At 39.6% G+C, this 71,693-nt stretch overlaps 1 protein-coding gene and 1 non-coding gene across 2 annotated transcripts; one reads left to right on the forward strand and one right to left on the reverse strand.

Moving 5' to 3' along the window:
• Positions 1-19,840: 19,840 nt before the first annotated feature.
• LOC149302592 (transmembrane protein 245-like) lies at positions 19,841-59,285 on the forward strand. The gene is made up of 18 exons (XM_089482295.1): positions 19,841-20,482; positions 27,206-27,323; positions 30,360-30,461; positions 30,888-31,001; positions 31,937-32,125; positions 32,475-32,644; positions 33,700-33,723; positions 37,117-37,221; positions 38,058-38,140; positions 41,613-41,703; positions 43,089-43,187; positions 44,084-44,215; positions 45,484-45,606; positions 46,603-46,748; positions 49,114-49,214; positions 49,710-49,884; positions 50,628-50,822; positions 59,276-59,285. The coding sequence occupies exons 1-18, from the start codon at positions 19,841-19,843 to the stop codon at positions 59,283-59,285; spliced, it is 2,619 nt and encodes an 872-aa protein (XP_089338421.1).
• Positions 59,286-71,578: 12,293 nt separating this feature from the next.
• Positions 71,579-71,652, reverse strand: TRNAT-UGU (transfer RNA threonine (anticodon UGU)). The gene has a single exon. It is a non-coding gene; the product is annotated as a tRNA-Thr (tRNA).
• Between the last annotated feature and the right edge of the window lie 41 nt (positions 71,653-71,693).

Raw genomic sequence — 71,693 nt, forward strand, 5'->3', positions numbered from 1 at the left:
AATGCATCCACACATTAATGCACACTCTTTACTTATATCTACCCCCCTCCCTTATCACTTTTTAACCCCCTCCCTCCCTCATCACTTTTTAACCCACCCCCTCCCTTCCTTCCTTATCACTTTTTAACTCCCTCCCTCCCTCCCTCCCTTATCACTTTTTAACCCCCTTCCTTATCACTTTTTAACTCCCTCCCTCCCTTATCACTTTTTAACCCCCTCCCTGCCTCCCTTCCTTCCTTATCACTTTTTAACCCCCTCCCTTCCTTATCACTTTTTAACCCCCTCCCTTCCTTATCACTTTTTAACTCCCTCCCTTATCACTTTTTAACCCCCTCCCTTATCACTTTTTAACCCCCTCCCTTATCACTTTTTAACCCCCTCCCTTCCTTATCACTTTTTAACTCCCTCCCTCCCTTATCACTTTTTAACCCCCTCCCTGCCTCCCTCCCTCCCTCCCTTATCACTTTTTAACCCCCTCCCTTCCTTATCACTTTTTAACTCCCTCCCTCCCTTATCACTTTTTAACCCCCTCCCTGCCTCCCTCATCACTTTGTAACCCTCCCCCCTCTCTCCCACCTTGAAGTCCAGCGACGGGAGCACGATGTTGCTGTCTTCCTGCACCGCTCGCTGGTGCCCGCTGCTTCACTGCGGAGCGCCGTAATATGACGTCATATTTCGGCGCCCAGCAGTGAAGCAGCGGGCACCAGCGAGCGGCTTTTAAACACTGATGCGGAGGAGATTGAGGGGCGCCTAGCAACCGCTCGGCGCCCCTCTATCTCCTCCGCATCAGTGTTTAAAAGCCGCTCGCTGGTGCCGGCATTTCATGCAGAGCGCCGCAATATGCCGGCATATTGCGGCGCTCTGCATGAAATGCCGGCACCGGGATGGGGGTAGAGGGCTCGTGGAGGAGAATGAGGGGCGCCGAGCGGTTGCTAGGCGCCCCTCTCTCTCCTCTGCATCAAAAAATAAATAAAAAATGCCGGTGAGCGGCATTTAAAAGCCGCTCACCGGCGCCCCCCTTGAGATGGCGCCCATGGCACGTGCCATGGCTGCCATACCCTATATACGCCTCTGCGTCCCAGCACTCCACTTTCTCAGTGATGCAAAGATGACAAGCAAAAAAGAGAGAGCAGGACAAATGGTTGCTCCTTCCTAAGAAGGGCAGCACATGGCATGCAAACCCTGGGGGCTATCCTATTTGCATGTAGCGATAGGGTTAATGTTAAGCAATTAATGTTGTATAACATTATAGTATAGGATTATGGTATTCACAGTACATATTTCCATAGTACAACACAGTCATTTTTAAATCACTCTTATTCATGCTTCTAGTCTTGGTTTTTGTCCTGTAGTTGAGTATGTCACCAGCATTTAGGTTTTAATGATTTGTAGCAGAGAAAAAACAGCACACATTTCTGGTTCACTGAAAGTATTAATTACATTATTATGTTTTTCTTTTTAGACTTGACTCTTGAAATCTTTAATAAAAGAAAGGGCGAACTAATTATTCCACTGAAAACTAAAAACCAGTGTGTACTTCTGTACAATGGATAGATGAATCAGGTGACTGTGAAATCTGACTGGTCCGGATCCACGAAAGTTCAGAGGGAACCACTGAGGAATGTGAAGAAACTTCCACCAATTGTTAAAGCCCCTGACACCAAAAAAAGAGCCAAGCAAGTAGACTCGAGGATAACATCAGCACCACCAGCAGCAATGTCCAAAGTCCGCATGGAGAAAGACTCCCTCAGATTACCACCAATACGCAAACAAAAACCTGTGCGTAAGTCTTCTGCTGAACTGCCAGATGTCAGAAACATGAGGAACGACTCTTTGCAGACTTTCTCTGCAGGCAGACTCAGTAAGAGTAAGACCTCAAATGTACTGCCAGATATAAGAAACATGAGGAACTCATCTACGCGGACTGCCTCTGTGGAGAGACCCTTGACCTCTGAATGTAAGACCCCGAGGATCTCCAAGAGGAGCTGCTTGTTAACACCAGCTCCACCATCAGCTGAAGTTAAACCTCTGAGAAAGTTCCAACGTAGACACTAATATCTTCAAGAGACAAACTCTTTCCTTATTAAATAAAGGTTTTGGTTAACATCCATTGCTTTCAAGTAGAAATATATTATAACAAGAGGATAACTGTGTTGTAGGTGTGGCATATAACAAAGGGATGTAATGGATGTAAGGCTGGGTAGTAAAAGAGATAACGTAAAAGGAGTTAGATAGCAAAAATAGAGCAAAAAATCCTGAACCTAAACTAATAATTTTATTGATTAAGTTAAAAAACATAATGGTGAAATCAATTTAGCTGTCACACAACTGCAGTACAGCTGGGGAAGGGGAGCAGTACAGTTTATGTCCCCTAGAATCGAGTAGCAAGTTGACCGGAATTTCTAACACTCTATAACTAATACCTTCTTCCATTGCTCCATAGTCCAGTTCTTATGCTCACGTGCCCATTGTAGGCACTTTCGGCAGTGGGCAACATGGGCACCCTGACTGGTCTTGATGTGATTACACGGATCAGCCTTTTTCCCTCACTTGCATTAACCCCTTGACTGTTAACGACGGCATGGTAAAGCAAAATTTCCTAAAATTCTACATGCCTCTATGCCAAATGAAAGAAAAAAGTGGCATAGCTATAGTTTTTTCTAGTTTATCAAAAGTAAAATTGATCCACCAAGACCTTGACCCTGAAGCATGATCATTATTTGTAAAATTGATGAAAAAATATTCACTCTACTTTATGTTTATTTACCAAATATTAATCCAACTGGTTTATTAGTGAAAATCTTACATACATTAGAATTGGTGCATAAAAGTTATCATAGCTGGGGATTTTAATTGTGTCATGGACCTGGATCTTAATAAGTTACTCCCTAATAATACAATAGACAGAAATATCATCAATCAGGCTAGGAAATTAAGACCACATATGCAAAAAATCTCTATCTATATGATACTTGGAGGTTCTTGAATCCAAAGGAAATGAATTATACCCTTCTGTGTAGACCTTGTGGTTCCTACTCTAGGATAGATCTATGCCTAGCTAAGGCTCAGATGATAAAACAAGTTAATAAAGTTTATATTAAAGAGACCTCCTGGTCACATCATAGTTATTTGGTTTTAGAACTTGGACCTAGAATCCCATGAGTACAAAGCACATGGAGGTTGGATGAGAGTCTGCTGAGGAGTCAGGCAGATAAGGATTATATCATGTCTATGTCAGATATTTTTTTTTGCTGAAAATCTACCTTTAGATACCTCAAACACTCAAAACAACTTTTAAAGTTGTTTATCAGATGATATTTGATCAAACTTAATAAAGAATATAGAAAAAGCAGGGGTCTGACTTAAATGATTTGTATATTACTTATTATAAATTATCCGCCGAAAATAGAAAACATCCCTCTAAAATTCATATTCAATCATTAGCAGAATTACAAATTAAAATTAATAAGTAATTAGAGGATAATATAAATAAAACTATAAAAAAAAATGTACTATATACTATAGAGGTAACAAGGCTGATATTAGCATATTTGAATATTAGCAAATACATAAAAAAACAAAAACAGAGTCGACAAAATACTAGAAGGTGAAAACATTTATACCACCCCGGAGGACATAGGCCAAGCCTTTAATGTATTTTATTCTAAATTATAAAATCTCCACGATTGCTCTTCAGACTCAAATATAGTTACCGTATTTTATGATTATAAGACTACCCCTCAAAATCTGAATATTAACTTAATTAAAAAGCCTGAATATAAGACGACCCTAAAGGAAAAAAGTTTTACCAGTAAATGTTAATTCATGTAAACTATTTTTTTAAATAAAAGCTATGATTGAGAAAAATATTTTTTTTGTTTTTATTTCCTTGTATTTTCCAACCTGTCCCCCAGTTACGCACATCTGCTCCCAGGCTTGCCACACCAATATGGCACTGTGGCCCATGATATGCCTTTTAACCCTCTATATGCCACTGTGCCCCATGGTATGCCTTTTGACCCCCTATGTGCCACTCTGCCTCCAGAAATGCCTTATACCCCTATATCCCATTCTGGCATTTAGGGGGTTAAATGCATATTATGGGGCAGAGTGGCATATAGGGAGGTATAAGGCATTCCAGGAGGCAGAGTGGCATTAAGGGAGTTAAAAGGCATTGTATAGAGCACTCTGCCTCCAGAAATGCCTTATACCCCTATATGCCACTCTGGCATTTAGGGGTTAAAAGGCATATTATGGGGCAGAGTGGCATATAGGGAGGTATAAGGCATATTATGGGGCAGAGTGCTCTATTAAATGCCCCCTTAACACCACTCTGCTTCCTGAAATGCCTTATACCTCCCTATATGCCACTCTGCCCCATAATATGCCTTTTAACCCCCTAAGTGTCAGAGTGGCATATAGGGGTATAAGGCATTCCAGAAATGCCCTATGCCCCCATTTAACACACACACACACACTTACCGGTGCTTCCAGTTTCCTGCTGTATTGCCGGGGCAGCGGGTTGAAGTCTCCTTCCGCTGCAGCCGGAAGGAGGTGGAGTTGGCAGTGGGGGTTTGTCTGCGTCCGTCGCGGATACCTTCCCCGGCTGTCAGAGACCGCCGGCACCGGTGCGGGGAACTCTGATCTCTGACGCAGACAACCCCCGCTGCTAGCCACACCTCCTTCCGGCTGCAGCGGACGTTGTCTACGCGGATCGCGTAGACGTCAACCCGCTGCCCCGGCAATACAGCAGGAAGCACCGGTAAGTGGGTGGGGAGAGATAGGAGGATCCAGGTCCCCTGCAGCGGTGCGGGGGATCTGGATCTTAGTCTCATAATCAGAACTCTATTTGAGGTCTGATTAGAAGACGACCCCGATTAGAAGACGAGGGGTATTTTTCAGAGCATTTGCTCTGAAAAAAACCTCGTCTTATAATCGAGCAAATACGGTAATTACTTGGATAATACTATTATTCCTAAAATAACTGAAACGCAAAGAGAAATTTTAAACGCCCAAAATAGAATGGGCAATAGACAGATTAGACCTGGTCAAAAACACCCAGCCCGTATGGATTTGGAAATGCGTTTTATAAAATATCGTCTCCCCTCAACTTTTGGACATGTTTAATGAAATTGTCCTTGTGACCTCTATTCCTAGTGAGCTATTAAATGCCAATATAATACCAATCTTAAAACCTGATAAAAATCCCAAGGAAGTTTGAAATTATAGACCAATATCACTTATAAATGTTGATATGAAGTTTTACGCATCTATTTTAGCTGAAAGGCTTAAAAGTGTTTTTCCATATCTTATCCATTCGGACAAAGTGGAGTTTGCCCCAGCTAGATCTTCTTGTAATCATGTTAGACGGCTAATAAACACTCTGGACCTTGCGAGAAAAGACAGAAAAAGACGGACCCAGTCATTAGACACCGAAAAAGCATTTGACAGGGTCAGCTGGAGATATCTGAGAGCCGTGTTAAGATCTTTCTACTCCATCAGCCAGAACGGCCAGTAGTAATATTTGTTCTCAGTAGTTTAATTTAAATAATGGAACAAGCCAAGGATGTCCTTTGTCTCCACTCCTGTATATAATGACTCTTAAGACTAAAAAATCATTAAAAGAATGGAGAATGACAGAAACATTTCTAAGGGAGGATTAAATTATCTTTTGATAAATCAGAATTATCAAGATAATATTATTACAAATTACTTATTATTTACAATTTACAAAATTTGTCAGAGCCATGGTACACCCTTGAAACAGAGGAAGTTGGATTAAGAATTTAGAATATTACATATGGTTGAATAGTGGTAAAACAAACTCAGCGTTTTTGTTAAATAAGAATTTGATAATGGGTCAAATAATACAGTCGTGGCACTTAATCAAAAAAGAGGATGGGCCTCCAGAATAAAAATCTGGACACGTGCAGAATGAGATATTTAGAAAATAATATATTGGATATTTCATTGAAGGAATGGTATATATTGGGAAACCACTGTATCTCTCAAATCTTGCAGGACGGTACTGTGGTTTCATTCCCAGAGATCTCTCAAAGGTGGCAGCTACCTAATAGGGAGATATTCAATTACTTGAGGGTAAAAAGTTTTCTTAATGAAGCATTATTTAAAAATAATACGGTGATGAAGAACCTCATCAACAACGTTCTGTTATAAGAAGGTTAAAAAGATATTAAGCAGATCTAAGGAGCTCATGTCCTTAATATATAATTCAGAGATGAATGCAAAAGTAAAATTGGAGTTGACAATTGGATTAGATCTCTGGTACGAATGAATAACACAATCCATTTTCTTAATATCATGGAAAATCCGGAACTCACTCTGTTATAGTTTAATTTAAACCATTTCTCTAAAGATACTAATACGGCTACCCCAAACTACAGTTCTAAAGATACTGAAGAGCCATTCATTCTCTAGTCGCCTGTAAAATTAGCAGTGCTCGTAATTGAAAATCAACTCTCCCATTTTCCAAGAATCAATTATTGAGCCAACTAACGTATAAATAAATATGGAAAAGGAAATAGGTTGGCTAATACCGGAAACATGTAAATTGTCTTAAGAAATTTGTCATAAGATCAGACTTCTGAGCTTGGCTCCACTTCCTCGTTGGTTAACAACGCAAACCAAGTAACATGGATATATCCCCTTATCTCCAGAATACTCCTCCTTTCCAAATGTTTTAGATTTTCTTGTATTTGTAACTATTGATGTAATCCAAATTAGACACTCATTGTCATTGTATATGTCATTGCTTCATCATATTTATTTTTTCTTTTGTACAATATATTTGCAAAAAATAAAAAAAGGAATAAGCCATCTATAGCCACTTAATTGATTTGCATTCAGGACTCTTTTTAACAACAGTTTATCTGCAGCTTACCTGTTTCACTGAGGCATATTTTAACAAAACTTAACATCAATATATATATATATATATATATATATATATATATATATATAAACACATATATATATAATTATATAAGTACTTGTTATGCAGTTCATCACTTTAAGTATATATATATATATATATATATATATATATCTATACACACACATAATGTGAAGAACTGCAAAACAATTACTTTGTACTTCTAGGTTCTAGGATATAATATTTCCATATACAATATGGCCATATGCATATGGCCAGTTTCCTTTACTTCCTTTAAGATTTCCTGTAGTGCTTCTCCTGATGACCTCACAATCGCGTGATGTCACAATAGCTAAGGGCAGCATATAAGTCAGAGTTACTCAAGGAAAGAGGTTGTTAGAAAGAGACAGCGCTCTAACCAGTTGAAGTCTTTTCTTTCAAACCGAACTGCGAGTTCAAATAACAAATATGAGCCAAAAAGGGAACAGGCAACTGATTTCTCTTGAGGCACCAAAAGTGACAAGGAGTCCTCTTGAATATCTAAAGAGGCAGAACTCCTTCTTTTATATTGAAGGCGGTAATGGGGCAAATCTGTAAGTATTTCATTAAAGATAAAGATAGGTGCCTAATATGTACAGACTGGACTCTGATATTTAGCATTGGTCCATATACATTTTGTATTTTTTATTTAAACAATTATGTTCTATGTTTAAATGTAGAATAAGCCATCTACAGCCACGTATCTGATTTGCATTTACAAACTGTTTTTAACAATAGTTTACCTGCAGCTTGGATCTGTTTCACTGAGGTATATTTTAACCAAACATTACATCACTATATATATATATATATATATATATATATATATATATATATATATATATATATATATATATATATATTATATCCTAGAAGTACAATGGAATTGTTATTGTTATGTATGTATGAATGTATCTATCTATTTATATATATAGATAGATAGATAGATAGATAGAGATAGATAGATGGATAGATAGATAGATAGAGATACATACATAACAATTCCATTGTACATCTAGGATTTAATATTTCCATATACTATACTGCTAACATAAGCACATGGCCAGTGTCCTCCAAGATTTCTTGCAGTGCTTCTCCTGATGACCTCACAATCGTGTGATGTCACAATAGCTAAGGGTAGTATGTAAGTCACAGTTACTCAAGGAAAAAGGTTGTTAGAAAGAGACAGCGCTCTTACCAGTTGAAGTCTTTTCTTTCAAACCGAACTGCGAGTTCAAATAACAAATATGAGCCAAAAAGGGAACAGGCAACTGATTTCTCTTGAGGCACCAAAAGTGACAAGGAGTCCTCTTGAATATCTAAAGAGGCAGAACTCCTTCTTTTATATTGAAGGCGGTAATGGGGCAAATCTGTAAGTATTTCATTAAAGATAAAGATAGGTGCCTAATATGTACAGACTGGACTCTGATATTTAGCATTGGTCCATATACATTTTGTATTTTTTATTTAAACAATTATGTTCTATGTTTAAATGTAGAATAAGCCATCTACAGCCACGTATCTGATTTGCATTTACAAACTGTTTTTAACAATAGTTTACCTGCAGCTTGGATCTGTTTCACTGAGGTATATTTTAACCAAACATTACATCACTATATATATATATATATATATATTATATCCTAGAAGTACAATGGAATTGTTATTGTTATGTATGTATGAATGTATCTATCTATTTATATAGATAGATAGATAGATAGATAGATAGATAGATAGATAGATAGATAGAGATACATACATAACAATTCCATTGTACATCTAGGATTTAATATTTCCATATACTATACTGCTAACATAAGCACATGGCCAGTGTCCTCCAAGATTTCTTGCAGTGCTTCTCCTGATGACCTCACAATCGTGTGATGTCACAGTAGCTAAGGGTATTATGTAAGTCACAGTTACTCAAGGAAAAAGGTTGTTAGAAAGAGACAGCGCTCTTACCAGTTGAAGTCTTTTCTTTCAAACCGAACTGCGAGTTCAAATAACAAATATGAGCCAAAAAGGGAACAGGCAACTGATTTCTCTTGAGGCACCAAAAGTGACAAGGAGTCCTCTTGAATATCTAAAGAGGCAGAACTCCTTCTTTTATATTGAAGGGGGTAATGGGGCAAATCTGTAAGTATTTCATTAAAGATAAAGCATTTTTTCTGTCTGTAAATATGACATAGCTTACCAACCATTTAAAGTTGAATTGAAGCAATATGTTTGGTTAATAATAATCATTTGTTCCTCTACTTCAGTGTTAAAGATTATTGCATGAATAAAGGGTGGACACCCATCCAGGATAAGACCAGGAATGACTACATGTTGAAGTGGTGTTCCATCAAGAGAAGATCTAACTATATATCTTTTCAAGAAGGTAAGTATGCCAAGCTTCCGCTACATATCATATATATAATTTTATGCAGATCATATTTTATTTGGTTTGTATAAGACTATTCTAGCGTTGAAATATTGCATGGTATTATAGGGCTGTGGTGTTTTTTCAAAGATTTAAAAAACTTTAGAAATGCTCTCTATATTCTTTAAACAGATTATTTAACAAAGTAAGAATAGAATGATAAAATGTATCGTTTATTAAAACCCATCAAGATTGCTGTGAGGATATGCAAGATTTAAATAAAACATAAAATAACAGCTATTCTAGTGCTAGGTTTTTATATCAATAACATGAAAGATCCAGAAGCTTTAAAATATTGTTTCACATCCCTTTTTTCTAGGCAAACAATTGATCTACCAGATTCCAAACAACTGGATTTTCACTACAAAAATTGGTCTTTTAAGGTGCTTGAGGGACTATGAAATCCAACAAAGCAAAATCTGGAACTCAAAGTGAGTAGCAGTTTAGTTACCTTCCTTTAGAATATTCAACAGCAATACCCAGCACATTTATCAAGGACAGTAATACTGAGAAGCTGTGCAGTACAGATACTCTGTAATACAAAAGCAGTTGCTTATGTTGGTAGGAAACCTAGTAATAGTCATCTAGGATGGATTTGGGATTTTCTCGAAGACCTCTCCTAGACTGACATGTGGAAATGGTTACTTTTATACTTCTTGAATAAAGTGCAGACACAGTCTAATATGAAACATACTAGGCTGTGCATTCTTGGTAGCATATTAATGATGTATACAAGGTATGTTCAAAAGATATGTTCATAAAAATATTCCTTGGATAGAATACAGTACAGGATGTTAGATGTCTTGTAGGTAAAAGGCAGAAAGACACAATATTTATTCTTATTAGAAACAGAAATGTATTAGTATCATTGACTGAACTCTCCACATTATATGTTGTTGTCTTTGAACAGAGAACTGAAAATGGCCGATTTTTATCCAGAGTCCTACCGTCTGGACATTCCATCAGAGAGAAAAGCATTCTTCTCTCTTTATAAAGGTAAGTACTCATAATATATAACTAACAGCCACAGCTAACATAGGGAAGTTGGAGTAGGGGTTCTGTCCCTTAATTTAATTTAGACACCCTTGTGTTTAACTACAGGTAAAGGCTTCTGGCAGTTGTCCAGAATGTTCAAATGGGATATTTTCTGCCATGCTCCTCATGTGTAAGAATGTACATTTTAAATGTACTGGATGTACTGGAAGTCACTATAAAAAGTTTACGTTTCTTTTTAATTTGCACTCCCATGAATAAATAGAATTCACTAATTGCAATTTCATTTCTATCTTCAGATTCTCAAACATGGATTTGTAAGCCCACTGGCCTAAACCAAGGACGTGGCATTTTCTTGCTGCAAAACTCAACGCAAGTCAATGACCTACAACGCCAGATGAGGCTCCATAAGCATGACCGTAATCATGTCTCAGAGGCCAGCATTGTGCAGAGGTACGACACACATTACTATGAGAGCATGCAGTTACTCTTGTTACTTTACTAGTATTATTAATGTATGATAAGGTGTGAAACAATTCAACAAAATGTCTTAAGTTCAGGTTCTGGCCTTTTCCTCTATAGTTTCTGTTTTAATAACTATGTTATTTAAATGACAGTGCTAACCAACTAGTAGTGAAAATTGAATTAGTTTGAATTTGTAAAGTACTTGATCAGTATAAGTAATTTATTTGTTAATTACTTGATACCAAAATAATTATTTGATTAATATTTTCACCACATTGACCCATTCCCCCTGTCTCTCCAATAAAGTATGTAATATCCATAGGAAACTGTAATGTTGAATTTTTAGAATAGATTTAAATGTTCACTAAATAGAGTACATTTTCTTTCTTGTTTTGCAGATATATTCCAAATCCTTTGCTTCTGGGTGGACGGAAATTTGACGTAAGGTCCTATATGATTATTTCATCCACGGAGCCTTATGTTGTTTTTTTCCGTCATGGTTATGTGAGACTTACCTGTGAACAATATGACCACCAATCTACTGATCTCACTAGCCATCTCACCAACCAATACATGCAAAAGAAGCATCCATCTTATAAGGAATTGAAGGACGAAACTATCTGGTCTATGGAGAGATTTAACAACTATGTTAACCAAGTCTATGCCTCCAAGAAACATCTACCCAGGAACTGGGTTCTGAACACCTTCACGGTAAGGAAAGAATAAATGGTTACTGTACATACATATAGCTTTAAGGAGATGGTTCACAACCGACCTTGTTCACTATAGGGGAAATATCGCTAAGAAGGAATAATTAAGGATTATGGGTAAACGCACTTAATCAGCATTAGTAGAATTTTGTTAGCATTGCAATAAAAATCTGTTCTGTGAGACCAAAATATCATAAAAGCCTGCAATGGTGACTTCCACCTCTGCACATCATTAGCGCATATTGTAACTATTTGAAGCAAAACCCAGTTTCACTTAGCGCCACACTATATCACAGCATTATTTTTATATTTAATATATTATAGTAATATTATCTAGAATTTTGATAAAATGGGGGGAACGTTTTGCAGGGATTAAGAGGGATTTTTGCAGAAGTCTAGTAGTTTCCTTGGGGTTCAGTCGCTAGGTGGTTGTGAGACGATGGTATCTTCACACACTATATTAAAAATTTAAAGAAAAACATTTATTTTTCATAAATTTGCTTTTAGAGTACACAACATCTTGTAAATCTACAATAATAAAACGCAAATAAAACTTCCATATGCCTGTCCATACCAATTTTATGCACTCCTCTGTAGTCATTAGTTTCATGGTATTCAAGCATTATTGATACTTCCTCTTCTCCAGTTACAAACTTAATTTTCTTGCCTTTTCCAAATAATGCTTATTATTTATGATAACTCACAGTTGTTCTCATTGTCTTCCTGTTTCCGCAGAAAAAGATGCAGCTGATAATGGCACACTGCTTCAAATCGTTTAAATCGAAGCTCACAAGTCGCCGGGGGTATTTTGATCTAATCGGCTGCGATTTCTTAATCGATGAAGACTTTCAGGTAATCTTACAATTCAAAACAATAATAGTATTCCCTTCTAGAACATAAGCACCATTTAACAAAACAAATAGTATTTACTTTGATATGACTACGCAGGAGAAGTTCTAGAGTTACACTGTTAAGACTCAATGGTTTATGTGAAAATAAGTATTCATAAAAAATATTTCAAAAACATTGTTTTATTGAGCAAGATGTTTGAATATTTTATATCGCATCATTTTATAAAGCTTGTAGTTAAAGTGAGTATCAATAGAGTAACAGAAAAAAAGTCTGAGAATACAGATTTGATGCGATTTTGCATTTGTTCCCTTTTCCCTGTAGAAATATGTTTATGGTTCGTTCAATATTGAATCATAAGTAATCAGTGTTTTGTATGTTGTATTTTTATACTAAATATTTTAACAGGTGTGGCTCCTGGAAATGAATTGCAATCCATCCTTGAGCACCAGCTGTAAGGTTCAGAAGGAGGTGATCCCAGGGGTTATTAAGGATACACTTGGTAAGTTCATGTATTTGATGTATTGACTTCACCTAGGAGGCCACCACAGTGGTCCTATTTACCCTAACCCTCTGCATTCCGGAGTGAAGCAGAGCTCTAAGTTATGATGTCATGTCCCCAGCACTCTACTTTGATGTAAGTCAAAAGACGACAAGCAAAAGAGAGAGAGCAGGACAAATGGTTGCTCCTTCCTAAGAAGGGCAGCACATGGCATGCAAACCCTGGGGGCTATCCTATTTGCATGTAGCTATAGGGTTAATGTAAAGCAATTAATGTTGTATAACATTATAGTATAGGATTATGGTATTTACAGTACATATTTCCATAGTACAACACAGTCATTTTTAAATCAGTCTTATTCATGCTTCTAGTCTTGGTTTTTGTCCTGTAGTTGAGTATGTCACCAGCATTTAGGTTTTAATGATTTGTAGCAGAGAAAAAAACAGCACATATTTCTGGTTCACTGAAAGTATTAATTACATTATTATGTTTTTCTTTTTAGACTTGACTCTTGAAATCTTTAATAAAAGAAAGGGCGAACTAATTCTTCCACTGAAAACTAAAAACCAGTGTGTACTTCTGTACAATGGACAGATGAATCAGGTGACTGTGAAATCTGACTGGTCCAGATCCACGAAAGTTCAGAGGGAACCACTGAGGAATGTGAAGAAACTTCCACCAATTGTTAAAGCCCCTGACACCAAAAAAAGAGCCAAGCAAGTAGACTCGAGGATAACATCAGCACCACCAGCAGCAATGTCCAAAGTCCGCACGGAGAAAGACTCCCTCAAATTACCACCAATACGCAAACAAAAACCTGTGCGTAAGTCTTCTGCTGAACTGCCAGATGTCAGAAACATGAGGAACGACTCTTTGCAGACTTCCTCTGCAGGCAGACTCAGTAAGATTAAGACCTCAAATGTACTGCCAGATATAAGAAACATGAGGAACTCATCTACGCGGACTGCCTCTGTGGAGAGACCCTCGACCTCTGAATGTAAGACCCCGAGGATCTCCAAGAGGAGCTGCTTGTTAACACCAGCTCCACCATCAGCTGAAGTTAAACCTCTGAGAAAGTTCCAACGTAGACACTAATATCTTCAAGAGACAAACTCTTTCCTTATTAAATAAAGGTTTTGGTTAACATCCATTGCTTTCAAGTAGAAATATATTATAACAAGAGGATAACTGTGTTGTAGGTGTGGCATATAACAAAGGATGTAAGGTTGGGTGGTAAAAGAGATAACGCAAAACGAGTTTGATAGCAAAAATAGACAAAAAAAACCCAAAAGAACTAAAATAATAATTTTATTGATCACATTAAAAAACGTAATGGTGAAATCAATCTAGCTGTCGCACAACTGCAGTACAGCTGGAGAAGGGGACCAGTACAGTTTATGTCCCCTAGAATTGAATAATAAATTGACCAGAATTTCTAACACCCTATAATTAAACATTTTCAAGACCTAATGCTTAGCATCTCTCCTTCTACATAATGTACAGCTATGCTCCTCTCTATCTCCCTTCTTACACACCATATTTGCTTGAATATAAGACAAGGTTTTATTTTTTAGAGCCAATCATCTTCTATTCAAGGTTGTTTTATAATCTGACCTCAAATAGAGGTCTGACTATAAAACTAAGATCCAGATTAGCGCCCTGAGCGGGACTGTTTTCTTATTCCCGCTCCCACCGAATTTCTGACCATTACCGCCTGCTCCCGCAACAGGTGCATTCCACTCCTGTCCATTCCTGCAAAAATTCTGTATTTTGTTTTTATTTTATTTTTATAGGAAATTAGATTATATGATTAGAAAAAATGGTATCTGAATAAAGGCCTTCTTGTCCCGTAAAAAACCCCACAATATATAACACAAGCAGTACAAAAGTGTTTAAACAGCCTTGGTCTCGAAGGGGTGATTAGATATATTTATTATTCTGATAATATAAACATCATGCTAAGTGGATGCTTAGTTCTATTTGACGTATATATAATGCAAACCGAGTAAAGTATAACAAGTAAATATTTAGTCATATATAGAAGGAAACAAAAAGGCCTGGTGAGTATTAGGTAGCATATCAAGTATACACTCAATGGTAAAGTATACGTATGTTTAGTAATGCAGGTAAGTTGTAAATAGCAGTCGATGTACGTTACAGTTACAATTAATGTTGGTTGGCAAATTTATATGTGTAAAAACGAAAAAAATAAGTATTGGGGAACTGATCAGGTCAAATCCCAGTTTTTTCACCAGACTACAGGGTTTTAACAGTAGTGATCATCAGGTAACAGTATCAGTTCATAATGACTGATAGTTAGTACTTTGCAACTACAAGAAAAGTATAAGTATTTTAAAGTAAGAAGGAATTATAATTAAGTTCCTCATTAAGACCTCGAGGAGTCAGGGTATGTAAGCTATCAATCCAAAAGGTTTCCCTTTTACTAGACCTTGCACGTGTTTTTGTGCCAAAGAAAAAAAGTAAACAAATGAAAACGAAGGCGTGATTAGGAAAATCTTTGTCATTCATCCATTTGTTTCGTTGCTGCGGCCACCATTTTAACTATACTAAGAGGAGGAGAATCTCGCCATTTTCCCTGCACTTGGTGAGCTTCAGCCTGCCATTTTTCACAGTGTCTTCCCTGTTTTTTTTGTAAATTATTTTTTAGAACAAAATAAGACAGACTGGCAGTATTAGGTAGAAAAATCAAATAGCCTAGTGAAAAAGCCTTAGCCTAGGCTAGCAGAAAGAAGAGATCTCTCAGGTTATTAAATTAATCTTGCTCTTGGTGTTGTGTTTAAAATTTTAAAGCTTAAACTTTAAAATGTATGTTTAAAATAAATGTTTAAAAATGTAAAGCTAAACTAGCCGGTTATACTAATTTTTGTGAAGTTAAGCTAATCTTCTTTCTTTGTAGTGCTGGTGCTGCCTTGTGCTTTGTGTTAGCACAGAAGAGACAAAGTAAAGTTTTCAAATTTTTTTAATTTCATTTCTTCAGTCCATCAGTGAAGTGAACTTATTGGGCTAGCAGGTCCAGCCACATAAGTGCTGCGGGTTTTATTCAGCAAGCAGTGAAGCTTACCTAACTGTTTTGCTGTTAAATTTAATTTTTTAAATTCTTTAAAGAACAATTGTCTGTGTGTCGACGACTGTACTAAGCAAAGCTACAAGGTAGCTGTAGTAGTAGCACTAACAAAAGGAATTTAGCTAAGGGTCACCCTTGATAAAGCCTTTATCGGCGAAACGTTGGAGATCTCATTTCAGGGCCGCTGCTGTCCGCCCTCCTGTCTTTTTTGTGTTATGGTATTAATTTTAATTTTTATTGCATGTATTTAATTGCTGATTTGCTCCCACTTGTACTATTGTCTTTTTGAACATTGTGCTCATATAAATTATATTTTTTCTTAATTATACAGTGGGTTATGTGTTCTTTTTTTGACATGTGCATCTCCTACTGTTCTATATTGTCCAGTGTGTAGCCCGTTGGGGTGGGATTGGGGCTCTTGCACTGTCTTTTGATTTTTATACGCTTACATTATTTTATGTAATTTAGAGTGCTGCCTTTTGCCGTGTTATGTATTTGGAGGCTATGTATATTTGAGGTAGAAGTTGAAGCAGTTTGCACTTTAACTATTGCAAAATCAGTACTCTACTCTATAATTACCAGCCTTTTGTACATTTATGTAATTTGTGCCTGTAATATTCACCAGCACTTTAGCTATTTAATTATGTTATGTATTGCAGTCTGTTACATTTATGCAGGGCAATTGCCCCAGGCGGCACTTTTGAAGAGGCGGCACTTTGCCGCCCCAAGCACCTTTTTTTTTTTTAAGGGGAGGAGAGAGTGGGGTGTCGAGTGGTTTTCGCTTACCCGCTCGGGGCCCCTCTCTCTCCTCTGCGAGCCCTCTAGCTTGGTCTCGGTGCCAGCTTGTAATGCTGAGCGCCGGAAAATTACGTAATTTCCGGCGCTCAGCAGTAAAGCAGCGCACACCGTGGCAGAGCAGGGAGACTCGCCGCAGGACTGCTGCAAGGTAAGTGCAAAGGGGGGAGAGGGGGGGATAGGGTAGATAATAGGGAGGGAGGGAAGGGTAGATAATAGGGAGGGAGGTTAGGGTAGATAATGACCCCTGGTGGCGGCGGCATTTTAAACTTCGCCCCAGGCGGCATTATGTCTTGGGCCGGCCCTGCATTTATGCTGCTATTTTTTGTGAAAATTATGTATAGTTTAGATAGAGGCTGAGGCATTTTGCACTTTAGATCATCAGATAAAATTAGCATATTGCAATAAAACTTTCAGCCCTTTGTTTATTATTAAATCATTTAAATTTAATATTACCGTATTTGCTCGATTATAAGACGAGGTTTTTTTCAGAGCAAATGCTCTGAAAAATACCCCTCGTCTTCTAATCGGGGTCGTCTTCTAATCAGACCTCAAATAGAGGTCTGATTATGAGACTAAGATCCAGATCCCCCGCACCGCTGCAGGGGACCTGGATCCTCCTGTCTCCCCCCCCCACACTTACTTACCGGTGCTTCCTGCTGTATTGCCGGGGCAGCGGGTTGACGTCTACGCGATCCGCGTAGACAACGTCCGCTGCAGCCGGAAGGAGGTGTGGCTAGCAGCGGGGGTTGTCTGCGTCCGTCGCGGATACCTTCCCCGACTGTCAGAAATCAGAGTTCCCCGCACAGGTGCCGGAACTCTGATCTCTGACAGCCGGGAAAGGTATCCGCGACGGACGCAGACAACCCCCCGCTGCCAACTCCACCTCCTTCCGGCTGCAGCGGAAGGAGACGTCAACCCGCTGCCCCGGCAATACAGCAGGAATTTGGAAGCACCGGTAAGTGTGTGTGTGTGTGTGTGTTAAATGGGGGACATAGGGCATTTCTGGAATGCCTTATACCCCTATATGCCACTCTGGCACTTAGGGGGTTAAAAGGCATATTATGGGGCAGAGTGGCATATAGGGAGTTATAAGGCATTTCAGGAAGCAGAGTGGCGTTAAGGGGGCATTTAATAGAGCACTCTGCCTCCTGAAATGCCTTATAGAGTGCTCTATACAATGCCTTTTAACTCCCTTAATGCCACTGCCTCCTGGAATGCCTTATACCTCCCTATATGTCACTCTGCCCCATAATATGCATTTTAACCCCCTAAATGCCAGAATGGGATATAGGGGTATAAGGCATTTCTGGAGGCAGAGTGGCACATAGGGGGTCAAAAGGCATACCATGGGGCACAGTGGCATATAGAGGGTTAAAAGGCATATCATGGGCCACAGTGCCATATTGGTGTGGCAAGCCTGGGGGCAGATGTGCGTAACTGGGGGACAGGTTTTTACAAGGAAATAAAAACAAAAAAAATATTTTTCTCAATCATAGCTTTTATTTAAAAAAATAGTTTACATGAATTAACATTTACTGGTAAAACTTTTTTCCTTTAGGGTCGTCTTATATTCAGGCTTTTTCTTTTTTTCCTAAGTTAATATTCAGATTTTGGGGGGTCGTCTTACAATCAGGGTCGTCTTATAATCGAGCAAATACGGTATTTAGTATATACATTTTTAAAATTATGTATTTGTGGCTATTTTGTATGTGATAACCCCATATAAGACACTAGCACTAAATTTGTTTTATTTATCAAATTTATTTTTATGTTAATTGAGTGGTTTAGTACAGAAGGGGGTTACATAGTTACATAGCTGAAAAAAGACATGCGTCCATCAAGTTCAGCCTTTCCCATATCGGGTTAAAGGACATTATTGATCAAGTGATTGGTATAGAAGGGGTAAATGGTTCTATAAATGAGAAGACTGGAGGAGAGATTATGCACCCGAGGAAGCCGATGCAGGGCAACGGTGAAATGCGTTGTGCTGAATACGCCCATTGAGGAAATGGACGCAAAGGAATTTCGTGAGAATCAAGCTGTCACTTCAATTTCTCCTCTCTACAGAAGATATTATTTTTTTTATTTATATTAAAGTTGTTACTTATTTTAACTATTTCTCCTCTGGTCGTCTTCTGTTATACTGGTACACAGAAGCTCCATTCCTCTTTGATAAATTAAAGTATTGTTTAATGTTCACACATATTGTGGTACCTTATTTTTCTGTTTTGTAAACTTGAGCTAACTAAGTAGTGGCTATAACTGGAGAATTTTCTTAAAAATAAAATTAAATAACTAAATTTTTGTTTAGCCTGCGTCACTGTTTGCACTGCAGAAGTTTACCAGTGAGCACTTTTTGGCAGACTGCACGCAGCAGCAAAGTGCAGTTGCACTGAAGAGAATCTTCCTCGAAATTAGTTTTGTATGAGATTCTTAATTAAATAAACTTAAACAGCTTCCCCTACTGTTAAAAAACACCACACAGTCCACACACACCTAAGTTACATTTCCAATGGATCCTCTTTTTGGTATTAGGAAAGGAAGGGAGGGTCAGGCTCCATCCACCACCACAACCACCAGTCGTTCATCTAGGATGCAGCCTTTGTGTCTGTTTAGTCGGGCAAGTACTTCTGCCGCTATGTCCGCTATATCAAATATCGGATGCTCATGTAGATATATTCTATATGTTAATTCATTTCCCCGCTATTGCTGCACTATAAAATAGGATTTTGGTTAAAGTTTATTAAATAAGGGCGTCCCCAGGGGTGGTCTTTCAGGCATAGGTCATTATATTTCATATAATCTTGGTAAGGTAGCCCAATGCTTCACTCTGTTGACAATTGTTTTCTCCTTTAGACAAACTAACTGTATATGACGCAAAACATAAGCGCTGCAGGAAGTGGGCGTAGCACGGACTGTCATACAAAATTAGTGAGCCACCCGGGAAAACTCCCGCCTCCTCCCAATGGGAGTGGCACATTAATGTGTACAGTAACGGCGAGACTGGCACCTGTGGAAGCATTGGGGCGGGGCGTAGGGCAGTACCCGGAGGGATGCACAGTGACAGGGAGAGCCGCCCTCAGACATGGCTGATAATGAGGAGCTGCTGCCGACCGGCCATGCCCGCTCCTCTAGTCCGACACAACCAGAGCCCAGCGATGACAGCCATTCTCCCCACAGACCCTCGGCTGATAGCACCCCTCTGGGTGCCCACACCCTGTCCCATTACACCTCCCGCTTGCCCCCGGGGTTGCTCCCCCTGCCGCCCGGTCTGCCTCTCCGCTTTGACCGAAACATTAAACAGGCTTTCTACAACACCGGAGCGCTGCTGTTCGCTGCCGGCTGCTGTGGGGCGGCCGTGCTGGTCTACTTCATCCTCGAGGCCTTCCTCAGGCCTCTCCTATGGGCTGCGCTGTGTGGCACTTTCCTGCACCCGTTCAAGAGCTCGCTGACCGGCCTGTGCCGCCGCTGGCTGTGCCGCCTCCAGCGCCAGGGCTCCCCCATCGTGCTGGCGACCCTGCTGCTGCCTGTTAGCTTCGCCAACCACTCTCTGGAGGCCGCTGGGGAGTTCGTTGGCCGCAGACTCCGTGTTCTTGTGCCCCTTCTGGCCGGAGCCCCCGTTGTCTACCTGCTGTACTGGGCCGGCAGCTACCTGGGAGTGCGAGAGCTGCTGGGGCACCTGTGCTCCGCGATCTGTGGGGCCCTGGAGTACTTCAGCACGCTGTGGGTGAGGAAGGGATTGGGGGAAATGGGGACGTAGTCACTCTGCTGCCCATCAAAGGGAAGGGAAGGTAATAAAAGATGCACCTTTGACAGCAGCAGCCATTGGCCTAAAAGGTGACAGATAACACACGTAATAAGTCAAAGGAAAGTTCCTTGGTGATAATGCCCCGTATTCAACCATGCAATGGAATCCGTTTTCATACATTGAGCATGGCATTCCTTCAACTGGCAGATGTATAGTGTTATCATGCTATACTATATGGTATTCCTCTACTAGTTTAATGCACATCACCATAAGGCTGCATTACATTGGTGTGTAATTCAGCATTTAATATTTTAGCATCGGTCCATCTGAAGCTAGATGGAGGGGCTCAATGTTTGAAAGAGATGGGTTGTGGCCACCACTCATACTCCTGTTTGTAGGCGATGTTCTGGAGGTTGTGTTTCAGTGACTGGCCATCTTGGTCCCTGCTGGTTTGGCACCAGGTTTTAACATCTAGTAATCATTGAGGAGCAGGCAGATGGTCTGCAAAAACCAGGGTGTAGGCATAGTGTCCATACCTGGTCACCAGTGTCGGTGACAAGCCTTGTTAGTCATTGCTTTATGGGGCATTTGGTCAAATGGCAAACTAAAAATGTTGCTGCCTTCCCCTGGTAGGTACCCTCTTCTAGATGCTGCAGCAGCTGCCCACCTATGACTAGGGTAAAAGTGCATTTGAGTCTAATAAGTGTTTTTCTGCAATGGCTTTGTTGTAGATACGCATGTAAAAAAAACCTAGCAGATGAGTAGGCAGTGTTTATATTTTTATAATATATACTGGATGTATCCTGCCCCATTTCTGTTTAGGGCTAGCTGTGTGTATGCAAATGCAGTTCATGTGCTCTGGGGTTAATTCACTAAACTGAGTTCAAACTCTCTCAATTCACCATTCAAATACCCTGTGAGCATCTTCTGCTTGAAGGGCTGAGTTGGCTGTATATAATACATAGCTAAGGTTTGAGATTTCATGGATATTAACCTCACTGGTTTAACCATGCATCATGCAGGGCCTTTTTAAGATAGCCGGGCCTGGCTTTTTATAATACAGTACATGGTGAGCTTGTTGCAATATTCTGCTTACTTGGAGGCTTGCAGTTGAATGAATAGATTTTGTTGTACTGACCTTTCTGTTCTTTGTAAGTCTGAACCAAACATGCAATGGAATTAACTATTTGGGAACATTTGGAAGCGTGCCTAATCCCATTTGCTTTCTGCGCTCGTTATAAATCTCAGATTGTTGTGTTTTTGTCTTTCCCGGTCCTTGCTGCTAATAAGAAGACATTTTGTTCCTAGAATTACATGTCTCTTAAACCTGTGTGGATTGGTGACAACACCAGAAAAAAACAAAACAAAGAAGCCCCCCAAATAGTTAATATGTGCCATCACAGAAATTAACACAAAGTGCTTTTAACAACTTTCCTGTTTTGTCCCAGGCTTTACAGTTAGAATTGCTATACCGATTTGAGATACCCTTTTACTTTAACTTTCCTAACTTTCTTTTTATGTTTGCTTTTTCCCGAAACCTGCATTACACATATGTAAATATGTATTAGGGCTGCAACAACTAATCGATAATGAACATCGTGGCCAACGAATTTCATTATCGATTAGTTGAATCAATTTTATCTATTATAAGATGAGGGTTTTTTCCGACCTCAAATAGAGGTTAGATGGGGGCCAGAGTGGCATATCTGGGGGGTATAAGACATATCGGCGGAGTGGTATATCTGGGGGTATAAGGAAGGCATACTGGGGTATAAGGCATATCTGGGGAGGACGAAGTGGCATATCTGGGGGTATAAGACATAGGGGGCACAGTGGCATATCAGGGGGTATAAGAAATATAGGGTATATGTGGGGAGGGCAGAGTCATATGTGGGAGGCAGTGTGAGAAGTCTGGGCTCAAATGTGCATAACTGGGGGGGGGCAGGTTGGGAAATAAAAACAAGAAATGCATTTTTCTCAATTCTCAAAGTTAGTTTTTTTTCAATTCTGCTGTTTGTTTTTAACATCCTGTTTGTTAAATTATTTTAAATAAATGAAAAATTTTAATTTATTTCTTTATCCGATTAATCGAAAAAATAACCGGCCAACTAATCAATTATGAAAATAATAAGTTGCAGTTTTTTTCTGTATAGGACAGCCCAGATATATGTGAAGTAATAACAATGAACTGTTGAGAACATCACTGGCTTTGTTACAAGTGTCTTTTCCGGTTAATTTATTTCTTTCATACATTTCATTTATTACTATCTTCCAGTTTTTTAACTCTGTAATTTCTTTCGTCCCACCCTTTAAAGATAACGGATCCAAAAAGTACATCTCAACACCTGCTCCTTTCTGTTCCAGCTGACTTCTGTTCTTGGAAGCATTTACAGATCCTGTATCGATTTCCAACCTTTCCTCTAGATTATTTGCTTTACTGAGTAGGACATTTCTGCCCCTCTGTCTTGGTGTTCTAAAATGTGTATCTCTCACTACAAAAGGTACATTAATCCATCTGATAGCTGAGAGATCCCTTACAAATTTTTGTGGTGTCCACTTTGCAAATGCATTCTACAGAATCACCCCATATGCTTGTTCCACCTTTGTTCCCCCTTTCCTCACCCACAAGCTATGTTTTCAACCGAAGATTTGTGCAAAATATGCTTACTGTTAGTCTGCTCCAGCTTTGGCTCAGAGAAAGTTGTGGGGGTCTTTTCAGCCCCCCATGTACATGCACAGAACGTTGTACTTCTCGAAGCAGGCCATCAGTGGTGAGAATCATTGGACCGAGGTAGAAGAAAGGAGCGGCTTTAATATGCGGTTTTTATGTGGGCTGTCAGGGACATTAAACTGTTTTTAAACCCTTTTTAAAATATAAATGTCGAAAAAACAGAACTGCCAATAGTGTCGAGCTTTTTTGTATTGTGGAGTAGAAAAACAAAGAAATACAGGAGATGGTCTCTGGTTAAAATAAAGTTTATTGTGTTGGTTATGAATTTGTGTGCATGACCAACAACAATATGTAAGTAAGTGGGCTAGCAATTTAGGTTTTCTGGATAGGAAATGAACAAAGTGAGGTTATACTTTAGGTGCAGTTGTGCCGTATATTGTAAACATACAATACACAACTGCACCAACAGTATCACAATTGATAATGCTTGTTTAACTGTGAGCCAATGAGCTAAGTCTGTATAGAACATATAGAATACCCCAGGGCTCAACAAATCCCAGGCGCCAGGTGTTTGTCAGCCTGCTACATTAACAAAAAAATACCCCCCAAGCCTCTGATCACTCCAGGAAAGGGGGTTGAGTGTTGATTGGGTCCCCACACAGGTGTGGGGACCTGACACAACACCCCCCTGCTGCCTGATCGCTCCATGAGAGCGGCAATGCAGCGTTAACCCCTTCAATGCTGCGATCGCGGCATTTTAGGGGTTAATTCCTGTTTTGTACGGGGCTCTGCTGCTGCAACAGCAAAAATGAGCCCCCACAAGCCCTTTGATGGCTCCTGTAGGCATGGAAGCCTATAGACCAGCAATTGTGTCCCAGCTGCCAGAGGCAGCTTCAGGGACAGGGGGAGAGGGCTCTTCGGTCTCCACATGTGAAAGTCCAGGGTGCTTCCAGGTCAAATGCTGTGAGTTTAGTAAGTGGGCTGATGATGATCAGATCACTCCTGACCAACTGTTAGTTTAAAAAAAATCCTGGCTCCTAACTTTTTTTAGCTGGCGCCTAGATTCACAACAAATTTGTCAAGCCCTAGAATACCTTACCTTTCCACTATCATTTTTGATATTGTATTATAGGCATTCATATTTGGAAGATCAGTGGCTAACACCATGATTTCTATTAAACATTTGCAATTCAAATTCCATTCATTGTTCAGCAGTTGATCCGGGAACACGATGCGCCTCAAACGTTTGGACGGCTTGGATGGTATTCCTCTGATAAGTTCAGCTTAACCTTTTCATTCTAGGGTGCTGGGTCATTTTGAACAGGATCTGTCTCACTTAAAAGGAAACAAACGAAATGAAAACATTTAGTGAATATTAATTATATATCAATCAAAAAGCCAGTCAGGAGCGTGAGGTCATATAAAATATTAAAGACAGTGTCCTGTAATAATCAGTGTGGTTAAAAAAAAAATGCAATGTAAAATATTTGTCTAAAAAAGTTGTTTAAAATAGCAATTTGCTCTTAAACTAATTATCTATTGATTCTTCATGAAATGCATTACACCAGCTCATTTATATACCATGTGCTAAAATCCAGTAATAATATTGTTGACACTTTAAATGATAAAAAACTAAATACATACTTTTGTTATATCTTTAATGTCTGTCCACCATTGTAGACTGCACTGTATATACAGGTATTGAACAACCTGATTCTGGATATCTGTCATGATTTGTTACTATATAAAGAATGTGTCATTTAATGCTGTGAAAAATGTGCCTGGCAACTTATCGCCTCCACCAGCAGGTTTTTAAGCAGCAGTGCTAAAAGAAATAGGTGTCAATTTTCACTTTTTTTATGCAGATGAATTATCCTGTATTTAAATTAAATATACACTTATGGCTTTAAAGTCCAACATTTCTGCTGTAGACTGGGACTTCTATTGTTTTTTTTTTTTTTTTTGGCCTTTTGTTGGCATCAGCTAAGAAGTCTGGTGAACTACATTTGGTTTCATTGTAAAATGAATACGGATGTATCTTGGAACAAACTAGCGCTGGCTGGCTAGAGCTCCAACTGTCCTGGGAGAAATATCAGGGGCTACCTCCATTTAGCTATTGGTGCAGTAGGTATCAGCGACAAAGATAGATGTTATCTCTGGGGTCTCTGGGAACAGCCCTAAATGGTATTCAGCTGCCCCTTCCCCTTTTCTCTGTTTCCTCTTTCTTCTGGACCTGCTATACCCACTCCTGGTGCAGGCCTACACACGTTACCTCAATATCTCCTTAAAGGGATGGGAATTGGGCAGAATCAAACACTGCTACGCTACCTACTACTTCTTAAGCTTCTGGGTGAAACTGCAGGTTCCCAGCTATGAGTATGAGGAGCTATGTTGGAAATTACGTGTTTACATATATAATGAAACATTACAGTTGCCTCCATTTCTCCAAAGTGCTCCTCTATGTATAACATCGTAGCAGGCTCACCACCTTCAGCTACTCCAACCAGTCCTTTCATGCTTGTGCCAGTGAACAGTAAATTCTAATACGCAGGGCAGTGTGGTGTTTTGTCTGGTGGGAATGATGTGTGATAGGTGTGAGGCAATGTGGTGTTTTGTGTGATGGGTATGAGTGAGTAAACTCATTCTGTGGTGTTAGAGATTGCCAGCCATAGCTGTGCAGGCAGACCAGATAACCTAGTGATACCTTGTGTACATTTCACACCTTTGTGACTGCGTCTTGAAAAAAGTTTCAAAAATGTCATTTTTCACCACTGTTTGGCACCTATTGCAACTAAGCATGAAGGCAAATGCACAAAATAAAATGTGTTTAATACATTATTTGATTATAAATAATAATTTAAAAAGCACATTACCCGGTCCTGGCTAGCACATTGTGATGCACATTGACTACACAACCTTCACTGCTGCACACTCACAATACATATTCCACACATTACATGTAATCATAACAGAATCTGGGCATAATGTAAAAGGTGTGAAAGGGGAGATTATAGATTTAAATGGCATGCAATGTATAGCTAAAATAGTGGGTTCTTTTTCTTAATAAAAATTCTACATAGGAGTCATGGATACCACGGTGTTGCTTTATTTGGTAAAAAAAAATAAATCCTCACATGGCTAGAATTATAATTTTTTGTATTCATAGCCATGTTTACCACATATTTGATTTGAATGCTAGTGAATAAAACGTGTGCATGTAAGGGAACGTGTTCCGTGATGTTTTGTGTTAATTAGTTTTATTCGACTAATTGGCACAGTTCCCTTAAATGTAACTGTTATAAATTCAGTCCTTGTAAAGCCTCAAGCAAGCCTTTGGGTTCATCTGGAATGCTTCTCCACGTTGCTGTTTGACATTTATTTATTTACTCGAACCACATTTGATTCATGTTTATGTTTAGTAAAATCTGGGTCAGCCAGATTTGTACTTTATTCTTTAAATGTTCTCGGCATGGGACGGCTGAGCTGGAATCTAAAACCTCAGCTGGTTTTCGTAGTCAAGTTGCATTGTGAAGGTTACTCTGTTGGCCTAGTAAAGGGTATTATCTTCAACCAAAGACCCCAGGGGAGACTTTTCCACACATCTTTCTAATAAAGATACAATACTTAAAGCTTTCCAGTGAGCTTGTTCATCAGACTAGAAACCCATGTGTTACTGTAACACTTCCACAAAGCACACTCCTAGTGTGGAGATGCCATCATTCAAAACGTTATGGCAAAGGTCTTCTGTAACGTGTCAGGTAACATACAACAATTCTTGTACACCATTTCTTCTCTTCTGTGAAGGCTAAATTAAAGTAACTTATAAAAACTGAATGTACCTTTTTTAAATCAACCCTGCTGGAAAGTATTAACAGCCATGTAGTCCAATGAATACAGGTTTTTGTTTTTTTTTGTTTTTTTTTTAAATATTCCAAGAATGTACCTAAATAGGGTCATAAATATACTATAAAGTCCATTAATTTAGAAAAGAATGTAGATTGTGTCGTAACTATGATTTTTTGTTTGTGTAGATATGGACACTGGTGGTAGGCTATGCACTGGCCGTAACGTTTAAATGGAACCCAGACACCCAGCGATATCTCTCTGCTATTTCCATCCCTGTCTGGCTCATACTGCTTTTTCATTTAGGTATGTAATATTTTCTTTAGTTTGGTATCTTTTTTTTTTTTTTTTTTCTTTTTTCTTTTAACTTGTCCTTTTTAGTTGCCATATCTAGACTAACATTGGATGGAGCAGAGACCAGGTATAATAAATAATGGCTAATAAAATTTGAGAACACAAAAAATATGAACCAATGATAACATTTATCACCTGTCTTATCCACCTGTCATAACCAGTTCAGGACAGGAAAATGGTTAATTTAGCATGTGTTGCATAAATTATCCCCAACTTTATCTAACATAGTTACACTAATAATAAAACAACCATGATATAAAGGTATTTTATATAAACACATTTGTATTTATTCACTAAAGCGGGAGTATTCAAGGGAGTTTGCTGGTGACCACGTCAGCTCCCCGACTATTAAATGAGCAACCAAAAAGATATTGTAAATTTTTTATTCAATAATCACAATTTATAGTTAAATAAGTAATATTTCTGGAAATTCTCCTTGACCGCTAAACTGTGCATTATACAGCCTTCCTTGCACGAAAAACTCATCGGCATAGGCTCTTCATAATGGATTTTAAAGTTGAAACTGCAACTGTCCCACAAACTCTTCTTTAACCCCTTCGTGACAAAGGCTGATTTTACTTTTTGTACCTTTCGTGACAATGGCCGTTTTAACATTTCTGCGCTGCTCGTGTTTAGCTGTCATTTTCTTCTTTCCCGTTTACTGAACCCACACACATTATATATTGTTTTTTTCAGGACAAGAAGGGCTTTTTTTAGATGACATTATTTTGATTGTATCATATTATTTACTATTAAAAAAAGTATAAAATATGGTGAAAAATTTAGAAAAAAATGACTGTTTCTAACTTTTAGTTGAAAAATCTTTTACTCATCTATAAAAGGTAATGAAAAAACCTGCTAAATAGATTCTACTATTTGTCCTGAGTTTAGAAATACCCAATGTTTTTATGTTTTTTTGCTTTTTTCTACACATTATGGGGCAATATGTACAGGTAGCGTTTTGCTATTTCAAAGCCATTTTTTCCAAATCTGGTAATTCTTCCCCCCATGTGCCATTTCGGGTATCGGTTTCGGGGATGCAATTTACCCCATCAAGTCATATATTTTTGAAAACTAGACAGCCCAGGGTATTCCAAATGCTAGTATTTTAACCCTTTTCAAGCACTAATTCTACCATCAGCCTTTGTCAAACTTTATGGTAATAATTTTTTTTGCATTTGTTTTTTCACACACATTTTACTTTAGGTATGAATAAACAGGTTCTGGTATATGTCACTATCATAAAACACCCCAATATGTGTTTAGCAACATCTCCTGAGTACAGCGATACCTCACATGAATGATTTTGCCTGGCTGTTTGGGGGCAAAAGGGCCACATTTGGGGCATGCGCATTTTTCAATGTTGATCTTTGGCATTTGGGGATCCACTGCCCATGCCCTATTTGGTACATCTTTGAGCCGGGCCATTTCAGTGTGGCCAATAAAGCCATATATTTTTGAAAACTAGACACCCCAGGGTATTTTAAATGCTGGTATTTTAACTCTTTGCATGCACACATTTTACCACCAGAATTTTTTCAAAGTTTGCAGTAGTATTTTTTTGTGTGTATTTTTCCCCCACACACCTACTTTACGTATGAATTTACAGCTACTGGTTGATGCTGCTGTCACATGACACCCCAATATGTGTTCAGCAACATCTCCTGAGCGCAGTGATACCCCACATGCATGGGTTTGTCACTTTTTGGGGGAACTAAAAGGCCACATTTGGTACGTGTGCATTTTTCTAATTGGAAATTAGATGTGTGGCCATCCCCCCCCCCCCCCCCGTGTTATTTGGGACATTGTTGAACCCGGCCAATTCAATTTACCCCATCAAATCATACATTTTTTAAAAGTAGACACCCCATGGGAATTTAATATGCCAGTATTTTAACTCTTTCCATGCGAGAATTGTTTTAAGCTAATGTGCTAATTTTAGGACTTGCTCACAAAAATATATTTTTTATATATATGTATTTTTTTTTTTTTGCCTTTTTTAAAAAAAAATGTAACATTTTTTTTCAACTTGAAGGTTCCCCTGATAGTGACATCAGTGGGAAATTATTTTTACATTTTACTGGTTTTTTTACTATTTTTTTCTAATTATTATTAATTTTATTTTATTTTTTAATTTATTTTTACTAATCACACTGTGATTAGAAAGCTGGGCTCCATTGACTTGCATGGTTGAATGCAGTACCTGTATTCAACCTGCAAGTGGAGCCAGAGTTCTCTAGAGGGTCAGGAGACTGTCTAGCGAACTTTTTCACCTTTATTGTTTTTTTTCCCGGGCCGCCGCCATCTTGCAGATGGCGAAGATGACCGGCAGCTGCGGCTGTGACCGCTCTCCGGAGCGGTCACAGTCCATCAAGAGGTAAGTGTTTGGTGTTGCTGGATGCCTCCTGATCGAGGCATTCCAGCGACACCATTTAAGTTTAGGAGGTGATCGTTGATCGCCTTCTAAACGCTTTTAAAACGGTGTTGACGCCTCGGGGAGGGGCCAGACATGGCCCCTGGTGCCGATCGTGGCGTTGCTGAATGCCTCGAGGTTGAGGCATTACAGCAACGCCATTTGGGTGCAGAAAGCGAACGTAGATCGCTTTCTGCACCCGTTTAAAGGCGTGCCGGTTCTGGCACGTCATATGTCATAATCGACTTGTTTTTCCGTGCCGTGCCAGAACCGGCAATTGTCATTAAGGGGTTAAAATCCTGTTTTAGTGAATAAACTACAGAAGTGATTGTAAAAGCTGGATAGGTGAAACTTCCACTTTAAGTACCGATTTGACCATCCCTACAGAAGAGGCAGGCAATGCTTCTGGTTCTGTTCTTATGGTGAGAAGATTAGTTTTATATCATCAATCTCACTGGGGTGAAAACTGAAAATCAATCGTTTTGGGTTTGTTTATACACATGATGGTCATACAGTTTAAACACAGGTGTGTTTGTTATATTACATAATAATCTGCATTCTTTATGTTTTCACAGCATCGGTTGCTGGCTCCTGGAAGATTCCTGTGTTTCTTCTGATTGTCTTCCTCATGACTGTTGGTGCATTTCATGAGAAACACCATGCACATGGATCATCAGGTAAGGGCTTCATACTTTAGTGATTTATTAAAGGTACATTGTATCAGAAGGCTCAGTGGGATGGCAAATGTGTGAGAAGCACAGCCCTAGTATTCTGCATTATGGGGTTTCTTTAAAATGTAACTTTTGTTTAAATGCTTAATGGTGACATTACCCGCAACCTTGGAACATCAGTGGATTTTGTGCCTTTTAAAAATTAGCCATTTCAAAATGAATTTGCAGTACCATTTAAAAGTATTATATATGTATATATAGACTACATATCTGATGTGGGGTAATGAAGACGTGATAAGTAAGAGTTCATGTGTAGATTTTACTTTTTACCAGAGAAGTACAGAACCTTAATAAAAATGTAAACAGATTTATGTTCAGATCTTCTTGTTGCTCCTTTGGTTCTGCGTTAATCAGAATCTAGTTGCTTCTCAGGCACGGTGCTACCTGGACAAATGATCACCATAGCGGCCTCAACCATTGCCATGGCAATATCAATTACCGGCTTTGAGGAACAACAGGAGGAGACCTCTGCATCACAATCTGCAGGTGACTAAACACTCAAAAGATCGTCTCCGTACTGATCTGATTTTTAAGGAACACATTCTGCGTTAAGAGCTTAGCCAATGAGACACCATCAACCCAAATATGTCATTGTGTACCATGGTCTCAATTGGGTATAAATCATACATTTTTCCATTTTGATATAAAACTTTTATTTTTTTATGGAACCTTGATTAACTTGTATTTTGAATACATGTATATATGTGGGTGAGATTTGTGTTTCTTTTCTATGTCCACCTACGGTTTCTTTATCAGCAGAGTTTTTCACACCAGTAGGTTTGTTGTAGAGTCATGTGGATGCGCGAAGCAGCATCTTTACAAAACACATGTTTTAAAAAATGAATCCTTCACTCCACTTGGTTAAGACCAAGAATAATGTGAAACTACAGTTCTGTGCACTCAAGTATGTTATTGAACATTCCCTGCGGGTCTTCTGGCCAGCATAGGTTTATACAAAAATCTTCAAGGACCGCATCCATCTGTAGAAAAGCAATTTACGGAGCAGGTGGAGAGAAGCTTTCTGTTGAGATCGTGTGGCAAGATGGAGGCTTGCAGAAAACTTGATATAGGAAAAGCTAGAAGGCAGAGGGAAAATATTAGTATATGTAGTTGTGTTATATAATCTAGTAGCCAGTGATCAGTAACTGTTGTTTAATGCTGTGTACTTTGTGTTATATTCTGAGGCTGAAATAAAAGTCTGTGATATGTTTCTGCTCTTAAAGCTTTCATAAGTTTTGAGTGATGTATTGAACCACTGTGTCGCTCTAGATGAGAACATGAGCAGCACCTACTCGGTGAGGGGTGCTAGGATATGGCTCTTTGTTCTATAAAGCTACTCATGATAGTAGCTTTTCATTTTGCTTTAAATGTCACTGTTAATATAACCTGTTGATTTTTTTCCTACTGTCTCATTGTTTTAGTGGAGACGGATAGGAATGATTCCCCTACCAGCACACCACATGGCAGTAGACAAAGAAGTGACATCAGTGCCTTTTTAAGAAAGAAGAAAACCAGCGACATTTACTTTGTGCTCCTCGTGTGGGCTATTGTCATTGTACAGCTGTGGCTCAATTTGTGGATAATACAGCTGCTTCCAGTGCCTATTGCAGGTGATCACCACTTAAAATCATTCCCCTGGTGTTTAGATCAGCAGTGTTATTCATTTTCTGCTTTTGATAATTAAAAGTAAACCTAAATTTTTTCAAAGAAACCAAGAATAGTCAATTCTAAATGAACTGTAGTACTGTTTTTTTCCTATTATATTTCATATACTTTCTGTATTTGTACAGTGTTGCATTTGTGTGGATATTTGGATAGCTGTTTGTTCACAGCTAGTTAGCTATTTTGCTATTTTGTTTGATCTCCCTATTAATATCCCTCTTTCCAGAAAGAATTAGAAGTGACCTATAGCGTCACCTTTATGTGATGACTGTAATAACAGACTTCCCTCAATTGCAGTGTTTGCCATTAAGAAGCTTATGTCCCACTTTGGCGTGGTGAACTTCTTGGTAAAGCGTGTTGGCGCTTGGTGGGAAGTGGTAGAAGACTTTTTGAAGGAACGACAAGAGGCATTGGCACCCAGACCAATTCGAGGACTGGGACGGTTTATTCTAAAAGTGGATACTAAGGTAAACTGACATACTTTGGGAAAACTATATAAGCCTCCATACACCATGACAGAAATTACCACATTGACACTCTTACCTGCCTTGCATATGTTTATTGTCTTGCTCACATCTGTAGATGCCCCGTTCTTGCATTGATGTTGTCTTCAAGTTGTCATTCAGTTTTCCACTTTTTTATTTGACTAAAAAAGTTGCCATGTAGAGCTGGGAAGGATCTACATAAATCTAGATAAATGTATAATGTAGTGCCAGTGGTAAATTTTGAGAGGGAGAATAGTGTGGGGGGGGGGGCTTTGGGTTTTGTCCAGACAATGGTCACAATGGTGTATACTAATGTTTTTGTTTGTCAATATGTACAGAGAAACATATAATTTGACGGCATATAAGAACCTATCTAGTCTACCTGTGTTTTGCTGGTGTAAATACTCAAACATTGGTCCTCGGCTTAGATTCAGGATAGCCGTATGCCTATCCCATGTATGTTTAACTCTTCTGCTGATCTACCACCCTCTTGGAAAAAGTTGCCACATTTACCATGTAAACATGCAGCTGCTCTTCTATCTGGTGATGAAAGCACATTAATGAAAGGGGTTGGTAGCATATTGTAATTCTAAATTCAGACTGGATTCATTAATTTTGGGGTATGTGCCTTTATTGTAAAAGTAGTGCTGCTTTGCAAATACACAACCAGTGACCTTTCGCTTTAAGCCTTAAGCCTTTACCATAAATTGAGTATTGGCTAAGATCATACGATTTGTTAAATTGACTAGTGGCCTAATTGGCGATAAATGTGTGTAGATTATATTATGGCTTGTTTTACCCTTATATTTAGATTATCATTAAATGCAAATATGGGTAATTTTGGAAATCCCCTTTGTCTTTTGTTAAAAATATATAGTCTCATTTTGCTATATATTTGCTGTTTTTGTGTCTTAGCAGTTTTTTGTGCCCTCTGTTCTTTCCAAAATATGAATGCATTTTTCACTAATGCACCACTGTCTTTTCTCCTTTTCTTCTCCCACCCTTTTTTACTTCCCCTTTCCCCTCCCCACATAAAGATGTGGCATTGGCTTAATGAGCAGGTAAACCAACAGATTACAGAACTGTGTGTTTTCTAATGTAGATTTCTGTCCTTTTTAACACAAAATGGGATACTTAGCATAACTTCTATAATCTCAGCTTGTATTTATATACCTCCCAAACTGTTTGTAACATACTTATGCTATATTCAGAGCTATTTTTCATGTGTGGTGTTTTGACATGTTAAATCTTTAATCTCTATTGTGTTTTACATTGACGCCTTCTCAAAAAGTATTCATGTCAGTATTCTACAGTTGGCCGTAGGTAGTGGCTCAACACGTCTGGTGCCCCCAGTATGTAAGAAAAGACACTGTTTTATTGTGAGAACATAGGTGGTACGGAGAACATTAAATAAAAATTGAAGTGCATTGGTGGGGTCAGTGGGGCTATCATTAAGCCAAACCTAGTCACTTGAAACCCGTGGAAGCTCTTAGATGGTGGCCTGAAGTGAAAGATAACCTAGACGAGACTAACTCCAGGTATGCTTTAAGGCATTGTGGCCAAGAGACCTTCTCATTCCATGCGTAGAAAAAAATTCACAAAATACTTTTTCACACATTTTTAAGGGTGTAAAGCTGTCTCAGTTTGAGATAATTAAGTAGTAGGTAGAGATCAGATTACTTTTTTTCATATTAAAATATGAATTTAGTTGAGTTTCCCAAACAGCACTTAGAGCTACCTCAGGAAAGGAAAGCAAAAGTTGTTTTATCATTGCTGGTTGAGGGAGAATATTGTATGGATGATTATAGCTCTCTTTAAATACAAAACAGTGTAAATTTGTATTAAATTTGTATTCTCCATTATCGTTAACAGTGGTATGTATCATATGTAACTTTTTTTGTCCTGGAGCTCCAGGTGCATTCAGTAGAGTGAAGAAGGCTATTTCTACTAAGCGATGAGCCATGTAATATTTTTTGCCAGATTATTTTATAATAATTCAAAGGCACATTTACATAAACGAGTGGTTTATGTTAAAAAAACATCATTTAATTTCCAAGAAGCCATTTTTATATACATTTCACAAAGTTACTTCAAGGTATGTAAGGTTAAAAATGTAACATCCCAATACATTTAAGGAATATCTATCACTATTTGTTGGCTACTGGATAGATCTCTGTGAAAATGAGACTGGAGCAGTGTAATGGGATCATTAATAGTAGGCTGAGAATAATTGCTCCATGACCATATTGAAAAAGAGCATGAAGGCCTTGTTCTTGACAGGGTTTCCATGGCTGACTGCTTTTTGTAGACATTGGCCAGTCTGTGGGACTGTATGTTTCTTCTGAATATCTTTGTCTTAAAACTATTCCTCTCTGAGGTAGATAGTGTTACTCTCCATCTCTGCTTATGAGCTTTTCCGCAGGGTTGATGACAAAGGGGAATGCCAAGTTGCTGCTGTTCCAATTTGCTGATGGCTGCCCTCAAATATACAGTCGACAGGGTGTCCTGAAGATGTAATTGCCTAGAAAGCAGAAAGCTATTAAACTCTGAGCTAATGCCTTGGTGAAAAGACTGATTTAACCATAGTGAGTGAGCAGCCAGGACACTTTAAGTAGCATTTTGTAATTGTTAAGATTTGCTAACGTATAAATAAAATGACTGTTCAAAAATATTTTCAGAGCTAGTTAATAGAACCATTTTTCAGAATTCAGAACAATTCAGCACACAATTCTGACCCTCTAATATGCAACATATCATATGTCTGTATAAAATATGACCGTACTGTATTAGTTAGATTTGTGCATTTCTTTTTAATGGTTGACTTAACAGAAAAACCACAATCCCTTTTAAGTTTTTGGCCTATGTGCCTTTGCCGTTTCTGCCATATGGCTAACGCTGCATAAACACGAGTTGAAATGAGCGTGCCTTTCATAGGACTGTTCATGGCGTATACATTATGATTTACACGTATCTTGCTATTGATTCCCATCCAGACCGTATTGACAAACACTGGATCGTTTGCTACATCAATGACTAATGTTGATGAGACTGTGCAGTGCCTCTTTGTACATGATAAGAAAACATGTTCAATTTGTGCATGTGATGACCATTATTCATTGTGATTATATGAGAGGGGAATAGGCTTTTGTAATAATTCATCCTTCATGCTTAATAAGCATCCGATACAAATTACAAATGTTAGGCCAGCATATTATCACTAGATGGCAGTATTTCCTTAGCCATTTTCTTCTTTAGCTGGTCGGAGTGAAAAGCTTTTTCTGAGGTCTGGCTTAAGTTTGCAAACGCAGGATTTATTCAATTAATGTTTCCTTTAGGGGAGCTAAGCCTGTTTGCACAGTTTGGGGAATCCTTATTTTTTTAGTGCTATCGTATATTATATTATATAGGAATATTACCATTTATTTCATATTTATTATGTACTTTTTGTTTTCTCCAAAATTTCTATTAGGTGTAATGTGTCAAAACATGTGCACGTACTGTATGTATATATCTGTATTCTCACAATTTACCATAACAGTTCAGTGTTTTAACTCCATCGGTATTTTTTTTTTATTTTTTTTTACGTGATCTAATTTATATACCACCCTGCTCTAAAATAAAATAAAATAAGAGCCCTGCTGGCTCTCCCTTCCCTTACAAAACTGGCACATTTATTAAACTAGTTCTAAATGGTTCAATGTATACTTTATTGCATGTCTCCTGGTATTTCAAATGGACTACAGAGGGACATCTTTTTTGTTTAGAGGTTAGAGTTGTGGCTAGAAGACCAGGCTTTACCAAGACTTCTATGACTGTTGATTACTGTTTAGAAGAATATTAAACACATTTTTTTGCTTTTCCCACAGGAAAATGGTATAGCTATATTGGCCCAAGAGAAAAATGAGTCTTTTTAGTTGAAGTTTAGTTTAACCTTTTATTGAGAAACTATAGAAAACAATATAACTTTACATAAGCTTTCAATACCTCAGATGTTTTTGTTTTCTTTAAATGGAAAGAGATGGACCTCTCGTGTCCTGAAAGCTTCTATGTTGGCCCAATAAAAGATATCGGCTTCAACTAAAGACTACTGTTTCTATACACATTACTAGGGCTCTGTAAAACACTATGATACGCTCATACCAAGGGGAAAAAACTGAGGGATAGAGAATTGGGCAACAAGGCACACTTTGGAGGTATACGTATTGTTCTCCCCTGTCTTCAAAGTTAATACAAGACTAGCCAAAGTGAAACATTCTTGGCATAACTGATCGTAGTCCATTCAGATTCATCGTATCACATATGATTCAATATATTCTATAAATCAAGTTATTCTTTTAATCTAATTTCCTTTTTTTCATTTTTTTTTGTTCTTTTCCTTTATATCATGTGGAATTGAATCATCTGGTTGCTGCTACTTTTTTTGTTCATTCATGTCTTTCCTTTCTTTTGCATAGATGATTGTCTGGCTGGAGAAATCACTTGACAAAATAATCAGCATATTTATAATATTCCTGCTTGTCATTGGAACTCTTCTGCTTGCCCTGCTTCTAACAGCCAAGGTGCGGTAACTTACAAACCAAGAGGTGTTCTTCTTTTCAAAGATTGCATGTTTCCTTTGATTTTAAACATGTCTGCCCCAAGACAAACAAAACTGAAGATTTGTATTATTTTTGTGTAAAAATGTATTTTCATGTCCAGCACATTTAAAAAAAATAAATAAATAGTTTTAACCCCCCAAAAATATATATTTTTTTCACTTTTTCCCTGTTTTCACTCCCTCTGTTCCTCTTTATTTAAGCCTTACTGTGCAATGACAGATCAGCGTATGCATGTGAAATTACATTACTATTCTTATGCAGACAGGAAACATTTTTCTCATTTTTTTTTTGCATTAAAAGCACTTGCAGAGGCTTCAGTAGGTCGTAGGAAAATGTCATGGGAACGAATAGGAAAATAGGTTATCCCATCCTGCTGATATCTGTACCTTTTGTACAGGGTTCATTTTGTAGGAATCTTGAGGTCATGTTTTGTGTTTTACAGTGCCATTTTTATGGTATACAACATAAATGTGGTGTTTTGTATGTAACGCAAAGAATGTCTCATTAAAAGCCCCTTGGACACTTCTCTCTGCTGCCTTCCTTCCCATCTATTGCAGATCTGTGTTACGCAAGCATTTAAATTACTCCCCCAAATTAGCAAATTCTTCATCTGCTATTAACTGGCTGCCAATTCTGAATAGAAGGGGCCCATGTTTTCTGTGTCTTTATTGATGGATCCTTGCAAATCATGTATACAAATACATAATATAAAGAGACCTAATTATTGGCATAGTTGCTTGCATTGGCACAAATGCAATTCCATTTTTTTTTTTTTTTATCTCTTCCGTTTCCTATAGGTTCATGAAGAAAGTGTGCATATCATTGCAGTGACAAGCAACCTTATAAATGACACTGTTTCCAACCATCCTGAATGGGCAAAGTAAGATACTATCCTAGAAGATGAGGTCTGCTACTGAAAATTCACTTTGCATTTCTAATTGGTCACTTTGGTGCCTTTTTTGTTTTAATTTTCAGTATAAATATTTTATTATGTTTTTTTAACCCCTTGATGACAATTACCAGTCCGGGCACGTCACGGAAAACCATGTCGTTAACGACAAATGACGTGCCAGGACCGTCATTTGTTAAAACGGGTAAAAAAAATCGATCCGTGATCTATTTATTTATTTATTTATTTTTTCCCCAAACGGCGTTGCTGTAATGCCTCGACCTCGAGGCATTCAGCAACGCCATGATCGGAATCAGGGGCCATGTCTGGCCCCTCCCCGGGGCGTCAACATCCGCCATACAATGTATGGCGGCGGACGCCCGTTTTAAAAGCGTTTAGGAGGCGATCAACGATCACCTCCTAAACTTAAATGGTGTCGCTGGAATGCCTCGATCAGGAGGCATCCAGCGACACCAAACACTTACCTCTTGATGGACTGTGACCGCTCTGGAGAGCGGTCACAGCCGCAGCTGCTGGTGATCTTCGCCATCAGCAAGATGGCGGCGACCCGGGAAAAAAAATAACAAAGACGAAAAAGTTCGCTAGACGGTCTCCTGACCCTCTAGAGAACTCTGGCTCCACTTGCAGGTTGAATATAGGTACTGCATTCAACCATGCAAGTCAATGGATCTCAGCTTTCTAATCACAGTGTGATTAGAAAAAAATAAATTAAAAATAAAATAAAATTAATAATCATTAGAAAAAAAATAGTAAAAAAACAGTAAACTGTAAAAATAATTTTCCTCTGATGTCACTATCAGGGGAACCTTCAAGTTGAAAAAAAATCTTAAAAATGTTTTAAAAAAGGCAAAAAAAATTTAAAATATATATATAAAAAATATATTTTTGTGAGCAAGTCCTAAAATTAGCACATTAGCTTAAAACAATTCTCGCATGGAAAGAGTTAAAATACTGGCATATTAAATGCCCATGGGGTGTCTACTTTTAAAAAATGTATGATTTGATGGGGTAAATTGAATTGGCCGGATTCAACAATGTCCCAAATAACACGGGGGGAAGGATGGCCACACATCTAATTTCCAATTAGAAAAATGCACACGTACCAAATGTGGCCTTTTAGTTCCCCCCAAAAATGACAAACCCATGCATGTGGGGTATCACTGTACTCAGGAGATGTTGCTGAACACATATTGGGGTGTCGTGTGACAGCGGCATATACCAGGAGCTGTAAATTCATACATAAAGTAGGTGTGTGTGGGAAAAATACACACACAAAAATACTACTGCAAACTTTGAAAAAATGCTGGTGGTAAAGTGTGTGCATGCAAAGAGTTAAAATACCAGCATTTAAAATACCCTGGGGTGTCTAGTTTTCAAAAATATATGGCTTTATTGGGCACACTGAAATGGCCCGGCTCAAAGATGTACCAAATAGGGCATGGGCAGTGGATCCCCAAATGCCAAAGTTCCACATTGAAAAATGTGCACGCTCCAAATGTGGCCCTTTTGCCCCCAAACACCCAGGCAAAATCATCCATGTGGGGTATCACTACGCTCAGGAGATGTTGCTGAACACATATTGGGGTGTTTTGTGATAGTGACATATACGAGAACTTTTTAATTCATACCTGAAGTAAAATGTGTGTGACAAAACAAATGCAAAAAAATGACTACCACAAAGTTTGACAAAGACTGGTGGTAGATATGGTGCATGGAAAGAGTTAAAATACTAGCATTTGAAATACCCTGGGGTGTCTAGTTTTCAAAAATATATGGCTTTATTGGGCATACTGAAATGGCCCGGCTCAAAGATGTGCCAAATAGGGCATGGGCAGTGGATCCCCAAATGCCAAAGTTCAACATTGAAAATGCGCATGCCCCAAATGTGGCCCTTTTGCCCCCAAACACCCAGGCAAAATCATTCATGTGAGGTATCGCTGTACTCAGGAGATGTTGCTAAACACATATTGGGGTGTTTTATGATAGTGACATGTACCAGAACCTGTTTATTCATACCTAAAGTAAAGTGTGTGAAAAAACAAATGCAAAAAAAATGACTACCATAAAGTTTGACAAAGGCTGATGGTAGAATTAGTGCTTGGAAACGGTTAAAATACTTGGAATACCCTGGGCTGTCTAGTTTTCAAAAATATATGACTTGATGGGGTAAATTGCATTGGCCGGCTTCAAAGATACCCGAAATGGCACATGGGGGGAAGAATTACCAGATTTGGAAAAAATGGCTTTGAAATAGCAAAACGCTACCTGTACTTTTTGCCCCATAATGTGTAGAAAAAAGCAAAAAAACATAAAAACATTGGGTATTTCTAAACTCAGGACAAATAGTAGAATCTATTTAGCAGGTTTTTTCATTACATTTTATAGATGAGTAAAAGATTTTTCAACTAAAAGTTAGAAACAGTCATTTTTTTCTAAATTTTTCACCATATTTTATACTTTTTTTAATAGTAAATAATATGATACAATCAAAACAATGTCATCTAAAGAAAGCCCTTCTTGTCCTGAAAAAAACTATGTAATGTGTGTGGGTTCAGTAAACGGGAAAGAAGAAAATTACAACTAAACACGAGCAGCGCAGAAATGTTAAAACGGCCATTGTCATGAAGGGTACAAAAAGTAAAATCAGCCTTTGTCACGAAGGGGTTAAGGAGAAAAAAGTACGTAAATCAAGTCAAGTGTCTAAAAGATTTATTATTATTTTTTTTTTAAATGGAGAAAATATAATTTAGTATAAAAAAATATAAACAGGAAAAATTCCTTAAAACATAACCATTTTTTAACTTAAAAAATTAGATATATGTAGGCGTTTGTCCTGATTTCATGAACACATATATTATGTCGTCTTTGCCTATCTCTGCTTCACAATCCGTGTAAAGGAGTGGGAGGCAGCGATCACTGCCAACAGCAGTGTTGATATTTGTTGGCAGTATGTGATTGGCTTCTCAAGCCATCACATGCACAGAAGCAGCTCCTATTGGTTACGGGCAGCCAGGAGCAGTAGTGTAGGATGTAATATTACGTCTCTGGGGTTAAAAGCTCCATTCTTTTAGAGGTTAAAGATTACATGCATCTGCATAGTGCGTGTGCACATCTAAACCATCTGTTGTAAAGAGTGTGGTAGGTGCAGTCCCTTTAATGCCTGGTATTAGGTATGTGTATTAGATAGGTGTAGCAATAAAGAAACAGGGTTGTAATAGTAGCTGAACCTCATTTATGGCTGCATACTTCCAATGCCCACAGAGGACACCCAGTCATTAACAACTTCTTTGGAAGGTGACATACATTATGAGTACAACTGTGAACGTATACTATAATATGGCGCATGCTGTCGTGAGTATCCAGCAGCCCAGGAATCATGTCTGTAGAATATGTCTTGCATATGTTTAAATGGTTATAAGTTTGGTTGTAAATGTTTTTGCAGTTGGCTACCCGAAGCTCAAGTTATCCAGAATGCTCTCAACTCCGCTGCTAATAATGTGTATCAGTATGGAAGAGAATGGATTACCCATAAGGTATCTCATGAACAAGCCTTGTTATTGATGTAATTTGTGTTTATATCTCAGTGTAAGTTCATACCAGAAAACTCCCAAAAAACAAAAGCATATGTACTTGGAAATAACGTTATTGAATCACATATATTATGATAGTTCTAGTATTTCCTAAATGTTTTTACAAAGATTGGAGATAATAGTATGGGATATAAAATACCCCACGCTGTCAACCCCAAGTACATCTTAAACCAAATCAAAAGCTTTTACTTTATGTTGACTCGTGCTGCTTCACTCCTCACCTGAAACACAATAACATGGTAGCGGTTTGTTTCTTGCTACATAGAGAACTGTATTGGGCAAAAGGAGAATTCTCGATCCTATACTTAAGTTGGTTTTGTTCTGGGAGGGATTGCATTTGATATTGTGGTTTAGCTGGTAGTAGGTTAATTTCATAAAACAATTTTCCCCAGAAGACATTTGCATTTATTTTCCAGACAAAGGCACTTGCCGAGCCATCAAAAATTCTAGTACGTGGTTGCAATGTAGATGCTTTCACTGTAGTCTTAAAAATGTCTTCTAACTTTCGATTCACAGCATCCAGCAAGCCAAGCATTTTGAACTAGTGTGTGTTTAGAGCATAGTAGAGCCTAATGGTAACTGTGCGTGTGTTTTAATTGAGTTTGTCAAATGAAGCCTAACCCTGAATATCTTTAATATAACTCACTTTCTCATAGTGTGTGGAATCTCAAAACCTGAATCTGTAGTAGACACCTTTTTCTGAATTCCTGTGAGGGGCTGATGTGTAAATACTCTACAATAAGCTTGGTGGGTCATTCTTCTCCCGCGCTTTTGCATCCTGCAGTTCTAGCACAAGGTGGATGAATGTGGTAGCAGAAGAGAAAACCATACCAACAAAGGTTTTCTCTGCTCACCTTTTAAACCACCAGCTACAAGAACTAGTTTCTTATCCTGATTCCATGTGTAAGCCCACTGCAAGCATAATGATGGTCCCGACAATATAGAAACGTCTGAGAGGCTTCCCATGCCCTCTTGGGTAATGTTACAAAAAGTTGAGAGTGAAAGAATTAAAGAATATTTCAATCTTTATACACATTTTTATTTTAATGTAAAGTTCCTTATTGTAAATCTCATGTAACATAGAGCCTGGATATCCTTGGATATAATTGACTTAATTTGGGTAAACCCCGGTCAAGTTTAATGTTTGATACATTTATTTTGAGATGTGAAATAATGTAATGAGTAACCAACATTGCATGCTTGTGCATGAAACCTTCATTGCATACAGTGGGTGTACAATATGGGTAGGGTGTTACTGTTTTATGGGGAAACTACTGTTTTCCCACTAATTCTAGGACTGCATTGTTTATTTAGTATTTTCTTCGTAGCTTCATAAAATCTTGGGGGAGAAAGTCAACAATACTGCAGTGATTGAGAAGCAAGTTCTGGAGCTTTGGGACAGACTGTATCATTCCTGGGTCAACAAAGTAAGTTTGCAAAAATATCAAATGGATAATACAATACATTATTTTCATTTTTGCTGGAAAACTATTCTTAAAATTTAAAACATTTAATACATTTTATTCCACGTGGCCGATATAATAAGAGCATCAAGAAGTTTTATGCCATAGAGACACTGCTTTAAGAAAGTTTTGTTTCAGAATTCAAGTATGTTAATGTTTTTAATAAACTAAAAAAAAACAATGTTTAAAAAAAATATTCACTTTATCTTCCAACCTAAACAGAATATTTAAAACGCAACAGATTTACTCTGCATTAAAGCTAAAGCCCAGAGGACCTCAAATCCATTTGTAGTTTGTGTGTAGTTTTTTCTTCTCCCAAATGACATGTTTGTAGTGTTTTTTCAAATATTTCTTTAGAGTGTAACGTTTATTGCTTTTTTTTTTTTAAAGTGTAAAATGGTATTTTGTAGAAAAAACCCCACAATGTAGTGAATTATGATAATTTCTTATTTGCGTACTGGCAAGTTAAATTCAAAGACATACTTTGCATTGCAGAACAGCACTCAAGACAAACCCTGAAGACATATAGAGTAATAAAACATGAGAATGTAATATTGCCTTTTGGCCAAAACGCACAATCGCTCATGCCACATAAAGGGACGTTTAGACAAAAAAAAAAAATACAGTGACAACAAAATAATGGCTGAATTTCCAGACCAATTCAATATCTATTTTCAGAAACGGTAGGCTTTATACGATCTTAACAGGGATCTCAAACCAAAAAGAGGACGAGGAACGCCAACCTTAGTGTCAGTATATGTATCCAAATAAAAACCTAAAAGGTTTGTAGCTGCCCAAAATAATTCCACGAAGCAAAGAACAAACCATCTTAAACCTCTTTTTTTTCCCCTTTTTATTAGAATGTTACACATTCCGGAAGACACAAGGGACAGCGAATGCAAATACAACGTCAGAACAGTTGGTTGGGAGAAATTTTGGATTGGCAAGACATAGCTTCCTTCGTTCATGAAAACATTGAAACCTTTCTCTCGGTGAAGTGTTAATTCATTATTTAGAGTGACATTTAGGACATATTGTATAATGAAGGCAGTATGGCTGATTTGGAAAAACCTTTTTAAAAAGTAGTCAACACATAATACACCTTGCATCTTGAAATTTGTAACAACATTTTAAAAGAACAGATCAGTTGTAATATTTTTACTAATAATGTTGCATAGCATGGTAACAAAATTATTTTTATTACACATCAAACAAATTCTATATTTGCATTCCACTGCAGCTCCTATTTGGCCACCTAATGACTCTGCAGCTAAGACTGGGGCTCTTCCGTAACGGGATGGGATGGTCATAACTCTGGCCCTACTCCTGGCTCTTAGCCCCCCAATGCAGGAGTCCTAATTTGAACACCTGCAATGTTGAGGGGTATAGCATGAGGTCAGAGGTTTGGGGTTTTTTGTGTTTTGTTTTAACTACGCACGCATGTACTACATATACGGACAAAACTATTGAGACACCTGACAGTTACACCAACAGTGACTTTTGATAACATTGCATTCTAAATACATAGACATTGTATCAATTAAATATTGATAAGTAGTTGGTACCCCTTTGCAGCTATAACAGCTTTCAGTCTTCTGGGAAGGCTTTCCACAAGATATTGGAGTGTTTCTGTGGGACCTTTTCCCCATTCATCCAGTAGAGCATTTGTGAGGTTAGGCACTGATGTGTGATGCAATCTGCAATCTCCATTCCATTTCATCCCAAAAGTGTCCCTGGGACTGAGGGTAGGGCTCTGTGCAGGCCAGTGAAACTAATTCAGCCTTGTCTTTATGGACCTTGCTTTTTGCCAGAATAAAAAGGGTCTTCCCCCAAACTGTTCCCACAAAGTTGGAAGCATAGCATTATCCAAAATGTCATGGTAGAAGCCTTAAGATTTTCCTTCATTGAATCTAGCCCAAACCCTGATTTCAATAATTAACAGGTGTGTTCAATACTTTTGTTCATATAGTGGTGGTACACAAAGCAAGGTCCATAAAGACATGGTTGGATGAGTTTGGTGTAGAAGAACTTGACTGGCCCGCAGAGCCCTGACCTCGACCCCATTGAACACCTTTGGGATGAACTGGAAGGGAGATTGCGAGCCAGGCCTTCTCGTCCAACATCAGTGCCTGACCTCAAAAATTCTCTACTGGATGAATGGGGAAAAGGTCCCACATAAACACTCCAAAATCTTGGATCAGTGGAAGCTGTGCCGAGTTCATTGTAGATCACTTTTAAGGTTTGTTTTCCTGTCTTTCAGATACTGGAATCTCTTTGGATTGTAATGAGTCGTAATTTAAGTCTTCTTTTTACTACTGTAACCACGTTATTTACCGTCATCATCTACAGCGGCACAGCACTCCTCAACTTTGTGTTATCGTTGGTATGTATTTTATATGTGGTACTCGTTCTGCCACGCTAAAGATGCAGTAAGTATTAAGTATACCTGATTTAGGACGTCGGAGTGGTATTTTTATGATTAACTATACATGATGAATAGAAATCTGAACCTTTATAATGTCATTTATATAACTGGTAGACAAGGGAATAATATGCAAGAAGATTGAAATGTGTATACTTTTTACACATTATAAAGCAATTACTGTTTTTCTGGACACAAAATGGTTTGATTCCATATGGAATTTCCTACAAGTCACAAAGTCAGTCCTTAGGTACCTGTGTAATCTAAAACTCATAAAATCTGTATTTGCACATCTGCTGTGTATGTGCTTAGACTTAAACAGAAAATGTATTCCTCCTTAGTAAAAATCCTTTTCAACATTATGCACGTATATTTATTTTACTAATATAAATGATAGAATATTGTGCTTGAATGGGCTGTTATAATTGCCAACTGTCGTATCTGTAGAATTGCTGAAATTACACTGTTGGATTTGTTTTCTCATCCCTAAAGCACTGTAACATGTCTTCTTCATAAATACTAAGCCATCAATGTCTCACATAGTATCAAGATCCAGTAAGCAAGTGTCTCAACTAATTTTATATAATCTATACTGCAATATCCAGACGGTGACAGGAAAAACACTTTCTGCTATGTACACCTTAAATAAGATGTATGCAAATAGGATTTATGTTTTATGTTTCAAATGCTTTTACTTTTGTTAAAATAACATTCTAGTGTCCAAAATTGCAGTGCTATTTTTGGTGCACATTGTAGTTATCATTTGCATGGATTTAAATGCATTTTACAATGTGTCCTGATGAATGCACCCTAGTACTTGTAGAAGCAGCCATTGGAGAGGTTAAATACTGTAGTAGTGCTCCTTTTAATGACTCTTAGTCAAAACGATGGTTTGCCATTTCTTCCCCGATCATATAATCGGTCCACCGGAATTACTGTGAAACATTTGTCTTACAGGTGATTTTCCTGACCACTCTGTTTTACCTATTAAGCTCAAGCGACGAGTACTACAAACCCGTGAAATGGGTGATAAGTCTCACCCCGCTATCTCAGCCAGGACCATCCTCCAATATCATTGGTCAGTCAGTTGAAGAAGCCATAAGGTAAAAACCATCAAATAGCTATTGCCTGGAAGGTAGTTCTTTTTTGTTGTCATGACTTTTCTTTGCAATGCTGAGCTAGTTGCAGTATACAAACCATGATTTGCATGATTAACTTGTGGGGGATCTGAAAAGCAAAGTGCCATCAAACTATGTTTGAACTATGTTTATGTAAAATATGTTACATAAATGATAAACCCAGAGAGGGGCAGGATTTTAATGTTTTATTTAAAATTATCAGTGGTGCTTAATTATAAAGATCTAGTGGATAGTTTTATGAGTGCTCTCGACACCACAGCAACCAACAAAATGATCCACTCAATGGGAGCATCCCTTTGTTTCTGTAGCAATAAAACCACTTTTAAAACCTTGCACCACAGTTGCTTGGTATAAACACTCACTGATTTATCCATTATGTGATGTTTCACAGGTTACCACCTTGTCATATTTATTAGTTAGTGTAGCAATCCCAATCCTTTATATTCTTATTGTAAATCACTAGAATATGGTGGGAACTCTGTAGTCAGTAACTGATTTATCACCAGTGATATTTGTAACTTTTTTTTTTCTCTTAATTTGTTGTTTTCTGATGAATTTTGTAATTTATTCAAATTAATTGATTACTTTACTTTTAATTTAGCTGAAATCATATTATTTTTTGTTGACTTTGATTTCTTTGGGTTACCCCCAATTACAATTTGTATAAATAAGCTCCACTTTGCATGAATAGTAGAAAAGATATATAACCAGGCACATCCCGTTTGGCACTGACATGATGTGTTGGGTCATCATCATACTTGGGAACTTCCCAGAGCTGGATACTTGGAGCTCTCCCTCTTCAGAGGGAGTGGTTGCCAAAGGGACAGGGCTAGCCATGTGTGGAATGGGGCTAGCTGTGCATATTTGCTTGGGTGGGGAAGAGGAACTAGGCGCTGAGTGGGCACGGTCACAGAGAAAGAGGAAAGTTACACAGAGTCCCAAGGAAGCAAAGCCTCATCCAGGGATTCCAGGTCAAACCTGGAGGGTTCCCAGGTATTGTCATCATGTACACATTGTTGCTTGTTTACTACCTGAAAGCTATTAGCAATAATTGTAAAATAGGTTGTAGTTATGACGCAGCCCGCAATATAAGGAGCCGTTAAGTAAGTGCAAGTTGTCATCCTGAGAAACAAACCGGTACTGTAACTTTGTCAGACCAGCACCATTCCCCCAGGTGCTTGCACATTCTTTTTTCTGACTCAAAAAGCTCCTATTCAGCCAGTGCTTCTACGCCTGCAGCATGCACATCTTTGCACAAGCCATTCCTTCCTGTTTGTTATGGCATGTCTTCTTCTCTCATGTCCCATGCCTTGTTTCCTTGCATTTCCCATATTGCTTGCTCGGGTGGGGGTATTGCACATTACTAAGTTGCATGTTGTGTCAGTGCAACTTAGTATGTGCGATATTTTCACATGAGTGCATGCACAGGGGCCTGCCTTGGTCTTGCTCATCTATTTCCTATTCCTATACGCCTGCGGGCCAAACAGTTGGGTGCTTATATTTATGCTTTATATTCTGCGGATCACGAACTGAACAGTGCGGCAACTTTATTGGACAAAACTGTTGTGCTAACTACGAGGTTTACATGTCATAAGTTTACATCCAAGGTGGTTTAACTATTAAACAAAGTTTTCGTTCCCTAGGTACGCTTGATATTGCCCATTCATTTTTTTAATTTTAGATACTGAGTAAAGCAGTAATTTTCCTGCTTATAGTAGGGATGGAAATAGTATGTAAGTGCACACTGTGTCTTTTAATAAGGATATCTCTTGCCTGTCATAGATCCTGTGGATCCTGCTGTTTTAATTATTAACTTACTTGAAGGAATGCTGTTGTCTATTGTGAACCTTTTTGAACTGTAAATGGTTAGCAAAAAAATAAGTAGATCAAGATTGAAGCATGCAGCCTTATGTTCGAATTGACTTTTCTAAAAGTAAACATCAACTACTGTCATTTGCATTTGTAAGTAATTGGACATTTTCACAAAAGAGAACAATGCGTTTTACACTTGGTACATTGGCAGATTCATTTACGAAATCCTTGTGCTATCAGAGAATTGAACCATCACTGGAACTAGCTTCTTGAAAGCAGTATTTTATCTTAAAAGCTTATTTTTGGTGACTATGTGCTCTGCTCACTCAAGGTACAGGATGGTCATCTTCTTAGTCAGATCTATAACTGTGTAAGAATGCAAAATTACAACCAGAGTTTGTTTATTTTAATAGATGTACTACAAAGTCCACCATATACACTGTATGCTTAACAAAATTTGCAACCTGCTATTGACTGTGGATGGTGAATGATCTAGACATTTGTCCTTCATTTTTAGGGGTGTGTTTGATGCGTCCCTAAAAATGGCTTGCTTCTACGGACTATATACTTGGCTCACTCATACTATTTTTGGGATAAACATTGTCTTTATACCATCTGGTAAGATTTCTGTGCACCTATATCTCTGTTGCTTTTTAAAATTGCATGTTTTCTGCATATTCACACTGATAGATGAGAATATACCAAACATCTTTGGCTTCCTCCACCGCTTCTATTTTCTTGTTTGATTTTAGTTAATTTTCTCATCTCCAATATAGCAAGGAAGGTTATGGTCACCTCTGAGGAAACACATCATATGGAAGTCACACTTAGATCTTTCATCACCCTAATATAATAGCCAAAATCGGCACATGGTCTTTAAGGGGGCCAAGTAGTAAAAGCATTTGCAGCCACTGGGATTGTTGAGTGAGACCATATAATCAAACACAGGGCAGTTGGTTGGTAGTGTTCTCCGACATGATAAGCAATTTGTGGTATTGTCATACCTATTGTACCTGCATGTATATGTTTAATTCATCACAATTTTAAGTTACATCGTGCACATATATTTTCAACAAAGCTGGATTCTTGTTTGTACTTTATTCTGTACCTTAGCCTTGGCAGCAATTCTTGGAGCAGTACCGTTTTTGGGGACATATTGGGCAGCTGTACCTGCTGTGCTGGACCTGTGGTTTGCCCAAGGAGAAAGCTGTAAAGCTGTGTTGCTGCTTGTGTGCCATTTGTTACCAACCTACTGTGTAGATACAGCAATTTACTCAGATATATCTGGGTGAGTGCCCCTTTCACTTTGCTTTTCAGTAGGAAACAGAAAGTAAATGGGAAAAATCAGCAATTTGTATTCCCACTTAAATGTACAGTGAAATTGTTCATTGCTTGTGCAGTTAACGATAATGTAGGAAGCATGGTCCCTAGGTTGGATTTTTTTTTTGTTATTCCAAGAAAATAGTCAATATTAAGGAGTGAGTTACAAAAGGTGGTGCAGACATGACAATTGTTGGTTTGCAAAAAAATATCTACATAGCACGACAATACAGATTTTTAGGAATGATTTTAAGATGATATATCATACATTTTTAATGTGTGTTGCATGGTTAAGAATACTACATGTGTGGTAAGAGTGGTATGTATGCTTGGGTGTATGTCAGTGTGGCTAAGAGTAATCTGTATGGTGTATTTAATCCCGGGTGTATGTAGGTCATCTATGGGCCTGTCTGTGATGACGTGTCAGAAAACGTGTATTTAGCTAAGAATGGTGTTTGTTTAAACGTGTGTAGCCGCCATGAGCTTGTGTCAGTGTAGTTGAGAGTCGTCAGTTTGTTGGCATTAGTTTGGGTGAGAGTTGCCATTGTGGATAGGAGTCATCAGCTGAGTGCACATATTCCCCCTTTGGGTATTTTTTAATTATTATTGTAACCTCAAATAAGTAATTTCCTCATTATGCATTGTGCAGCACTTTGTTGTGCACCTTCATAATAATTTTTAGTGATCAATATTTTTTCCTCTTCAAAACAGAGGAGGTCACCCATATCTGACAGGTTTGGCAGTAGCTGGAGGAGCATATTATCTTGGACTAGAAGGGGCTATCATTGGACCTATTCTACTTTGCATACTGGTGGTTGCCTCTAACATCTATCGTGCGATGCTTGTAAGCCCAACGTCTACGTTGCCCACGCCTTCATCAACCCCATGGCCATTACAGTTTCCCCGGTAAGTCGATTGTATGTCTAGTTTAGTCTACCTATTAATTTGCTCTTTTAATGCGCTAGTGATGTAGCTCATTAAACAGACCACTGAATTTTGTATATTCTGTTACTCTGTCCATGTGTTTTCTGCATATATCCTATTGCATGAATACGATCATTTAACCTGATCGCTCTTTGGGGTCTGTTAACTAAAATCGAAGTTTCTAAGAGCTGAATAGTTCGAACGGCAAACCCCAGTGAGTTCTGCTGCAAGAAGTAGGGTGTAGGGAAATGTAAAACTATAAACACATAGATATATTTGAGTTTTAAAAGAGCCAGCTCATCCCTCCTGTTAGCTTAATTGGTCAAAAAATGTTTTTATAAGGTATTAAGTCGTTACTGCTAAAAAAAAAGTTGTTTTTTTTTTGAAGGCCATTCAGAGAAAATCTTCAGGAAATGAAATCCGCAAACGAATAATAAACTGAAACTATCTTGATATCACCAACGTTAACCTTACAAAAGGTGGCCTTTAAGATCCCTTCTATGGCCTGTACTGAAGCAAATATGTTGCCATGCTTTCTACAGCGAGGGAGTGTTTGTTTTGTACGATCTGTCCTGAAAGAGTAACTGAACGCGAGTTTTACTTTGTGGAACAATGATTCTGCAAGCATTACAACATAAAACCAGCGTGCATGGTTTCCTATAGCTATTTGCTATATGTTGAAACAGTGACCACAATCCATTGAATGTTTTAGTGGATAAACCAACCAAGGGAACGTAAACGCTTGGACTGAAATATGCCGTTATTGAAGAAGAATGACTACTTTTTGTGTTTTTGTTTTTTGTTTTTTTTTTCTCCCCCATTACTTTTACACTGCTAACAAAGATCGGGCCTTACAAGTGTTCTTTGTGTGTTGGCAACAGCTTTCACATATTAGCAATACACCTTTCAGAGTGCTAGAACGTTCAACTGTTTCTAATACCTAACAAGAGCTTTGTAATCTCTGGCCAAGGCAACTGCACTTTAAATATTAGAATGCAAATACATTATTTGATATTTTTTGTACAAATTGTTTTGTCTTTGAGATTTGTACTGTGTTGAAATGGAGGGACATGAACACTTTGTCATGTGTTCAGACCCTAAACAGTGTCTAATTGAAGAACCACTTTTGGTATTACGTACGTTCTTGTGTGCTATCATACTGAGCCCCAAAATGTGAGTGTTTTTTTATAATCGCAAATAAAAGCAAACAGTAACCAAAATCTGTATGTATTGCTTCAAAACGTAAGGGTTTGATAGAAAATGTTATGCGCTGGGTATTAATGCCAAATTGGATCTGAAATGCAGTAGGAATATATACACTTGAAACATATCAATAGCTTATTGGCCATTGTTTTTATGTATGTGTGTGTTATATATATATCATTTTTTTGTTAACCCCTTAAGGACAATGGGCGGTTCCTAAACCCATTGAAAACAATACATTTTGTACAGGCTTTGTCATTAAGGGATTAATATTGCATATATAATATACACCGATCTGCCATAACATTATGACCACTGACAGGTGAAACACACAGTGCATTGCAGTTTATTGCATATGGATTGCATATGGGGCTACATAGCAGCAGACCAGTCTAGGTGCCCTTGCTGGCCACTGCTGAAAGTGCCTACAATGGGCACGTGAGCATAAGAACTGGACCACAGAACAATAGAAGAAGGTGGCCTGGTCTGATGAATCACTTTTTCTTCTACTTCACGTGGATGGCTGGGTGTGTGTGCGCTTACCTGGAGAACATATGGCACCAGGATCATTCCATGGAGACCCTACTTCGCAACTTACAGGACTTAAAGGATCTGCTGCTAACGTCTTGGACTAGTCAGCGCTGTTTTGGCAGCAAAAGCAAGATCTACACAATATTAGGCAGGTGGTCATAATGTTACAGCTGACCGGTGTGTATTATGTATTTCACTCAGCAAAGTGGGTGCTGTTCACAGGCACTTCCTGTAAACATGTGAATGATCCCAGATGTCTGGTATGTGATAGAGCTTTGAGGTCCCTTTACACTAATTTACACTCAGCCATATTGTCTGTGATTTCTCCCGTGTGCCTCTCTTAGAGAATTGATGCACTTTTTTTTGTTTGTTAAATATTGATTTTGATTTGCATACCAAGTTATGGACTGTGCCCATTTTTTTACTGTTTTACTTAGCGATATAGACATTTGAATAAGCTTTTAAATGTAATATTACCTGCTGCATTTGTGCAATTAAATAGTCACTAGTTTCCAGCTAACACTTTGTTCCAGGTATTTTTTCCAGCTGGGTAGAAAATGATATAATTAGACAACAAAGTTGTATTTACCTTTTCACCGCTGGAAGGGGGATAGGACTCAAAGGATTACCGCTTGATTATTATTTGCTCTTATAATAGTGCTATGATTTAAGTAAACATTAAAATAGGCAGCAAAATCACCCTGTTATTACACAGAAATGCTGTAAGAGCTCCTACCTAACAAAAATAATTTATACCAACATCCAGCTGATGTAGGAAATTTAGCCAAACTCAAGGAGTGGTTTTTTTTGTCTCTAGAAGTTGGCAAATGCAAGTAATATCACAGAAAATTACAATTTACAATCCATATTTCTATATACATTCTAATAAATGTAAGAACAAAAATATATGAATGTCCCGTACCTAATCCCAAGCAAAGCCTTAAAATGGGCTCATTCAGGGCCATCTTCAATACAGGGCAAAAGGGCAGCTGCCCTGGATCTGGTCATTCTTGGGGGCCCAATTTGGTGGCCCCACCTTGCCAGCTCTATCTAAAGGTGGACTTGACTGCTTGCTGCTGTAGCCAGCCTATAATTGAGAAATGTTTATATGAAGAATGCCGGTTATTGATGCTGAGTGCTGGGAAATGAGGTCATATACCGGCATTCAGCAGTGAAGCTGTACACGCCGCAAGGGAGCAGCAAAACCGAGATATGAACCTCACGCTCCCACCAGATGAGATAAGAAAGATGGGGAGAAAGAGGAGATATAGTATGAAAATTGAGAGATAAAGGGTAGAGAAAGAAAGTGGGCATAGGAAGAAAGGGGAAAGGATGCTAGATGGGGAATAGGGGAGAGATAATGAGAAGAGATGGGGACAAAGGGGAGAGTTAAAAATAAGGAAGATAGAGATAAAAATGAGCCAGAAAGAAGAGAGAGAGAGAAAAGAGGGGAGAGATGAGATAAAGGAAAGAAATAGGAAGAGGGGGAAGAGATAAGGGAAAAGCTAGGGAGACGTGAGAAAAAAAATACTGATATTTAATTTATTTGGATGACTTTAAAGCAGACATTCAGCTGAAGCTACTTTTTATTTAAAAAAAAAAATGTATGTGGGGGAGCGGCATTTCATCTTTGGCCCCCACAATGTCTTGGGCCAGCCCTGGGTCAAAAGCAGCTGCCCCTTGAGCCCGCAACAACCCTGCACCATTAATTTACTATGTGATTGGCATAGTATTGCAGTTCTGCCCTACGCGTGTGCTATGGGGACTTCTCATGCTAGGGTCAGAAGGAGAAAAGCCGGCACTGACTCTCAGTCTCCTCCTACACATGTAAACTCTTCCGTATTTTCATTTGATGTTTGTATCTGTATAGTTTATGACCAGTTCTGCATTTAATCACATGATATCAAAATGTTCATATAGTGTTACGGTACTTGTCGACTATTGGTCTTGTGCCGGTATTTAGCCTTAGATGCAGTTTACCACCGGCTTTGGGTTGCATTCCCAAACAACCCGACTCCGAGAAGACCGAGTCCCGCTGGTGGACTTATCCTGCTGGTCGGTTCTCCACTGGTTGTTACAGAAAAAAGTAAGGAAAAAAATACACTTTAAATACATTATCCCTTAACATTTTTTGTGTCCAGGGATTTTCACATCCTAGCGAGTCGCGTTTTCTCATTTTTACCATAGTTCTGTTCGTGATTCTTTTTTCATGTTTAGTGTACCCACTCAAAATATATATTGCTTTTCTTTCAAGGACATGCCGAGCTTTCATTTTATGCCATTTTTATACTATGCATCCTTTAGTTTAAACAATGGTATTAAAAATAGAAAACTTGAAAAAACATTTTATCTGAGCATCTTTTTTATTTATTTTTTTTCATCTTTTAAACTTTCCTTTTTACCTTTTTTGTTGTTTTTACTTTTTTTTGGATTGGAGGTCTCTTAGGGACAATTAGAACCCTACCCCATATGATGTCATGGTGCCAAAACTCAGCTTTACACTCCCCTGACTTTTATCTCTACTTCAGATAATCAGGGAGTTCTCCACAAGCATGGCTCTGTAGTCCTGCATTGCTCATTGCTGTTACTGTGATCAGCCAGTTTGAGGGTCATCAGAGATTACAGAAAACCACCATTAAACTTTATATGTCATTCTGGAGCCAGCAATGCGGGATCCTGCAGGCAAAAGAGACTCTATAACAAGATTAAGCACTCATGTGCAAAATGTGTTGAGTGTCTGACTGTGTCCTTCTGTATTTTCCACTGATTAACCCCTTAATGACAAAGCCCGTACATATACGGGCTCAAAATGCATTGTTTTCAATGGGTTTAAGGACCGCCCATTGTCCTTAAGGGGTTAAAACAAAAACTATTTATACCATTGCTGATGCTGACTGGTTTTGTAGTCCACAGATTTTGAGTGCTGCTTGCCTCTTTGGAGTGTGAACATTATTTGATCTCCTGTCTACTAAAAGGGACATGCTGTTATGTCCTAAGGTCATCTTGGGTCACTTCTCTTAGGGTGTAATAGCAAATCCCAAGGGTGTCAATGGGTTAAAAATCTAATAACATCACAGTTATGAGTATGAGTGCTTGAGGGAATGAATCTGTGAATGAATGAGTATATGAATGAATGAGTGTGTTTGTGATAGCATGGATGTGTAAGTGCTGGAACCTAGGCATGATGGGACTGTGATGAAGTTAGCAATCACACTCCTATCATGCCAAGTCAGCCAGTACATGCTGAAACCTAGCTAGCTGCCCCCTTGTGTATTGATGCTGCCAGCAGTATGGGGTCTGCACATCACTTACAGCCACCCTGTACCAGCATGTACTGGCTGACTAACAGCAATCTAACAGCAATCACAGTCCCATCATGCCTAGGTTCCAGCATTCACTAGGTTAGCAATCACACTCCTATCATGCCAAGTCATATTGCTTATTTTTTTTCTTTTGTCCAATTGTGGTGTGTTACCTACTTTTATTAAAAATGTGTGGTTTTATTTTCGGTTTCGGCTAAGTGAACCCTGAATTTTCGGTTTTGGTCCCGAATTTTCATTTTGGTGCATCCCTAGAATAAATAGAACTATTTCATTTTTAATTATCCTGAGTTTGTAGTCACAAAACTTTCTAGGCCCAGAAATCAGTGAGAGGAAAAATAAAGGTTTTGTGTCATTTACTTTATTTTAATTTGCATATTTTATTAAAGGCTATATTTTCTCACGGTGAAAAATGAGTGCGGCCCGCGCACGTATACAATTCTGATGAAGTGGCCCAATGCAGAAAAAACTTGGACGCCCCTGGCTTAGGACAACACATATGAGTTTGGCAAGAAAGCAGCTAGAGGGAGAGAGAGAGGGCAAAAAATGAAATGACCCTCAAAGATTTGTAACACTCAATAAAATGTGCATTTATGTATGCATTATATATTGCTCATCCCTTTCTGGACAAGGATCCTACTGGCTCTCTGAACATGTTTTGTCCACATGAATTCTGGAGTATAGTTGTGAGTAGTTATCATCCAATGGTTCTCATGTACTGGATATCTGAACTGATTTGTTTCTCTGGGTCCTGGTAGACCAATGTCCAGCCTTGAAACTCAATGTATATCTGTTGTACACAGGCCCAGACTGGCCATCGGGCACACCCGGCATTTGCCCGGTGGGCTGGGCGGCGGCAGGGACGGATTGAGGTACGGGCTGATGGAGCTGCAGCTCCAGGCCCCTACCCTAAAATAGGCCCAGTCAGGACCGGACTGACTGGGCCTACGCAGCTGTCCTTAACGCAGGGCAAAAGGGGCACCTGCCCCTTAAGCCCGCAGCAACTGTGACCGGGATCGCCACTCTACTTACCTGGCAGACGCGCGCAAGCAGCGTCTCTTCTACCGCCAGGGGGACGCAGGAATCCAACGGAGTCACGTTACGTACGTCACGTACATCACATGACCCTGCTGCGCGTTTGCTTCCCCTGTGCAGTAGAACAGGTTGTCCGCGGAAGTCTGCGAGCGGTGCGTACATCATCAGTTCAGGTAAGGGGGTGAGGGAGGCTGTATGAAGGAGTATGTGAGATTGAGTGAGTGAATTAATGAGTATCTGTGAAGGAGTGAGTGAATGAATGTGAATGAGTATATGTAAATGAGTATCTGAATCAGGGCATTAATGAGTATCAATGTATGAATGAATATCTGAATGAGTGAATGATTATCTGTGAATTGGTGAATAAATGTGAACAATTATTAACAAGTGAATTAATATGTGTGTGTGTGATAGCATGGATGTGTAGGGGGGGCAAAGATGCCACAGGCAGGCTGTTTTGGTGGCAAAGATGCCACAGGCAGGCTGTTTTGGTGGCAAAGATGCCACAGGCAAGTTGTTTTAGGGTCAAACATGCCACAGGCAGGCTGTTTTGGGGGCAGCGACCATCACATAAATCAATACCAAAGTGAAACCCTCCGGATGCGGGTGTCAGTGTGGCAGAGCCTGTCCTGGTGTTTGTGTGTCAGTGTGGCAGAGCCTGTCCTGTTGTGTGTGTGTTTGGGTGTCCGTGTGGCAGGCCCTCTCCTGGCGGCATTATGCCTTGGGCCGGCCCTGTTTGTAGCCCTCTGAACTCTCTCCAATGTATCAGTATTTTTTTTTTCGTTGTCACTGACAGAACAGTTTCCCCAGTGCTATATGCTGCCTTGGGACTTTTATGTCCCAAGTGCATTTTTTTACATTTATCAATATTAAACTGCAGCTGCCACACACACCTGACCACTATTCTACTTTACTTAACCCCTTCGTTACCAAGGCTTTAGCGCTATAACTATTGTACATTGTACACTATTGTAGGTTTAATCAAGATTCCTCTTTTCCATGTTTGATGGAAAATGATTTTTTTCATTAGATACCATAAAAAACATTAAAAAAAGTAATAATTGTGAGTGCTAGTATGTAAAAAAAATAAAATAAAATAAAGTTTTCTTAGTATTTCTTCTACACAGTAGTATTTTTTTATGTTCTAGAGGACCACATCCATCCCTTACATGGTACCCTATAGGGTAGTATTTTTAATACTTTTCGCTTAACGGGTTTGGGGTAATGAACGGTGGTGGGGGGTTACAATTTTTTACATGTAGTGCTAGGGCAATAGGATGTAAAGGCTTTTTTATTTCTGTTTTTTTTTTGCTCTGTACATGTTATGTATGCCAGTGATGTCAAAATCACTGAGCAAATTGTATTGCTTAATTTTTATGTACCGTATTTGCTCGATTATAAGACGAGGTTTTTTTCAGAGCAAATGCTCTGGAAAATACCCCTCGTCTTATAATCGGGGTCGTCTTATAATCAGACCTCAAATAGGTCTGACTATGAGACTAAGATCCAGATCCCCCGCAGCACTGCAGGGGACCTGGATCCTCCTGTCTTATGCCCCCTATTTAACCCCCCCCCAAAACTTACCGGTGCATCTGACTTCCTGGTGCATAGTCGGGGGAGCGGGCGATTGGCGTAGGCAACTTCCGCTGCAGCTGGAAGGAGGTGCGGTTAGCAGCGGGGATTGTCTGCGTCCGTCGCGCAGACCTTCCCCGGCTGTCAGAGATCAGAGTTCCCCGCACCGCTGGGAAGAATTCTCTCTTACAGCCGGGGATTTGATTTCTCATTTTAAATTTGTTTCCATAAAAAAAAAAGAAAACCTTTTCCATAACCTTTGTGGGAAGTGAGAGAAATGTTTCTCTCTCTCTCACTTTCTTTCCTCTGTTCTCGCCTGCACTAATCACACGGACTAGATAGACCCTAGATCGGCCATTCCTTATGTAACGGTGTACAGGTGCTTGTGCTGAGCTCCATTACAAACAATCGTTCTGGCTTCTGCTTACAGCGGAAGTCCAAGCTGTCAAAAAGACAGCCTGATCTCCATTGCAGTGGCAGGGAGATGTCTATGCTACTGTCGAAAACGCGGAACGTACAGGTACGTCCTACTAGTAATATTGCCATATCTTTTGAGGATGTACCTGTACGTCCATGGGGTATTTAAGGGGTTAAATCATTTAACTTTTTCCACCTGGAAGGTCTACCCTATTAAAATGGGGACAGCATTAAACTGAGCTCCGCGGTCTATTTAGTTACCCAGCTAGCATGCAGCTAGCATGCAGCTAGTGCTAATAGGGAAGATGGTATAGCTCTATAGCAATTTTATAGATCTATTTTATATTCTTGTTTTAGGAGAAACTAAAAGGAGTGAAATAAGACTTATTGGTTTTGGTTGCAATTGCTACAAAAATATTTTAATACTTTATTAGAGATCAAATTACAGAGAAAAATGTCAACTTTATGGGCAAAATTACCCCATATATTTTTAGGATCTATCCACCAGATGGCAGCATACACTGCAATTTAAATTTCACTTGATCTTTAGAGAAACTGTAATTTCTGTTATGTTGAAAATTTAATTAAATCTGTAATTATATTTTACCAAATGATTGATAAATTCAATTAAATATGTACAGGGAGTGCATATAAGTCCCACCTTTAATATATCATGAACAAAAAAGGATAATGGCCAGGCATTGCCTTATACACCTCTATTATCTATCATGTTTTCAGACAGCTGCATATTAGGAAATTGTATGTGTGCAAATGTTTTTATTTTATCTTGTAAACTAACATCCTGGCTTCTTATCGTATTCCTTGTGGTAAGCAACAAACTTGAGGAATCAGCTCAGTGTTGTAAAACAGGAAGCATAATATATATATTACCCTCTGCTAACCATGTATTTTAAGGAGTATATGATAACTGGGGCAATTAGATTCACACCAAGTGAAGTATCAAATAGCCTTCATAGATATTGATCTCACTTAATCTCGGGCCACCATTTTTAATTCAACTCATGTAACTTACTGTAATCTTTAAATGAAACTTTAGGGAAGTTACGCACCTTATGTCTGTTTCAGCTAGTCCTTTACCACGTTGAGACCTGCAATTTAATTGTTAGTGTGAACAAGTCTTTTGACACATTGTGAAGAGTCCTAAATTATTTTTATCTGGCAGGCATGTCTAAATTTTCCATAACGGTCTTCATTGTAGACTTCCAAGCTTGTAATCTTCTAGAAGCTCATCAGACTGTGCTAGACGTGAGGTATTGAGTAATTTGTGACATTGAACAAATTTGAGTTCTTAGCATTTTATCCTTACAGTCATATATAATTAGTTGTTACTGCATTCACTGCTCTTGTTGAAAGTGGCTGTGGTGAGACTTGAACTTTGGAATATAAACCTCCCTTACACATGTGGCCTGTTTTGTGTCCATACCTGTGCTACCAGACTGCGCTTACCAAGGCTACTGGATCTAGGTCAATACGCTTCGAATTTATAGCGTGTTACACACCATACTTACCATTGTCAATAACATATTTATTAAAGGGCTTTCTAGACTTGTTTAGGAGATTTCACCATGACTACAGTCACTAATGCAGTCCTACACACCAACTTTACCCAATAACCTTTCATTTTGCCATAGTGACAGCTTTTTCCTTCTTTTTATAGTGCTTCTTATTCCTGCTCTGCTATTGCTGTTTTTAGTACTGCTTCTTTTTTGCCACACGTGCCATTGGTTTACAAGGGTTTTTGGTGATGGAGCACATAATGATCTGGGTTCTATTAGATTAGCTATCCTGTTCTCGCACTTCTTCATCCTTGTAGATTAGTGTGATTAAAATAAGTATTTGCAGTTTCTTCAATGCTTGACGGGAAAGTCAAATACTTACTTGATCATGTTTTATCGTTTCCAACTAGCTCTCAGATATTTGATTATTTTTTCTCAATTGCATCGCATCATCAACAATTGACAATTAATATATATATATTAATCTTAGCCTGCTATAGCTTCACACATCTACTAATCCATTTTTTTTGCTTTATAACTTTCTTTTACCTCTGCTGTGGATTTATTTACTTACTTAGGTTTAGTGCTTTGTTCTCCAATCCTTGTTCCAAGTAGAACATTGTTCTCAGGCATTTTGAATAGAATGAGTGTCTCTGATAGTTAGTATATATCTCCAGAAAGTCTGGCAGTGTTTTACAGCAATTTATCATTTTGCAACAATAACCTTATGTCACTTTATTGCGGACAAATTCATGCACGCTTGTAGAATACTTAAGGCAAAAAAATGTCTCCTCTTTTAAGCCGCTAGGACTCCTTAAGGTGAACTGTATGTGTGCTTGGTGTACATTTTTTGTTAAAGCAAAAGAGCTGGAAAACAATACATTTAGCAAGATATACTCTTTCTTTGTTTTCTTCCTAATGTGATTTACTGGCAATGTTGGTTACAGTTCTGCATTGCATTAGCTGACATCAGAAGCACCATACATGAAGCTAGAATATTGTCACAAATGCAGATTCATTTTGCTTTTCATGAAAAGATATACATTGCCCGTGTAAGGAGATTTAATGTCGTTTGCAGCTAATCATTTATACAAATTTATATGTGATGGAACAATAATAACGTGAATGTGTTGCAGGCAAAGTGACAAGTAGTCATACCTGGGAACTCTCTGGATTTTGCCTCTGGGTCGGGGGAGCGGGGTCTTGATACGCTCCACTCCCTGCCCATTTTTCCCTTAAATGGGGTGTACCGTGACATCAGAGGGGCCACCAACTGACATCAGTGGGTATTTTTGGCCGCGACCTGCAAGGGTAAGCTCCTGGTAGCCAGATCCCAAGAGTCCCCAGGTACGCAAATATTACATACATATTCTTGAGAACCATAAGACGATAACACAAAGATACAGACGTATGGTGGGAGTTCTCACATTGAGTGTTAAGCTTCATAAACACTCAATGGTTTCCTTGACTACTGAGAAAGCTCTGTAAGTTCCTTTGACAATGCAGATTTCATTGTTGTAAATACTAGTTAAATAAATAATAATATTGCTGGACATCAGTACAGTCTGAAAGCAGGGGACAATCTAGGAAAGCTGAGCTAGATGTTGTTGGGAGAAAGGGAGTTAGCCTGCCAGTTGCTATACATCCCTAAAGAAGTGCCTAAAGGGAGAGTCAGAGAAGCTGTGGAAGAGCATTCCACGGCATGGGGTGCAAATCTTGTAAGTGTACATTATAAGTAGAAATCAGAGTAGAGGACAGATGGAGATTATCAGATGAGCGTACCTGAGAACTTTCCGGGTTTGACCCGGAGATTGCCGGGTGAAGCACCGCCTCTCCGGTTCTCCAGGTCAAGACCCGATTCCTCTGGGTCGAGGGAGTGGGGTCTTGACACGCCCTGCTCCCCACCTATTCTCCCTTTAAATGGGAGTGTTTCCCGCTGCCGTCAGCGGGACCTCCCACTGACATCAGTCCTGGGAAGTCCAGGCTGAGTCCCACAAGGGAAGGCTCTGGGTAGACGAAGCCCAGAAGTTCCCAGGTATGCAGATGAGCAGAGAGGCAGAGGACCAGTGAAGAGACTGCCAGAGGTAAAAGTGTTAGTAAAGAGATGGCTAAGGAAGATAAGTCCTCCAGCAACTCCATGACAGACTGTAAAAGGTAGACCAGCTAAAATGGTTGCAGTACACAAGACACAAGATAATGAAGGCATGAACAGGAGCCTTAATTTTTTTTTTGGAAGGATAATTTCCCTGCCATCCCAGGTGACACTAAGGATAGACTCCTCCTCCGTACCTGATAGGGCAGGACTCAAATCTTTAAAAGGGCCCTCCCCTCCTACTAACACCAGTGTTTTTTCCTGCCCTACCAGGTAGGGGACTCGTCTACCTTTTATTATTTTTTCTAGGCTCTAGGTTGAGCCGTTTCCCCGGGCTAAGCCCCCATTCCTGGGGGATACCTTGCACCTCAGCCTGATGGCTGGTGCTGCGTCGCCCAACGCTTGTCCCGGTCGTGGCGGTGTTCACGGCTGCGGTGGCGCCGGCGTCCCGGCGGTGTTCGGCTGCACCGCCACCGGCGTCCCGGCGGTGTTCGGCTGCACCGGCGTCCCGGCGGTGTTCGGCTGCACCGCCACCGGCGTCCCGGCGGTGATCGTGGCCGCCGTCCTGGCGGTTAGCGCGGCAGCTCCACCGGCCGTGTTTACGGAGATGCCAGCGGGTTGCCGGCACCTCCTATAGCCGGGGACGCCTGCCGGTCTGACTATTCAGCGGCTAGATGCCGCTGTTGCGGCTTACTGGCTTCGGCCAATATGGCGTCTGCTGTCTTCCGGTTCGGGGTTGTGCGTTCCAAGCCTCGTTTTGGTCAGAATTTAAAATTTTGGCGCCAAACTCTCTGCTGTTGCAGATTCAAGCCTAATTTCAGCTCCTTTTCACTGTATATATAGAAGGTAAGTGATTTGGATGCTGTGTGTGTTCCTGCTGTTTTCTTTTGGTCAGGTGCTGTTGCATCTTGCATCATGTCGGCCCCTGATAATTCTGAGCCGCCCTCTGTTGAGGACAAGCCTAAGAAAGCTGTTATGAAGTCTAAACATGCCCAATGCTCCGGGTGTCACAAGGCTTTGCAGGATTCAAGGAAGAAACTCTGCTCCGCTTGCCTGAGATCTGTAACGGATTCTGAGCCGTCTGGGGGTAGGGAATTTTTGGTCTGGTTAAAGAGGAGATGCAGTCTACCTTCTCTGCCTTCCATCAGACGGTTCCTGTTCCTGCCTATCATCACCTTCCCGTGGTACAAGACCCTGCTCTTCTGGGGCGTCAGCCTTTGTTCTCAGACTCTGAGTTTGATTATCCTGAGGTAGAGGAAGGTTCCTCAGAGGAAGGAGAGATCCGGGAGGAAAGTTCTTTTTGTTCCCGGTGGAGGAAATTGAGACTTTCATTTCTGCTGTGAGGTCAGCTATGCATTTGGAGGAGGCCTCCACCCAGAAAAATGACTCTTTCTTTGGTGCCAGCTTCTCCAAGCAGTCTGCCTCGTTTCCTGTTCATCCTGCGCTTTCTGACATTATCAAGCAGGAATGGAACCACCCGGAAAGGAGGGTTAACCTGTCCAGACGGGTTAAACGCATGTTTCCCTTTGATGAGAACTTTGCTGATTTTTGTGCTACCCCACTGGTGGATACTGCTGTTATGAAGGTCTCCAGGAAGACTACTCTGCCGCTTGAGGATGGCTCTCATTTTTCTGACCATATGGAAAAGAAAGCCAAAGCTGCAGTTAAGAAATCTTTCGAGGCTTCAGCTGCGACCTTTAAACCTGGAATTGCTTCTGCCTCAGTTTCCAGAGCTGTCAAGATTTGGCTCTCCCAGATCGAGGAGGATATTGCTGCCAAAACCTCCAGGGAGACTATCCTCAAGAATGTTGCTGCCGTGAGATTGGCCATGGATTTTCTCTGTGATGCCTCAATTGAAAACATCAGAATGACGGCCAGAGCTTCGGCGCTTTCGGTGGCAGCTAGAAGAGCCTTGTGGCTTAAGGCCTGGGCGGCGGATAATGCCTCTAAGAACAGGCTTCTTAATATCCCTTTGAAGGGCAAGACTTTACTTGGGGAAGAGCTGGAGTCCCTTTTGGAGAAGACCACAGGGGACAAGCATTGGATGCCTCAACGAAAGCCTCCTTCGAAAGATGGCAGTCCTTTCGGCCTTTTTTCCCGGGACAATCTAGAGGCCATAGTTCTAGATTCAACCCCTCGTCTAGAGAACAAAACTTTCGAGGCAGATTCACTCGTGGAAGGGGGAGATTTGACAGGATCGCCTTCCCCAAAACGTTTGAAGACCCCAAGAACGCTGCATGACGCCTCCTCCATTCCGGTGGGAGGAAGGCTCCGTTTTTTCACCGACAGTTGGTTCTCACTCACCCGAGACCCCTGGGTGAGAGCCATTGTATCGCACGGCTATCAACTTCAATTCCGGACCAGACCTTCAGACCGTTTTTTGATCTCCCACCTTCCTCCAGACCAGGCAAGGCGGTTGGTCCTGTTATCCACCATTCAGCAGTTGTCAGACCTCAGAGTCCTGGTTCCTGTCCCCTGGCCAGAATTGGACCAAGGGGTTTATTTTCCGTTTTTTCTGGTCCCCAAGAGACCGGGTGGTCTTCGCTTAATCATAGACTTGCGTTTTTTGAACAGTCACCTCCAGTTCATCAGGTTCAGGATGGAAACCGTAAGATCCACCCTCGACACCTTATGCCTCAACGACTTCATGGCTTCATTAGACCTAAAAGATGCATATTTCCACGTTCCCATCCATCCGTCTCATCAACGTTTCCTGAGAGTGGCGATTCCTCGGGGTTCAACTGTCCAGCATTTCCAGTTTCAAGCCCTTCCATTCGGATTGTCGGCAGCACCAAGAGTCTTCACAAAACTTTTGGCAGTCGTGGCGGCCCATCTCCGTGTCCAGGGAATCTCAGTCATTCCTTATCTGGACGATTGGCTTATCCATGCCCGGTCGGCGCAGATTCTTCGGGTTCATCTTTCCACGGTGGTCAACACATTACAAGATCTCGGCTGGATTCTGAACTGGGACAAATCCTGCACCGTTCCCTCTCAACATCTAGTGTTCCTGGGTCTTCGTCTGGATTCCTGCTCCGGGAAAGCTTTCCTTCCGACTGCCAGAATAGAGGGGATTCGATTCCTAGTACGCAGGATTCGCTCTGCGCACCGCAGCTCCTTACGGTTATGTATGTCCCTGCTGGGCAAGATGGTCTCCGCAAATTATGCAGTGCCCTGGGCTCTGGCCCACATGAGAATACTTCAGGGATTTGTCCTCAACCATCTGGAAGACAACCCATTGGCTCTGGACCGGCGTGTCTGTCTTCCTCCGCAGGTCAGAGCTTCCCTCTCCTGGTGGCTCCAACAGAACGTCCTTGCCGCAGGGAGAAGATGGTCTCTTGTCTCCAAGGTACTTCTCACCACCGACGCCAGCATCAAGGGATGGGGAGCTACATATCAAGACCTGTTTGTGCAGGGTCTCTGGTCTCCAGCTACAAAACTTCTTCCCTCGAACTGTCTGGAGTTACTTGCAGTAGAAAAAGCTCTGCATCACTTGGAGCATCTGCTCGCCGGCAAGGACATTTTGCTTCGTTCCGACAATCAAGCAGTGGTAGCCTATGTCAACAGACAAGGGGGCACAAGAAGTCCTCGGCTTCTCCGTATATCGCTCAGGATTTCCTTTTGGGCAGAGTCCCATCACATGACTCTGTCCGCCGTTCACCTCAGAGGAACTTTGAATTCTCAAGCAGATTTCCTGAGCAGAACTCCTGTGCTAAGCGGCGAGTGTGCTCTGCATCCGATAGCCTTCAATCTAATCGTCCAACGGTGGGGCTTGCCCGAGATCGACCTGATGGCATCCAGAGACAATGCTCAGATTCCGGTCTTCTTTTCCCTCAGGCCTCAGGATCATCCCTTGGCAATAGATGCCTTCTCACAGGAATGGAATTTCCGTCTCGCATACGTTTTCCCTCCGTTTGCCCTAATCTCCAGGGTTCTTCAGAAGAGTCTGGTATTCCGAATTGATCGCTCTAGGTCTCTCTCCCCCTCTGAAGCTCCCAGCTTGGAAAGACCTTCTACATCAAGGTCCGTTCCTACTCCCAAACCCTGCCGTGTTCCACCTGACGGCCTGGAGATTGAACACGGACTGCTGAGAGCGCATGGTTTTTCTTGTCATGTGGCTGAGACTCTTCTGCAGAGTAGAAAGAAGGTTACCTCTCTGCGATACATTAAGATCTGGAAGAGATTTCACAGTTGGTGTTGTTCTAAGGGGATTTTGCCAACTTCCTGTTCCTCTGCCTCTGTTCTGGATTTCCTCCAGGAAGGATTCGACTGTGGACTTCAGCCTTCTACGATCCGGGTGCAGATTTCTGCCGTCAGTGCTCTCCTCGGGTTCGAGCTTATATCTCTGCCTGTGATCAGACGTTTTGCCAAGGCCATCGTCAGGATACGTCCTCGTTCGGTCACCAGGATGGTTCCGTGGGACCTGAATCTCGTCCTTCGAAGACTCACATTACCTCCTTTTGAGCCTCTTCAGTCGGTTTCTCTGTATCTATTATCGCTGAAGATGACCTTCTTAGTAGCGATTACTTCCGCTCGTCGGATTTGTGAACTCCAGGCATTGTCTATGAAGGAACCGTTTCTCCGTTTTTTCCCGGATAAGGTGGTTCTCTCTCTGCCGCCAGAGTTCGCACCCAAGGTTCAGTCGGCTTTCCACAAGAACCAGGAGATCGTGTTGCCTACCTTTTTTCCTGCTCCTGGCTCGGCTGAAGAAGTTCTTCACACTCTGGATCTGAAGAGATGCCTCACCATCTATTTGGAACGGACTCTACCCCTGCGTAAGTCCTCTCGTTTATTCGTGGCCTCTTCAGGGCCCAACAGGGGCATCAGTATCTCCAAGTCTTCCATCGCTAAGTGGATTGTTGCAACCATCAACTTGGCATATTCTGCAGCCGGCCAACCTGCTCCTGTGGGGATCCGTGCCCACTCTACTAGGGCAGTCTCCACTTCCTGGGCTGAAAGATGTTGTCTTTCGGCCGACCAGATCTGCAAGGCGGCTACTTGGCGGACTCTCTACCCTTTTGTGCAGCATTACCGTCTCGACCAGATGGCTCAGGAGGACTCTCTTTTCGGTCGGAAGGTCCTTGAGGCTGTTTTGTCTCCTTAGTTTGCCCACCCTTCTTCTTTGGTAAATCTATCCTTAGTGTCACCTGGGATGGCAGGGAAACAGGAAGTTCTACTTACCGAGAGCTTCTTTTCCCTGTCAATGCCTGGTGACACGTTTTTGTTCCCTCCCTTCTTTTCAATAAATTTTGTTGCATCAGATTGCTTTGCCTGTGTGGTCTTTGGTATTCACTGGTGTTAGTAGGAGGGGAGGGCCCTTTTAAAGTTTTGAGTCCTGCCCTATCAGGTACGGAGGAGGAGTCTATCCTTAGTGTCACCAGGGATTGACAGGGAAAAGAAGCTCTCGTTAAGTAGAACTTCCTCTTTCTTGAGGTTAGAATCAAAGGTGACACCAAGGCATTCAGGGCGTTCAAGCAGGGCTATAAACCCACTTAGATTAAGGCAAAAACGGTAAGGCTCCACAGGTATGGCCATGGATACAAACAGGCAAAAAATTGGCTATGTTTATACATTTTAAAATAGATCTGATTCATTTTTCATAATAGCAGACTACTTTGTACTCTTCTTCAAGAATGCGGAAAAAGTGTTAAACTTAACCTTGTATTAATTTTCTATTCTGTACTAAGAACCCTTATAAGACAATTATATCAACATTGACCTTTAGGATGTTTTAAGGAATATTCCACAACCTTTTCATGTTGAAGACATCTTAACAAGTTTCAAGTGGAAAAATATGTATTAAAGGCTAGAGACATTCAAATGCTTTTTTAAAAATTCTAAACGGTGAAAACCATCAAGGATTTTAGAACATGACCTTTGCTTTGAAGTGAAAATATCAATCAAAAAATGTCATTTCATACCTAGGCATAACACTCACAAACGGATCGTTTTGGATTCCCTAACAGTTTTCTACTGGAAAATGTAGATATAATTGGATTCAAACCTTAAGGGTGAAGTTTCTTTAAAGATTTTTTGAAAATAGAATTTAGACTGAAAAATGAATTTTAGGACAAAGAAGGTGGATGATGACTGCATTAACTGATTTGGCTTGTCAATTAAACTACAAATGTTCTGTTATTCTATTAATTAGAATGTATGTGCTCTTTTTTTTTTTTTTTTTTAAATAAAAAAGCTATTAAAGTCCACTTAGTTCATGTTAGACAAATTATTACTTAATTATTGTGTTAGCAGGTTTCAACAGATTATAACCCATATATATATGGTGTTTAATGTATTGACATATTTAATATGCATAGCTTAGAGGATAGAAGAGAAGGTCTGTGTTAGTTAAATTGCTTGTTATGTAGTTAAATGTTTCTAAGTACAGAAACAATATTTATTTCAATGGAGAAAATGTCAGAATAAGATGCCATTGTGTAAAACTAGTGGGTCAGAGGCCTAGATGTAATAATGTAAGGGTTTTTTTAATTTGCTGAAAGAATAGTATAGTAGAATAGTAGATACGTGGAACATCCTACTAGAAGAGGTGGTAGAGATTTATACAATGAAGGCATGCAAACATAGATGTGTTATTTTTAATGCCTGTTCATAATGTTTTTTTTTCTGGGGCCATTTGTGTTCAGAAAAGTGAATACATTTTGGTTATGGTTTGTTTAGTAACATGTCTGAAATGGACAACTTCTCTAAGGTCAGTTCACATATAACGCATTATAATTACTGAAGCTGTAATTAGTGAAAACTGGTAGTAGCTTAAAGATGTTGACCCATTTTGCATGTTCACAATGAATGAAATAGTATTATCTTTTTTTTTTTATTAAGTGCCAACAAATTACACAGCACTGTACAAGTTAATTACACATCCCTGCCGCTATATGGGAGACCAAGGCCAACAAATTACGCAGCGCTGTACAAGTCAAATGGGACAGTTAACATACATAAGAAATATTCATTAATATGTATATATTAAACGCCATTTACAAGACCTGGGCTCTAATCCCTGAGCTATGATGTCACAGTTATGGATGTCTGGAAGTAGCCATCAGAAGATGAGTACATTGTGATCATAAAGGGATGGACATGGTCAGCAACAATACTCAGGTAGGCTGTCGTGTTTAAACAATGCTCAATTGGTACTAAGGGGCCCAAAGTATGCCAAGAAAATTTCCCCCACAGCATTACACCACCACCAGCATGAGCCGTTGATACAAGGCAGGAAGGATCCATGCTTTCATGTTGTTTACACCAAAGTCTGACCCTGCCATCTGAACGTCGCAGCTGGAATCGAGACTCACGACATCAGGCAACGTTCTTCCAGTCTTCCATTGCCCAATTTTCGTAAGCCTATGCAAATTGTAGTCTCAGTTTCCTGTTCTTAGCTGACAGGAGTGGCACCCGGTGTGGTCTTCTGCTTCTGTAGCCCATCTGCTTCAAGGCTCGACGTGTTGTGCGTTCAGAGATGGTATTCTGCATTACTTGCTTGTAATGAGTGGTTATTTGAGTTACTGTTACCTTTCTGTCATCTCGTGCCAGCCTGCCCATGCTCCTCTGGTTATGAGTGAAAATCCCAGTAGATCAGCAGTATCCAAAATGCTTAGACAAGCACGTCTGGCACCAACAACCACTTAACCCCTTCAGGTCCGGGACGTACCTGGTACTTCCTGGTTACCGGTCACCGGTAGACCGGGACGTACCAGGTACGTCTCCTCCAAAAACCGCCCCACATCGCCACAATCGTGGTGATCGTGGGGGTGCTGCTGCTGCTGTCTGCCCAGGAGTCTGCCCACGATCACTCCCACGGAGTGATTCTCTAAGCAGAAACCGCGATTGCAGATTTTTCACAGGCAGCTTCCGGGATAGGGGGTGGTGTGGGGACCTGACCCAACACCCCCTGCTGCCTGATCGCTCCATGAGAGCATCAGTGCAGCGTTAACCCCTTCAATGCCGGGGGTTAATTCCCGTTTTGTAGGGGGCTCTGCTGCTGGTGGTCTGCTTGGAAGCCCAGGCAGACCAGCAACAGCAAAAACGAGCCCCCAGAAGTCCTTTGATCAGTCCTGTAGGACTGATCAAAGAGACTCCTCCCCTACAATCTCCAGTCTATGGGAGATTGTGTCCCAGCTGCCAGAGGCAGCTTCAGGGACAGGGAGACAGGGTTCTTTGGTCTCCACATGAGTTTTTTTCTGCAGTTGCACATATTCTATACAAAATATAATATAAAATCTAAAGCAACACTGCAACATATGCAAAAAACCCCAAAAAATATAAAAATACCTAGTTGTACACCTTGACTTATCTACTGTTCATAAACATATAATTTTGGGGGGATAATCAGTATCTGTGACAACTATTGCAGTTATTAGACTACCATGCCAAATTTGAAAAAAAAAATCAAAAACGTGATGCATGCCTTGCAATATTTGCCCTATACTGGTCAAAATAGATAAAAATCCTGGCCATGTTGGGTGGTTTCCAAATCAGGACAACTTAATGAATATATTTGGGATAATTTTTTCCCATTGGTTCAATCTGTGTACAATTTGTATGTATACAAAACAGTAAAAAATGTGTTTTTTTTCATTTTTTCCCCACTTTTTCCAGTTTATTTCAAACAAAACAATGTACTACCCAAAGTACAAATGAAAGCCCTACTTGTGCTGAAAAAAACAATATATGAGTTGTGTGGGTGCACCAATTGATAAGAGGGAAATTACAGTTGAAGAAAGACATGGCAAAAACACAAAAACGGCTCCGGTCCTTTAGCGACACCCTAGTTAAAAAATCCTGGTCCTGAAGGGGTTAAATGACTGAAATATTATCTTTTATTTATTAAGCACCAACAAATTATGCAGCTTTGTACAAGTTGAATGGGGCAGTTAACATACATAACAAATATACACATGCATCAGGAGATGAGAACCCTGTCCCTAAACTAGCCATTTAGTGTTATGGTACTTTTATACAAAGTTCTAGTGAGGAATAGTTGGCTTTTGAGAGTCCCACTCAATAGCTTGTGATCTCAAGAAAACGCACTTGCAAAGGCTCCAGTGAGATTTGAACTCACGACCCCTGGTTTACAAGACCAGTGCTCTAACCCCCTGAGCTATGAAGCCAAGTCTTGTAAGAAGTGTCCACGGATTTTTTTTATTTTTTT

The sequence above is a fragment of the Sceloporus occidentalis genome, unplaced genomic scaffold, assembly GCF_023333645.1.
Source record: "Sceloporus occidentalis isolate IW3139 unplaced genomic scaffold, rSceOcc1.0.p SCAF_18, whole genome shotgun sequence".
In the NCBI taxonomy this organism is placed as follows: Eukaryota; Metazoa; Chordata; class Lepidosauria; order Squamata; family Phrynosomatidae; genus Sceloporus; species Sceloporus occidentalis.

Bases quoted from the DNA above. Each gene is read 5' to 3' on its own strand.
- LOC149302592 (XM_089482295.1), top strand. From the start codon at position 19,841: ATGGCTGATAATGAGGAGCTGCTGCCGACCGGCCATGCCCGCTCCTCT. The intron at 32,126-32,474 runs GTGATCACCACT...CCTCAATTGCAG, and splicing joins GCTTCCAGTGCCTATTGCAG to TGTTTGCCATTAAGAAGCTT. The intron at 38,141-41,612 runs GTAAGATACTAT...ATGTTTTTGCAG, and splicing joins AACCATCCTGAATGGGCAAA to TTGGCTACCCGAAGCTCAAG.